At 38.5% G+C, this 72,089-nt stretch overlaps 1 protein-coding gene and 1 long non-coding RNA gene across 2 annotated transcripts; one reads left to right on the top strand and one right to left on the bottom strand.

Moving 5' to 3' along the window:
• Positions 1-27,886: 27,886 nt before the first annotated feature.
• On the top strand, positions 27,887-31,705 carry LOC108951994 (uncharacterized). Its single transcript, XR_010494354.1, has 2 exons — positions 27,887-28,142; positions 31,481-31,705. It is a non-coding gene; the product is annotated as an uncharacterized LOC108951994 (long non-coding RNA).
• A 1,403-nt stretch (positions 31,706-33,108) lies between these two features.
• On the bottom strand, positions 33,109-57,181 carry LOC135630989 (T-complex protein 1 subunit alpha-like). The gene is made up of 17 exons (XM_065138338.1): positions 56,934-57,181; positions 56,778-56,842; positions 55,058-55,147; positions 54,882-54,968; positions 54,719-54,778; positions 54,562-54,612; positions 54,374-54,469; positions 47,350-47,415; positions 46,796-47,013; positions 46,201-46,297; positions 45,411-45,497; positions 43,808-43,942; positions 43,599-43,703; positions 34,711-34,839; positions 34,529-34,632; positions 33,793-33,883; positions 33,109-33,503 (listed from the first exon to the last, which is right to left on the bottom strand). Exons 1-17 carry the CDS (start codon positions 57,004-57,006, stop codon positions 33,417-33,419), a joined length of 1,641 nt encoding a protein of 546 aa, XP_064994410.1. The 5' UTR covers positions 57,007-57,181; the 3' UTR covers positions 33,109-33,416.
• Between the last annotated feature and the right edge of the window lie 14,908 nt (positions 57,182-72,089).

Raw genomic sequence — 72,089 nt, forward strand, 5'->3', positions numbered from 1 at the left:
GGGCCAAATGGATCAACCCATTCGGACCCTGATTTCTGTCAAGCGGTTGAACCGCCCAAGGCAGGAGGTTGCACCACCTGGGCTCAGTCTCCGAGCAAGATTGGGAGGTGCAACCACTCCAGCCAGGTGGTGGCACCGCCTGGGCTCAGTCTCCGAGTGAGACTGGGCGGTGCAACCTCCCCTGACAGGAGGTGGCACCGCCTGAGCTCGGTCTTCGAGCTCTGCCAGGCGGTGCAACCGCCTCAGTCAGGCGGTGCAACCGCCTCAGTCAGGCAGTGCAACCGCTTGAGCTCGGTCTTCGAGCTCTGGCAGGAGGTGCAACCGCCCCTGACAGGAGGTAGCACCGCCTAGAGGCTCAGTCTTCGAGCTCTGCTAGGTGGTGCCATCGCCTCAGTTAGGAGGTGCAACCGCCTAATCCCAGAATTCCGGGAATTGACAGTTTTGAGCTCCAAATTTGAACTGGGTTTGGGCCTATAAATACCCCACCCATTCAACACTGAAAGGGCATGAACTTACACTGAAATCTTGATCTTGTTCTGTGATTTTTAGAGCTCAAAATTGTTGTAAAGGCCAAAAGTTCTTCTCCCTCTTTTCTTCCTAGTTTTGAGTTGTAAAGAGTGGAGAGGAAATTCTGTAAGGGTTGTCTCCTAAGCCCGTCAAAAGGAGTGAAACTGTAAAAGAGTGGTTGGCCTTCGCCTATTGAAGGAAGGCCTCTAGTTGACGTCGATGACCTCGTCGGTGGAGGAAGCCAAAAGTGGAGTAGGTCAAGATTGACCGAACCACTCTAAATCTCGGTTTGCATTTACTTTGAGCATATTATCTTTACTGCAAACTTCTTCAAAAGCTTACTGCTTTCTACGCATATACGATCGGGTTTCAAGCTTTGCACTTTCCGAACCGGCATTTAAATGTAAATCTGCTTTTTCGTATGATCATCATATTTCAGTTTGCGTTTACGTTTTGATTTCTATCATAACTGCAAACTGCCTTTATATCCTTGCTTAAACTGCATCTCGCTTAATCAAGTGACTTATAAATCATCATTTAGACGTAAATCAGTTGCTTCGTACGAATATCATATTTTAGTTTACGCCTGCTATCTGATTTGAATCATAACTGCAAACTGCATTTATATCATTGTTGCATTTCACTTAATCAAAAGTTAAAGTGATTTATGAATCAGCTTTCTTACCGAAATCACTTTTATAGAACGAATGTAGTTTTTATTTTAATCGTAAAAGGTTTTCCGCTGCACTAATTCAACCCCCCCCCCCCCTCTCCCCTCTTAGTGCTCTTGATCCTAACAATTGTTTGGTTTTTCAATAATGCACACATTAGATTCAAATCTAACAATATAACCTTTATCGCATAATTGACTAATACTTAAGAGATTATGTTTTAATCTATCAACTAGTAATACAACATCAATAGAAAAACTTAATTTGTTACCTATGGTTCCCTTGCCAATGATTTTGCCTTTGTTGTTATCTCCGAAGGTGACGTACCCTTCTTCTTTGCTAATGAGCATAGAGAAATGAGATGGATCTCCAGTCATGTGTCTTGAGCATCCATTATCGAGATATCATCTCTTGCTCCTAGTTGTGGGTTTGTCTACAAAAGTGGATGGTTTTTAGGTACCCATTTGATTTTGGGTGCCTCAAAAATTGATCTACTAATTTTGTTATTCCTTATTGAACTATTTATAGTTCCTTTAGGAACCCATATTAATTTATATGGACTAATTTTCCTAAATGGACATTTGTAAGCAACATATCCAGATTTAAACAAAAATTACATTTCAAATAAGGTGAAATATGTAATGTGGGTCCTTTAATGAAAGTGGTAGGATTTTGGTGAGATCCTCTCACAAAACCAATTCCACTTCTATTTGCCACATGGCCCTTATTTGCAAGGATCATGTCCAATCCCTTGCTACCGACCTTAAACTTATTTAAGGTCTCTTTAAGTAGTAAATTTTTATTTTTTATTGCTTCTAAATGTTCACACTTAGAGCATGGAGGAGTTTGAAGACTATTAAGCTTATTTTGTAGTAAGACATGCTCTTTCTTTAAGATATTAAACTTCTTGCTAATAGTTCTACACTCATCAAATAATTCGTGAAAAGCGATAGAAAGTTCATCGAAAGATAAATCTTCATTAATTGAATCGCATACCTCTTCTCCTAAAGCCATTAGCGCGAAGTTTGCCTCCTCTTTGTTGCTAGCTTCTTCACTTTCAGAATCACTTGAATCGTCCCAAGTTGCTTTTAGAGTTTTCTTCTTCTTTGGTTGATTCTTCTTGGCTTGAGGGCATTCATTTTTGAAGTGCCCTAGCTTCTTGCATTTGTAGCATATCACTTGGTCCTTTTTAGGTTCAAGTATATTTTTTGTGTTATTTTTAAATTTATTCTTTCTTATAAATTTTTAAAATTTTTGAGTTAAAAGTGCAATGTCATTGTCACTGTCCTCATCACTTAATGTTCCTTTCAAGTGGTCTGCTTGTGATGTGAGTGTCATATCCTTCCTGTTCTTTGGAAGGGGGTTCTCGAGCTCTTCATGAGCATGACATGTCATTTCGTAGGTCATTAGAGACCCAATAAGTTCTTCAAGAGAAAATGTTTTAAGGTCCTTGGCCTCTTGAATGGCCGTAACTTTTGGATCCCAGCTTTTAGGAAGGGATCTTAAGATTTTAGTTACAAGTTCAAAGTTAGAAAAATCTTTATCAAGAGCTTTGAGTCCATTGATGATATCCATGAAACGGGTGTACATGTCTCCGATGGACTCGCTTGGTTTCATTCGGAAAAGTTTATAAGAGTGCATAAGAATGTTGATTTTGGATTCTTTCACTCGGCTAGTGCCTTCATGAGTGACCTCAAGAGTCCTCCAAATATCAAAAGCCGAATCATAAATTGAAACGTGATTAAATTCATTTTTGTCTAATGTACAAAATAGGGCATTCATAGCCTTTGCGTTTAAAGCAAAAAACCTTCTTCTCCGATTCATCCCATTCGCTCATCGGAAGAAAAGATTTTTTAAATCCATTTTCGACAATAGACCAAAGCTCGAAATCCATGGAAATGAGGAAGATCCTTATACGAGTTTTCCAATACATGTAATCCGACCTAATAAACATAGGTGGACGTGTAATGGAATGACCCTCATACATGCCGGAGTAAGCCATCTCTCTTGGGTATTAAACCAAATATGAGAGTGAGCCTTGCTCTGATACCTATTGTTAGGATCGGAGCGGCACTAAGAGGGGGGGGGGGTGAATTAGTGTAGTGGATTAAAACTTATAAGTTTAAAAATGAATTCGTGAATACAAGGAGATTTCGTTTCGATAGTAACTTGCGTAGATGAAAACCGAAAGCTAGCAGTAGTGTAAATAACAATTTCAGGAAAGTAAGAACTCACACATTCAAGGAACACACCAATTTAAAGTGGTTCGGTCAAAATGACCTACATCCACTTGTGAAGCCTTCTTCGAAGAGGCTCCCAACTTCCACTAGCAAATCACTTTGAAGGGGAAGGACAAATACCACTCTTACAACCTTTTACAAGTGGTTCACACTCTTATAAATTTTCAACGAGAAAGAAGGAGGTGAACACTCAAGCAATTAAAAATAAGACTTGCTAAAGACTTTGCTAAGACTTTTACCTTAATCTATTGCTTCTCAAGAGTTGTATTCTTTGCTGAGAATTGAGGGGTATTTATAGACCTCAAGAGGATTCAAATTTGGGCTCCAAATTTTGAATTCTCTTGGGTTCCCCATGTTGGCAATGCCACCGCCTGTCAGTGGCGGTGCCACCGCCTGTCAGTGTCTGACACTGACAGTGTACTGGCGGTGCCACCGCCCAGCCCGGTGGTGCCACCACCTGACCTCCCGGGTGTTGGGTGGTGCTACCGCCTAGTTCAGTGATACCATCGCCCGATCCTTAGGTTCTGGGCGGTGCCATCGCCCGACCTTTACCAGTCATTGGTTGGGCTTCAAATCCGGCCCAAACCAAGTCATATTCGAGCCCAATTGGCCCCTAACCAGGATATAGGATTATCTCTTAATCCTAACCCTAATTACATGCAAACTATGCAACTGAAAACATAGTCCTAAGCAAGCTTTCAACCGGCAAACGTCAAGTCTCCTTCCGACGAGCTTTCCGGCGATCTTCCGGTGGACTTCTAATACACCTTCGGATTTCTTCTAGCAGACTCCAAGCAGGCTCTCGATCTTGTGGCGAGTTCTACGAGTAGTCAAGCCTTCTTAGTGAACCCTGCGAACCTCCAACGATCTCTTTGATGGACTTTCGAAAATTCCGACAAGTCCCCGATTTCTTCTCGGTTGGTTCCGGCAGCATCTCCGACAAATTTTCGGACTCTCAAACACCCATCGAACTTGACTCCAGTATCCTTGCTTTATGTTTTCAAGCTATCGTAGTTAAACCTACATACTTAACTCAATAATATGGATTAGATCAATTAACCCATCAATTGATTTTATCATCAAAATCCGAGATTCAATAATATGTTGTATACCCATCCATGTGATTGATGTAGTTGGTCTTATAGCTGCTCATGTAGGGACACTAAGGATATAGTACAAATGCTCATTAGAGAATAAGTTCACTGATTGATCCGCTTACGAAATGCTGGATAGTTAATAATGCCTTATTGTCAAATAGTGATTTCGTAGTCCTAGTGGTGTATCTGGTCCTTAGACTTAAGACACCAAGGATGTCTTGTATGAGTACTCAATTCTTTGATACCGGACTTATAGGTCTAGAGGTTCCAGATCTAGCATAATCGGTTATTAAGAGTGGTAACCAACCTTACGAGGACTATTGAGTATCGATAGAGGATCATCCACTCTCGATGTCATGAGAGGAATATACCATGTATTCTTTCTTAAACAAATCCCTAGCCAGGGTCATTCGGATTGAGAGAGAAAGAGTTCTTCGATAGAATCCGATTAGAGCGAGACTCAAGTAAAAATCGTATGGGTCTGACAGCACCATACCCGGTATATGATCTTTGGGATATTAGATAGATGAGAGACTATAGATATATGGTAACCAAGGATAAATAGGTCCAATGGATTGGATTCCCCTGTATTATATAGGGACTGTAGCGTAATAGCCTAGTACGTCCGTAGTCGATGAGTCGAGTGAATTTTTATGGAGATAATAACTCACTGAGCTAGAAGGAGTTCTGATAGGTATGACTTATGGCCAGCTCGATATTAGGCCTAGAGGGTTACACAAATATGGTAGGCATTATGATGAGTAGAGGTTCGGATATGATATATCCGTCGAAGCTCCTATCTTATTGGATATCCAATAAGCCCCTAAATTATTAGATCTTATGGATGATATCCAAGAAGAGCCAATAAGAGATTATTAGAGAGAGATCCACTAATCTAAGAGGCTTAGGTAGTTGGATGGAGATCCAATACCTAATAGGGCAGGATCCATTAGGGTTAAGTTGACAAAGGACCTCTATAAATAGGAGGGAACTAATGGTTCATAGGCTAGAGCCTTTTTGAATGCCTTCTCCTATTCTCCTTCCTTTCTCCTCCTTAGAGTAAGTCTGGAGTTTTGAGGAGTATCATCGCAGCCATGTTGTATGGATCACTACTAGAGAGGAGGACGCTTGACCTCCTTCACCCTCTCCTAGAGATCTATAGGGATTCAGGGATATACAATCTCACTAGGTAATACAATCTTTCATTTACGTAGTTTTAATTTTTATAGATTTTTGTGTACTAATCTTCGTACAATGACAAATATATCTTTGGGAAATTAGGGATTTTGTTTTTAATGTTCTTCTGCTGTGCATGTGATGTCACCCCCAAGATTTCCCAACAGAACTTCGTTAGAACATGTTTGGACTTCTGATGAGATCTGGGTTCCTTTGCTTGAGCAATTGCCTCATTGTTGTCGCAATATAAAGGAATCAGCTCCTCCTTGCCCAGCATGACTCCCAGATCTATGATGAACTTCTTCATCTAGATTCCCTCATTTGCTGCTTCTTCCACAGTAATGTACTCCACCTATGTGGTCGAGTCAATAGTAGTATCTTGCTTGGAACTCTTCCAATATACTACTCTCCTATTCAGGGTGAACACATACCTTGAATTTGATAAGACCCTAAGGCCTTATCGTGAAAAAATAGGGAGAAATGGAAGAAAATAGGAAAAAAGAAATGATAATGATCGCTTCGAGGATATCGGTCTCCTTGATCGCTTACATCACTATTTATAGAGTTCCACCTAGAGTCCATCAGGACTTGGACTCTTAATAATAAATAAATATTAAATGAATCTCTACTTGACTCTAACAAAACTAAACAGACTCAATAAATAATTAAACTAAATAGACTCAATAAACATTATTCAAAAGCTCAAAAAAAGGGTCCTAACAGAATTATACTTACTATCATCAACATCAAATTAGAAACTCGAGTCCATGTAGCCCTTAACCTTGAAGCTACCTCCTCTATATACTAGTAAAAGATCTTTAGTTATTCTCAAGTACTTAAGGATAAACTTTACTACTTTCCTATTAGGACTCTAGCTAGAAGAGTCCTAATTGATAGGGACATTGTTAGAACTCTAGCTTGGAGAGTCCTAATTGAGAAGGGCATTCATATAAAATCTTCCTAAGCCGACCCCTCTTAAAGAGGTGAAGAGGCTGGCTAGGGTTTGGAGGTTATTTCTTAGAAAAGAATTAGGAGTTGTAAAGGAATAGGAGTCTTGAGTAGGAGTCCTATTAGGAGTCTTATGTAGGAGTCTTAATTGAGTAGGAGTCTTGAGTATGAGTCCTATTAGGAGTTAGGGTTTAGAAACCCTATAAATAGCCATGTATTCATCCTCTTTTGATAAGCAATAGATGAATCATTTCTGTAGCCTTTGAGCAATAATTTGGAAGAAGGAACCCCTATAAAGTTACAAGGAGGTCGATCCCCTAAAGAGATCAACCCCAAGTTTAGAATATGCAAGGGTTCTAATACCTAGTATTAAAGCAACATTCTTAGCATCTCGCTGTCATTCCATAGCCATCTATTAACCCTCCACAATCGCCCAAACCAATTCCCACAGTTGTTTAAAAGATTATCGTCAAATTCCACCATCATCTCCACTACCGCGGATCATCCTTTGATCTCCCCTTGAATTGCAATAGGTTCTGGTTTCCTACCTTACTGCTGCTGTAATTTAGTTATCCTTATTCAAAAATCCAAAAAAACAATTGTTCTTATATTGCTTCATAAACTTTTCATCAAAAAGTTTTCATCTCTACGATGAAAGATACATTACAGAATTCAAGCCACATAGCACAATCTATTTGATCTTGCTACTACGTTTTTTCTATCTAAGTTTCTATAAATTTTTTATGACAGCTTTGATACTTCCTAACAGCACATTTCCCTTTAGTTTTGTCAAAAAATTCTTAATATAAACCATTGATCTTTTACATCTAATCTGCTATACTTAAAAATCTGCACTGTAAAATTTCAGCTGCATAGCACTGATTGTTTGATCTTGATATTATATTTTTTCTATCCAAATCTCTATAAAATTTTTATGATAGCTTTGACACTTCCTAATAGTAGATTTCCCTTTAGTTTCGTCAAAAATTTCTCAATATAAACCACTGATCTTTTATGTCCAATCTGCTACACTTGAAAATCTGTGCTGCAGAAAATTCCAACCGCATATTATTGCCTTAACCTATCTATTTGCAATCTTTTTTGAATGAAATTTCTTATACACTTTATAGATCATCTTGGCTTCCATCTAAGATTGATCTAACGAGGAATTCATCTCTAAAAATGATTTTGTGTTGCTACAAATTTTCATCGTAAACCGCTGAAATTTTTTGATAAGAATTCTGCTATCACAACTTGCACCAATTTTCTTACTGTTACTACCAAAATTTTCTTGATTAAATTGGACATCCTTGCTGTCATATAAACTAAGATATTACTGTCAATTCCCTCCTCAAATCTCTTAAGTTTTTGGTAAAAATTTTATCGAGAAACTGTTGTTTCTTTAATGATAATTCTGCTCTTACAAGACAACACAATTCTGTAGCAAACTTCCACTGATTTCTATCAAACCTTTGCTGCCATCTACTGCAGATCTAAAACTTTCATCCATAGCCCTAAAACTCCACCAAACCATAGCCTGCAAAATAAGCCTAAACAGCAGCCTATATCTACCAATTCACCAACCCTTTTGACCATCACTTCTCTCAACCTATACATGCCTTTAACCCGACAACAAAAGAGAGATCTTAATATCATAGATTTGGAGGCATATACTATAGCATTTGAGGAGGTAATCAATGCTAAATTCGAAGCCTTTGAGGCGCGAATGGAGGATAAGATTCGAATTCTCTTTACTGAACTTAGTTTAGGCCAACCACCAAGCCCGAAGAAATCACATCAAGGAGAGAGCTCTAACCAATCGCATCAAGCCCAAAGATATGATTTTCAAGAGAGGGGAGGCTCTATGACCAACTCCAACTATCCACGTATGAGAGTGGACTTCCCTAGATGGGAAGAAGGAGACTCGATTGGTTGGATCTCGCGCACTAAGCGATATTTTCAGTACCATAAAACTGCGGATGCATCCATGGTGGAAATTGCGGCTATACATCTTGAAGGAGATGTCATATAGTGGTTTGACTAGTTTGAATACACTCATTGAGTCCTTTCATGACTAGTTTGAACACACTATTGGGGACCTTCATTGAGGGCTTGAAGCCGGAGATTTGGGGAGAAGTTAAAGCATGACAACGATACACACTTATGACAGTTATCTCTTTCGCACGACTTCAAGAAGAGTGATTGAACCATGAAACCCGGAGGACTAGGATCACTTCTTGACCTGCAATACTAAAGCCCTCAGCCCCCCCTACTATCAACCAAGTCCCTGCACAAAAAAGGTTGACAAGAGAAGAACTTCGAGAGCGATCTGCGAAGGGGTTATGTTGGCATTGCGACGAGCTGTGGAGCCGCGAGCATCGCTGTAGAAAAGGGAGACTTCTTATGATTGAACCAGTAGAAGAAGAGGTCATTAAACATCTAGAAGAGAGCCTTGAACATGAAGAAAAAGATACAGAAGAAGAGCCACAACCGACTGACATTATGGTACACGCACTAGCCGGCTACTCAAACCCGCAAACAATGAAAGTTGGAGGCCTTCTCAAACAACAACCGATCACTATTCTTATCGACATGGGCAGCACTAATAACTTCCTGAATAGTAAGGTTGCTGCTCGGATGGCACTGCATATCGAAGGTTGCAGCAAGTTCGATGTAATGGTTGCCGACGACAGAATCCTAAAATGTGACCAAAGATGTCCGTAGTTGAAACTATTACTGCAAGACCAAGAAATCATCACTGACTTCTTCCTCCTACCAATTGATGACTATGAGGTCATACTTAGCATAGAATGGCTGACTATGCTAGATGAAGTCTCTTGGGACTTATTCAAATTAATTATGAAATTCTACTGCAAAGGCAAATAGATCATCCTACGCGGGAAGTGCGGAAGCAACGTAACCACCATTTCGACCCAATGAATGGAGAAAGTTTTGCACAAAGAAAATGGTGGCTTTTTGATACATCTCCAGCAGCAACCAGAGTAAAAGAAAATGGAAATTGAAGATCAAAATCTTGCCCAACTGCTTGCTAAATTTGCCGACATTTTTGCTGAACCGCACGGTCTTCCTCCTTCTCGGCAACATGACCATCGGATTCCAATCCTTCCAGGAAAGCCACCAGTGAACACTCGACCGTACCAATATCCTCACCTCTAGAAAGATGAAATTGAAAAGATCGTAAAGGAGATCCTTGAAACAGGGGTAATTCGGCCAAGTTGCAGCCCCTATTCCTCACCGGTGCTACGTGTACGCAAAAATGACGGAACTTGGCAGATGTGCATCGACTACCAATCTTTAAATGGTATCACTGTCAAGGACAAGTACCCAATACTAGTGGTGGATGAACTTCTTGATGAATTAAAAGGAGCTCAAGTCTTCACGAAGTTGGACCTCCGATCCAATTACCACCAAATTCGGGTATATGATGATGACATTCCAAAAACTGCATTCCGCACACATGATGGCCATTATGAATTCTTGGTAATGCCTTTTGGACTCACTAATGTTCCTTCAACCTTTCAAAGTCTCATGAACGATATTTTTCGGAGCTTTCTTCATAAATTTGTGCTAGTATTTTTCGATGATATTCTCATTTATAGCCCTTCTCTTGAGACTCACTTTCAACATTTACGGATTGTTTTGACGATCCTTCGAGAGAATACTCTTTTTATTAAGCAACCAAAGTGCAGCTTTCTCCAACAAAAAGTAGAGTACCTTGGGCACATTGTTGAATCTCGTATTTTGATGATGAAACCACTTGATATGTGTTTATAATTTAAACTGCATTTTGAGTGATGCAGGTCTACTCGATCAGGATTAGACAGTTAACGCAGGAGGAATTGACGTTGCGCCAGAGGAGATCACATCAAGATATTGGACGGTAGAAGGCTTCGGACGTCGGGCATCGGGCCAAGGAGAGCGAAATTGCGCCAAGGATATCGGGGTTGCGAAGGTCAACTGCCGATTGGGCAACAAGTCGCAAGAAAGGATGATGCACTGAAGAATCGGACGAAACGCCAACCAATGATTGTCGGGCAACAGAATGTCAATTCGCGTTGTAATAATTGTCTAGATCGGAGTAGAGTTTTAGCTTGTGTGTGCAGGATTAACAACGATAACGACGAAGACATAAAGCAAAATAAAGTGTCACAGTCAAGCACGAAGGATTCATTGTGAGTTCAAGAGTTCGACGGAAGTCCAAAGGTTCATCGGGAATGCTGCCGGAACTAGCCGAGAATGAGTAGGGAGCTTGCCGAAGGGTTTTTCGGAAGCTCGCCGGAAGGTTCGTTGGAAGTTTGCGGAGCTAACCGAGAAAGATCGGAGCTTACCGAAGAAGCTCGTTGGAACTCGTCAAGATCAAATCGTGAAGTCTAGGAGTTTGCCGGGAGTCCGCAGAATGGTTTCCGAGAGTTTATTGGAAAACCATCGGAAGTTCGCCGGAAGCTCGCCGGAAGAAGTCTTGACTTATGGACTTTGTAATAGCTTAGAAAATGTCTTTAAATTCATAGTTAGCATTTTACTTAGGGTTACGATTTGGTGTTAATCCTATAAACCAAGTATGGGCCAATTAGGCTCTAGTTCGGACTGGTTTGGGCCAATTTTGGAGCCCAACCAGTGAGCTGAAATAGTGTAGGCGGTGGCACCGCCAGATTTGGCGGTGGCACCGCCTAGCACCTGAGAGCCAAGCGGTGGCACCGCCTGGGCTGGGCGGTGGCACCGCCTAGCACCCGAGAGCTGGGCGGTGGCACCGCTTGGCTGGGCGGTGGCACCGCCAGCATCGAGAACCAAAGAAAATTCAAATTTTGGAGCCCAAATTTGAATCCTCTTGAGGCCTATAAATACCCCTCAAATCTCAGTTGAGATTACAACCTTTTGAAAAGCAATAGTTTGAGTTAAGAGCCTTAGAATAGTCTCTGCAAGCCTTGTTTTTCATATTGCTTAAGTGTTCACCTCCTCCCATCTTGTTGAAAAGAATTGTAAGAGTGTGAACCACTTGTAAAGGTTGTAAGAGGGGTATTAGTCCTTCCCCTACAAGAAATTTGCTAGTGAAAGTTGGAAGCCTCTTCGAAGAAGGCTTCGCAAGTGGATGTAGGTCATTTTGACCGAACCACTTTAAAAACTACTGCGTTATCTAGTTTGCATCCTACTCTTGCCATTTACATACTGCAAACTTCTCTACTTAGTTACAATGCTTCCATACGTTTCTAAGTTATCAAGCTTCTAAAATCGGTTTCCATTGATATTGCTTTTCATTGTACGAAAGATTTATCAAAATCGAAGTTTTAATCCGCTGCACTAATTCACCCCCCCCCCCCCCCCCCCCTCTTAGTGCCGCTCCGATCCTAACAATTGGTATCAGAGCCCGATATTTCTCATTTTGGATTTACACCCGAGAGAAATGGCTTTTCATGGCTTTCAAGAGGGCTTATCGGTTTTTCGTCCACCGTTGTTTAACGGATTGGACTACACCTATTGGAAAACTCGAATGAGAGTTTTCTTGATTTCTATGTATTTAGATTTATGGAATGTCGTTGAAAACGATTTTCAACTTCCCTCTAAACCGATGAACGAATGGTCAGATTTGGAGAAGAAGTATTTTTCTTTAAATGTAAAGGCTATGAATGCCTTATTTTGCGCTTTGGACAAAACTGAGTTCAATCGGATTTCAATGTGCGAAACGGCTTTTGATATTTGGCGAACACTTGAAATCACGCACGAGGGAACCAGTAGAGTCAAAGACTCGAAAGTTAACATTTTATTGCATGATTTTGAGCTTTTTTAAATGCAACCAAGCGAGACTATAGGCGACATGTACACCCGTTTCACGGATGTCGTCAATAATCTAAGTGTTCTTGGTAAATCTTTTTCGAATTTTGATCTCGTGAGCAAGATCTTAAGATCCCTTCCAAAAAGGTGGGATCCTAAAATAACCGCAATACAAGAAACAAAAGATTTAAATATTTTTCCACTTGAAGAACTAATTGGTTCATTGATGACATATGAAATGGTTCACAATACACATGATGAACATGATGAACAAAATCACCTTCCAAAGAACAGGAAGGATTTGGAACTCCGAACAAATGAATACCACTTGAGCGATGACTAAGTGATGAGGACAATGTTGAACTTGAACTTCGAACACTAAATCTTAATAAGTTTATAAAATAAAAATCTAAAATAAACAATGAACTTGAACGGAGGAAGAGGCCAAAGAAGAGGAAGGCAACCAAGGATGAATCAAAAACTTCCAAGGGCGAAACGGCGAATTGGGCTTTGATGGGCTTCGACTACAAGGTGAGTAACTCAACTCTCTTGAATTATTTTGAAATTACTTAAAGCCCTTTATGAGTGCTTAATTTAGATAGTAGGAATAGGAAATAAAAAAATTATTTTTCAAAAATCATATCATGTTTTTCTTTGTAGCATCTTTAAAAAATTAAAAAATTTAATCATGAAAAGTATATTGCAAAGGTTTCATGCATGTTATGTTTTGAAATATTGAATGATGCAATATTAGGGATGATAATATGATATGTGATAATGCTTAGGATTAATCCATACATATGTATACGTCATGCATGAGTTTTTGAAGTAAATGTTGATTTGAACCTCTCATTTTAGATTAATATGCTTTTAGTCTAATCATTTTTATGATGAATTAAGATGACATTCTCATGACATATTAAGATGACATAGTGCATGTACATCTATGTATGAATTTCTTGATAGTCTTTTGATAATAGACGTGATATCATGATGTGTTTGGTCTTAACGGCTTCATGACGAAACTTATGTTTCAATTTTAAATGATGATACTTGTTTTCACAAAAAGACTTGAATACCCTCACATGAAATCAATTGTATGAAATGGAAATAATTTTCTATCCTATTGAGATTAATGAATTTATTTTACCAATCTTGTGAATCTCATGAAAATATACATGATGAATATTTTATAAATGAGTTGTCTTATAAGATTTTGCCTTTATGTCTTGAACTTTCATGCTTATATTGATTTGGCATATAAAGACTAAGGTATGCTTAGATGAAAAAGAATCACTTAAAAAATGCTTTTCCCATCTGATCGAGATTAATGATTTTATGATATTTTCTCGAAATTGATTTTGATGACTTGATTATGAGTTTCAAGTTACCGATTTGATTTGAATAAGTTTTATTTAAATCATAATCTTGATCTTGCAAAATTGGAATCACAAATAATATCTTTTGGTATTCATGAATTGATACTCACAATATGAAAGTATTGGTATTCATGACTTGAATTTGATTGAAACATTGCATGCTTAAATTAATCATTCTCCTATGTTTCAAAAATTCTTTAAAAGCCTTATGAGATGACTGAAAATTAATTTGCTTTATGATGAATCACGAATCATGACTTGATCTATGATATTGATATATTGGTTGTATAATATTTTTGCTCTATTAAAAGGATTTATTGAATGAATCATGTCCTTCTTGAATTTTCTTGATATCATGACATGATTTTGTAAGTTGGCTTGTATAATGATTAAAATCTTTTGGCCATTGATTTCTCCTTTCTTTTCGGTAATGACAAAGGGGGAGAAATATATGAATTGATATTATGAGTGCCATATTTGAATGAAAAATATATGAATTAATGCTATAAGTGCCATATTTGAATTTGAATTATGTTAAGATATCAAAAGAAGCTTGCATCGAAATATATGGTAAATTGATAATCGAAATGCTATGATTGCCATATGCCATATTTGCATCATATTAAGATATCAATAACTTGCATTGTAATTTTACTTGCTGATATCTTATCATGTGATGAAATGCTACGATTTGTTGCTAAAATGATGCATGCAATACTTATGCTTTTTATGTGATGTATTACATATGATGTGAATCATGATTAATATTGCCTTAATTTGAATTCAAGGTTTATCTCAATTATGGAATTTTTAAATAAGAATGATTACTCACCTTTGTCATGATTTAGAAATTGACATAAAGGGTCTTCCCTTCCTTTTGACAATGACTAAGGGGGAGATAGCTAGCTTGCACAATTCAAGAAGAAAACAAAAATTGCATTTCTCAAAAGATAAGAAATTGCTATCTTGAATATCACCGAGAATTGCTAGCTTGAAACATCAAGAAAATGCAAAAATGTGCTATCGTGCCTATCTCAAGAAAAGCAAATATGCCAACTTACATATATTTGAATTTGCTAGCTTATAAAACTTGCATATTTCAAGAAGCAAGAGTTGATTTCTTGAACATCTCTAAATTGCTAGCTTGCAAGTTCTAAAATGTTGTAAAATTGCTAGATTGCATGATGATAAAAATTTAATATTATGTTTTTCATGCAATGAGTTGAACCATATAACAAACACTTGATTGTGGTACTTCTCCTTTTTGTTGATGACAAAGGGGGAGAAGTATATTGATGACATGACATGTGATGCATAAGTTTATGCATATGTTCATGATGATGTGTTGCAAGTATTCATGATGAATATTGCAATGACTTGAATTCAGTTTGAATTCAAGGTTCTATCAATATGGCATATTGATAGGGGGAGTTTGTTTAAACTCCGGGAGTTAAGGTTAACTCCATCATCAAGTGGTTGTCATCATCAAAAAGGGAGAGATTGTTGAATCTCGTATTTTGATGATGAAACCACTTGATATGTGTTTATAATTTAAACTGCATTTTGAGTGATGCAGGTCTACTCGATCAGGATTAGACAGTTAACGCAGGAGGAATTGACGTTGCGTCGGAGGAGATCACATCAAGATATTGGACGGCAGAAGGCTTTGGACGTCGGGCATCGGGCCAAGGAGAGCGAAATTGCGCCAAGGATATCGGGGTTGCGAAGGTCAACCATCGATTGGGCAACAAGCCGCAAGAAAGGACGATGCAATGAAGAATCGGATGAAACGCCAACCAATGACGTGTCGGGCAACAGAATGTCAATTCGCGTTGTAATAATTGTCTAGATCGGAGTAGAGTTTTAGCTTGTGTGTGCAGGATTAACAACGATAACGATGAAGACATAAAGTAAAACAAAGTGTCGGAGTCAAGCACGAAGGATTCATTGCGAGTTCGAGAGTTCGACGGAAGTCCGAAGGTTCGTCGGGAATGCTGCCGGAACTAGCCGAGAATGAGTAGGGAGCTTGCCGAAGGGTTTTTCGGAAGCTCGCCGGAAGGTTCGTTGGAAGTTTGCGGAGCTCGCCGAGAAAGATCGGAGCTTGCCGAAGAAGCTCGTTGGAACTCGTCAAGATCAAATCGTGAAGTCTAGGAGCTTGCCGGGAGTTCGCAGAATGGTTTCTGAGAGTTTATCGGAAAACCGTCGGAAGTTCGCCGGAAGAAGTCTTGACTTATGGACTTTGTAATAGCTTAGAAAATGTCTTTAAATTCGTAGTTAGCACGTTACTTAGGGTTAGGATTAGGTGTTAATCCTATAAACCAAGTAGGGGCCAATTAGGCTCTAGTTTAGACTAGTTTGGGCAAATTTTGGAGCCCAACCAGTGAGCTGAAATAGTGTAGGCGGTGGCACCGTCAGATTTGGTGGTGGCACCGCCTAGTACCCGAGAGCCAGGCGGTGGCACCGCTTGGGAAAATAAATTTTGGAGCCCAAATTGGAATCCTCTTGAGGCCTATAAATACCCCTCAAATCTCAGCTGAGATTACAACCTTTTGAAAAGCAATAGTTTGAGTTAAGAGCCTTAGAATAGTCTTTGCAAGCCTTGTTTTTCATATTGCTTAAGTGTTCACCTCCTCCCATCTTGTTGAAAAGAATTGTAAGAGTGTGAACCACTTGTAAAGGTTGTAAGAGGGGTATTAGTCCTTCCCCTACAAGAAATTTGCTAGTGGAAGTTGGAAGCCTCTTCGAAGAAGGCTTCGCAAGTGGATGTAGGTCATTTTGACCGAACCACTTTAAAAACTGCTGCGTTATCTGGTTTGCATCCTACTCTTGCCATTTACATACTGCAAACTTCTCTACTTAGTTACTATGCTTCCATACGTTTCTAAGTTATCAAGCTTCTAAAATCGGTTTCCATTGATATTTCTTTTCATCGTACGAAAGATTTATCAAAACCGAAGTTTTAATCCGCTGCACAACTTTTTGAGCAGCAATTGTTTGAGAGAAAGGTCTTAGAAAAGTCTTTGCTAGTCTTGTTTTCAATTTGCTAGTGTTCACCTCCTTCTTTCTTGCTGAAAATCTGTAAGAGAGTGAACCGCTATAAAAAGTTGTAAGAGGGGTATTTACCCTTCCCCTTCAAGAGATTTGCTAGTGGAAGGTGGGAGCCTCATCGAAGAGGGGCCTCGCAAGTGGATGTAGGTCATTTGACCGAACCACTGTAAAATCGGCGTGATCTCTGGTTTGCATTTACTTATTGTCATTTATATTACTGCAAACCATTTGCACTTTAATGCTCTACTTCTCTGTCTCCGTCTTACTTATCCCTTCAAGTTAAAACGCAATCGAAACGGTTTCAAACGAAAACGTTGCTTTTATCGTACGAAGTTTCCTAAAGTGTTTAAATCGCCAAAAGTTTATCGCACTTTACCACTGCACTAATTCACCCCCCCCCCCCCTCTTAGTGCTGCTCCGATCCTAACATACATAATATCAGAGGGAGTGACAGTAGACCCAACAAAAATTGAGGCAATGCAAGACTGGTCGAAACCTACAAACGTGAAATTACTACGCAGGTTCCTTGGACTAACGGGCTACTACCAAAAATTTGTTAAGGACTATGGGAAGATCAATGCACCCCTTACTTCTCTACTGGAAAAAGATGCTTTCCAATGGTCAAACAAAGCCTCCGCTGCCTTCGACAAACTTAAGGCAGCCATGACAATGACGCCGGTGCTAGCGCTATCATATTTTAGCCAACCCTTCATCATTTAGGCCGACGCATCTGGAGTCAGAATTGGAGCCATTCTCATGCAAGATGGTCAACCACTCGCATACACTAGCAAAGCATTATCTCCCTCCCATCAAAACATGTCAGTCTATGATAAGGAGATGCTCGCCATTGTGCATGTAGTAACGAGGTGGAGACCCTACCTGATTGGCGACTATTTCAAATTAAAACTGACCATAGAAGCCTCAAGTACTTTTTGGAGCAAAAGATATCATCTTCTGGGCAGCAAAAATGGGTAAACAAACTTCTTAGATTTGATTATGAAATTATTTACAAAAAAGGGAAAGAAAACGTTATTGCAAATGCACTCTCACGGCTACCTGAGCAAACTAAGGTTTCAGCCATCTCCCTTCCAACCACTAGTCTCCTCAAGGACATTAGGGAAGAATGAAACAAGGATCCAAAGATCAACAACATCATAAAAAAATTGGAGGAGGATCCAAGTGCAATAGCCCACTACACTTGGGATTCGAGGGATTTACGCTACAAAGGTCACATTGTGCTTATATCTGACTCCCCTTGCATCACAATCATCCTGCATGAAATGCACTCCATACCTTCAGCAGGGCACTCCAGATTCCTAAGAACCTACAAAAGAGTAAAGAAAAATTTTTATTGGAGAGGGATGAAAAAAATTATTGCTGAATATGTGGCACAATGTGATATATGTCAATAGCATAAAGGTGAAACTATGGCAAATTCAGGGAAACTACAACCACTACCCATACTAGACTCGGTGTGGACTAACATCTCCATGGACTTCGTTGAAGGGCTGCCACCTTCCAAAGGTAAAAGCACAATTCTCGTGGTGGTTGATCGACTTACGAAATATGCACATTTTTGTGCTATGAGAAATCCCTATACTACTGCTAGTATTGCCCAGATTTTCATAGAAAATATTGTTAAACTGTATGGGATGCCAAGGTCCATTGTAAGTGATTGTGATAGGATCTTCACTAGTAAATTTTGGACCGAATTATTTCATTTATAAAGCACTAAACTCAAGATCAGCACAGCGTATCATCCACAAACTGATAGCCAAACAAAGGTGGTAAACAGGTGTTTAGAGACGTACCTTTAGTGTTTCGCCAACGACCGACCAAAAGAGTGGGCGAAATGGCTTCCCTGGGCTAAATGGTGGTATAATACTACATATTATTCATCTATAAAATATGCCCCTTATGAAGTATTATATGGTCGGCTGGCCCCTATGATTCCAAAGTATGTAATTGGCTCGGCCAAGGTAGATCAGGTCGACCAAGGATTGATTGACAGGGATATACTCCTACAACTATTAAAGGATAATCTCTTTACCGCTCAAGCTAGAATGAAGCACCAGGCTGACACACGATGAAGTGAAAGAGAATTTTCAGTAGGAGATTGGGTTTATCTTCGCCTACAGCCATACAAGCAACTCTCCATCAACACTCAAGCCTCCATGAAGCTATCCTCACATTTTTATGGGCCCTATCAGATCACAGAACATATTGGAGCCATGGCATATAGATTCAAATTACTTGAGGATGCCAAAATTCACCCTGTCTTCCACATGTCATGCTTGAAGCCCAAGTTGGGAGAACACGAGTCACCTCAGATCTAACTGTGCAACACCACTGAGAATGGAGTTATTTAAGCCCAACCACAAGCCATCCTCAATCGTAGGATCGTGATGCATCACTAACGTCCCTCTACTGAAGTACTAATGCATTAGAATAATTTACCACTTGAAGATGCCACATGGGAACCATATGAAGAGCTGAAGACCCGATTCCCTAAGTTCATGGAATCTCAACCTTGAGGACAATGCTGATTTGAAGAGGAGGGTCTGTTAGGACTCTAGCTAGGAGAGTCCTAATTGATAAGAACATTATTAGAACTCTAGCTAGGAGAGTCCTAATTAAGAAGGGCATTCATGTAAAACCTACCTAAGCCGACCCCTATTAAAGAGGTGAAGAGGCCAGCTAGGGTTTGGAGGTTATTTCTTAGAGAAAAATTAGGAGTTATAAAGGAATAAGAGTCTTGAGTATGAGTCCTATTAGGAGTCTTAAGTAGGAGTCTTAATTGAGTAGGAGTCCTATTAGGAGTTAAGGTTTAGAAACCCTATAAATAACTATGTATTCATCCTCCTTTGATAAGCAATAGATGAATCTTTTCTGCAGCCTTTGAGGAGCAATTTGGAGGAAGAAACCCCTATAGAGTTCCAAGGAGGCCGATCCCCTAAAGAGATCAACCCCAAGTTTAGAATCTATAAGGGTTCTAACACTTCCACTGTTCTAAACCTGGATCCACTTGATATCTGCTCGTAACACTTAAATATTATATCAGGATTGGCAAATAGCATAACATACATGATATATCCTATCGTTGAGGCATAGGGTATCCTATCTATATTTGCCCTTTCTGCTAGAGTATTTGGGGACATACTCCAAGAAAGTGATATTCTATATCTCATTAGACCTCTCTTGAAATTTTTCATGCCAAACCTTTTGACAATGGTGTCTATGTGCTTGGATCGGGACAAGCAATCATCCTTTTTGATCTATCTCTATAGATCTGAATCCCCAGGATATAGGATGCTTCCCCTATGTCCTTCATAGAGAAATGCCTAGATACCCAAGTCTTAATTATGGATAATATTCCTACATCATTCCCATTCACATATAATACCAAGAAGATGATAACATGTTAGAACCCTTGTAGATTCTAAACTTGGGGTTGATCTCTTTAGGGGATCGGCCTCCTTGGAACTCTATAGGGGTTCCTCCCTCCAAATTGCTGCTCAAAGGCTGCAGAAAAGATTCATCTATTGCTTATCAAAAGAGGATGAATACATAGCTATTTATAGGGTTTCTAAACCCTAACTCCTAATAGGACTCCTACTTAAGACTCCTACTCAAGACTCCTAATATGACTCTTACTCAAGACTCCTATTCCTTTACAACTCCTAATTTTTCTCTAAGAAATAACCTTCATGCCCTATCTGGCTTCTTCACCTCTTTAATAGGGGGTCGGTTTAGGTAGGTTTACATGAATGCCCCTCTCAATTAGGACTCTCCTAGCTAGATTCCTAACAGACCCGCCCTCTTCAAATCAACCTTATCCTTGAGACTGACAATCCATGAATTCTGGGAATTTGATCTTCAAGTCGTCATAGTTCTCCTAAGTGGCACCTTCTGCTAGTAAGTTTGCCCACTATATTAGCACTTCAATAGTGGGTCGTCGTCGTTGAGTCACGATCCGTCGATCAATAATGGCACTCGATTGGGTATGGAGTTTTCCTTGGGTAGTTATATTTGGTGGGTAGCTTTGGGCTGTCTCCAAGCACCTATTCATCACTTCTATCTGGTCATCAGTTTGTAGGTGATACGCCGTACTCCTTTTCAATTTAGTGTCCTGCATCTGGAATAACTCTATCCAAAATCTATTCGTGAAGATGTAAGTAGAATTTGACACAAGCACAATGTGTCCCTTATAGCGCAATTCTTTTGAGTTCCAATTGTAATGAGTCTCCAGATCTTCCTGCCATTCTCTCTTAATATCCTCAGGGATGTTGCTAGTCGAAAGTGAAATGACTAAAAATTCAGTTTGCTTGGGTAGCCGTGAAAGCGTATCTGCAACAACATTCTCTTTCCCCTTTTTGTAAGTTATTTCATTATCATATCCAAGAAGTTTTTTTACCCATTTTTGCTGTTCGGGGGAAGATATCTTCTGCTCTAAGAAATATTTTAGGATTTTATGGTCGGTCTTGATTTGAAAGCGTCGCCCGATCAAGTACGATCTCCATTTGGCCACCGCATGCACAATCGCGAGCATCTCCTTGTCATAAATAGTCATTTTGAGATGGGAAGGAGATAATGCCTTACTGGTATAAGCGAGGGGGCGGCCATCTTATGTTAGTACAACACCAATTCCGACTCTGGAGGCATCGGCTTCAATAACGAAAGTCTTACCGAAGTCGAGTAGCTATAGTACGGGCGTTGTCGTCATTGCAGCTTTAAGTTTGTCGAAGGTGGTAGTAGCTTTGTCCAACCATTGGAAAATATTTTTTTTTAGCAAGGAAGTAAGTGGTGCACTGATCTTTCCATCATTTTTTATGAACTTGCGGTAGAGCCTATTAAAACAAGAAAGCCACGTAGCAATTTTATGTTCCTTGAGGTCAGCCAGTTCTGCATTGCTCCAATTTTGGAGGGGTCCACTGCCACACCTTCCTTTGATATGATATGCCTAAGATATTCTACCTTCTATTGAAGAAAGTAAAAATTTGTAGTGATCGTTGTATGTTCAAAAGGTGGTTTTCAGTATGTCTTCTTTGCACACTTGTATTTGATGATACCATAATCAAAGGTCTAGCATTGTGAAGATTTATGCTCCATTTCATCTAGCAATTCATCTACTATTAGAATAGGGCATTTGTCCTTAATGGTTATGCCGTTGAGAGCTTGGTAATCAACACACAATCGCTATGTTCCGTCCTTCTTTCGTATGAGGAGCACCGGTGAAGAGTAGGGGCTGCAACTTGGCCGAATAACTCCTATTTCGAGCATCTCTTTTACAATCCTTTCTATTTCATCCTTTTGGAGATATGGATACCAATATGGCTAAGTATTTGCTAGAGGTTTGCCTAGAAGAATCATTATACAATGATCATATCGATGGGTAAGAGGTAGGTTGCACATTTCGTCAAATATATCTGAAAATTCAGCAAGCAAAGGAAGTAGATTTGGATCTTTAAATTCTATTGGCTCTCCCTTAGTTTGCTGCTCAAGTTGTACCAAAAAGCTACTACATGCTTTATGCAAAACCTTCTCCATTTGTTATGTGCAAATCATTGTTACGTCGACCCCATGTTTCCCGTGCAATATCACCTGTTTCTCCTTATTGTAAAATTTCATAATTAGTTTTATAAAATTTTAAGAAACATCACCTAATATCATCAACCATTTAATTCTGAGCATGGCCTTATGATCATCAAGAGGGAGGAGGAAGAAATATGCAATTATCTCTTGGTCTTGCAGCAACAGTTTCACCCGCGGGTGCCTACGATCATACTTCAAAATCCATCCGTCGGTGACCTTAACGTCAAACCTGCTATAATTCTCGATAGGTAAGGCCATTAGGACAGTAATCTTACTATTTAGGAAGTTATTAGTGCTGCCCATGTCGATGAGAATAGTGATCGGTTGTTGTTTGAGAAGGCCTCCAACTTTCATCGTTTGCGGGTTTGAGTAGCCGACTAATGCATGTACCGTAACTTTGGTCGGTTGTAGCTCTTCTTCTGCATCTTCTTTTTCATGTTCAAGGCTCTCTTTTAGATATTCAATGACCTCTTCTTCTATTGGTTCAATCATAAAAAGTCTCCCTTTACTATAGCGATGCTCACGGCTCCACGGCTCGTCGCAATACCAATATAACCCATTCGCAAATCACTCTCGAAGTTCTTCTCTTGTCAAACTTTTTGGTGCAGGGACTTGGTTAATAGTGGGGGGGCTGAGGGCTTTGATATTGCTGGTTGGGGAGCAACCCTAGTCCTCTGGGCTTCATGGTTCAATCGCTCCTCTTGAAATCGTGCGAAAGAGATAACTGCCATAAGCATGTACGGTTGTCGTGCTTTAACTTCTCCCTGGATCTCCGACTTCAAGCCCTTAATGAAGGTCCCCATAGCTGTTTTGAGACCAATCACGAGTTTGATTAGATAACTTTTCAAACCTGGTTTGGTACTCTTAAATTGTGGAGGTTTGTCAGATCTTTGCTAGTTGTCCGTCAATGTTCTTGTAATCGGTTACTCTGAAGTGGATCAGTAGTCCTTCTTTGAATTATCGCCGTGAGAAGACTCCATGAGTGTGTTCAAACTAGTCAAATCATTGTATAGCATCCCTTTCAAGATGTATAGCTGTAATTTTCACTATAGATGCGTTTGCGATTTTGTGGTACCAAAAGTATCGCTCCGCGTGTGAGATCCAACCAATCGGGTCTCCTTCTTCCCATCTAGGGAAGTCCACTCTCATGCATGAATAGTTGGGGTCAGTCATAGAGCCTCCCCTCTCTTAGAAGTCATCTCTTCGGGCTTGGTGTGATTAGTTTGAGCTCTCTCCTTGATGTGATTTCTTCGGGCTTAGTGGTCAGCCTAAACTGAGTTCGGTAAAGAGAGTCCGAATCTTATCCTCTATTCGGGCCTCGAAGGCTTCAAATTTAGTATTGATTACCTCCTCAGATGCCATAGTATATGCCTCTAAATCTGTGTTGTACTTTTCCGAGAGTTCCGGTCGTAGTACCACCAATGCCGATGGTGGTACTACCTAGGTCGACGATGGTATCGCTAGAGCCTAAATTCTCGAGCTCTGTTTAACGATAGTACCACCCGGTGCCGATAGTAGTACCACTAGTACTCCAAAAACTCAGGGATTTAAATTTTTTGTAACATTTTTAAAGTTATTTGGGGTCTATAAATACCTCACTTACTTGACGGAACAAAAATTCTTAAGCATAAAAGTATTGTAAACACTCTTGAAAAGTATTGAGTCTCTTCCTCCTTGAGTTTCTAAGGAGGTGTATAGTCTTTTATAAAAGAGAGGTATAAAGGTTCTCTCTTAAGCTTATAAAAAAGAAAAAGAATTGTAACAAGGGTAGTTGATCTTTGCCCATTGAAAAAAAAAAAATCGATAGTAAAAGCCAATGGCCTCGGGGTAAGAAGAGTCGAGAGCGGATGTAGGTCGAGACGACCGAACCACTATAAATTTATTTGCATCCTTTTCTTGCTTTCCCTTGTCATTACTTACTGATTTACTTACTACCCTTACTCACTTTTTTAGTTAAACACATTTCTAGTACGGGTTTTATCAATCGAAATTTTCAAATTGAAACTTTATTTTGATAGCAATAATTTACCCTCCCCCTTTCTTAGTGCCTTTATGATCATAACAATTGGTATTAGAGCTAAGTTCTCTCAGTTGGATTAAGACCTAAGAGATTTAATAGCTTTTTCTAATAATTAAGAGAGTCATTCTATCACTCATCCTCATATATTTAATAGGACGGACTATACTTATTAAAAAATATAAATATAGATTTTCTTGCTTTATATGGATTTTGATCTATAGAATATTGTTCAGGTTTTTAAAAATCCTTTAAACCAATAAATGAATAAAATGATCTTAAGAAAAAAATATTTTCTTTAAATACTAAAGCTATGAATGCTTTATTTTGTGCTTAAGATAAAAATGAGTTTAATCTTATTTTTACTTATGATATTGCCCATGGTATTTGGCACAAACTTAAATTACTCATGAAGGCACAAATAGAGTAAAAGAATCTAAAATTAATCTGTTAGTACATAGTTAAGAATTATTTTAGATGAAGCTAAGTTAAATCATTTGTGACTTGTACACCCATTTTATGGATATTATCAATAGTTTAAAAGCTCTTAGTAAAGCTATATAAATCTTGAATTGGTTAATAAGATTTTAAGATCCATTCCTAAAAGCTGGGATCCAAAGGTAACTACAATTCAAGAAGCAAAAGACTTGAATAACTTTTCTCTTGAAGAACTCATAGGATTTTTAATGGCCTATGAAATGGCTTATAAGGCACATAATGAACAAGAGGAAATCCTTCCAAAGAATAGGAAGTATTGAGAACCAAAGAAGATCACTTAGAGTGAAAACTCAAGTGATGGTGATGATTACATAGCACTCCTTATAGGAAGATTTAAAAAGTTTATGAAAAAGAATATGACTAATTCTATAAAAAGAAAATCGAATGATAAAAATAAACTTAAAAAAGAAACAATAATTTGTTATAAATACAAAAAGCTAGGGCACTTTGAAAAATGAGTATCCATAATTGAAGAAAAAGTTATGAATACAAAAGAAGAAGAAAACATTCAAGGGAACATAGGATGAATCAAGTACATTAGAAGACGAAGAACAAACTAATGAAGATGAAGTGGTAAACTATACATTGATGGCTTTCAACGATGAGGTATGTGACTCATCTGAAATTTCCTTATCTTATGATAAATTACTTAATGTATTTCATAATTTATATGATAAACTTAAAATAATTAGTAAGAAATATAAATTACTAAAAAAAGATCACGTATCTCTCTCTGATTAATTTGATAAATTAAAAAATAAGTATGATAATTGCATGTTAACATCTTGCATTAAATGTGAAGAGTTAGAATCATTCAAAAAGAAAAATATATTATTATAATAAATATTAAAAAATTAAAAATATATCATTAAACATAATTCTTGCTAATAAAGGTTATACATGTAGAAATGAAGGAATTGGCTTCGTGAGTAGTAACACTCAACTAAAGCCAACAAAATTCGTAAAAAGATCCACACTACATGTTCCCTAAGTTAAATATATTTTTTGTGAAAGATTTGGTCACTATGCTTATACATGCTCTTTTAAAAAATATAACTCTTATAAATTAGTTTGGGTTCCTAAAGGAACTATAGCAAATGAGTACCTAAAGCAAGAAAGATATATCTAACTATGAATAATCTAAAGTTAAATGGGTACCTAAAGCAAACTCCTCTTTCTTGTAAATATGTCTTTGTATAAGAGCTAGGAACAAGAGATAGTACCTTGATAGTGGATGCTCAAGGCATATAACCGGATATCCAACACACTTCTTGAAGTTCACTAGTCAAGACAAATGATATATCACATTCGCATTGAAAATATTGGTAATAAATCAAATATCTTAATTAAAGATATTCCTTTAATAGATGGTTTGAAACATAAATTAATAAGCATTATCAAATTTACGATAAAAAATATAATATTAAATTTGAATCTCATGCTTATATCATAGAAATACCAAATGAGAATAAATCTATGATTGCTTTAAGAAGTAATAATATTTATACTATTGATACTGATAATTTTCGTGATAAAATTTATTTTTTAATTTTCAATGATAATGCATGGCTTTAGCATAGAAAACTAGGGTATGTTAGTATAAAATAAATTTTATATATTAAAGAACTTGTAAAAGGATGTATTTTTTCTTTAATATTTCTTCATCTCTAAAGCTTCTCGAGTTTTCAATAAGAGATCTCTAATCATTGATGAATCTATTTATATTATTTTTAATAAATTTCTTAAACTAAGAAAAATAATTTTGATGATGATTTTGGATTTGATAAATTAAATTTAAATGAGGAATATTCTCCCTAAAGCAACTTGGATACATATATTCTAAACAAACCTTATCCAAAGAATAAAAGTATATAAATACATATCTTAGGAAGCTAATTATTGAGTATACATCAAAAATGTTTAAACTCGTCCTTCTTTAAATAATATTTGTATAAATGTTAATTTTTTTATCTCAAATTGAGTCTAACTGTATTGATGATTCTAATCAACATCTTTTACTATTTGTTCTCATATGATTATTTTTTCTTACTAAAGAAGAGATTTATCCAAATGAATCATGATCTTTCACTTGATTTCTTGGTGTTTATGACTTGAAATTTATTTTTTATGAATTAAAACTTTATACTATTCGATCTCCTATAATTCTTTCTCTTTACTATTTACTAAAAATTTATATGAATCAAGATTTTTTACTCTTTGATCTCCTATAAAAGGAGATTTATCTAAATAAATCATGATTTTTCGGTATGTACGACCTAAGATTTATTTCATATGATTCTTTTATATTCATGACCTGTATACTCCATCATCTCTCAGAATTTATCTTTGATATTAATAACCTTCTTGTGATATTAAAATAGTTTTACAATTGGCATATTGATATAAACCAAAAGAAGTAGCACTATGATACCATGATATCCCTCTCCTAATTTTTTATAATAACAAAAGGGGAGAGAGAAGTAGCAACTTACAATTTTTTTTTTTTTTCTTGTTGAGAGGAGTAATAGTAATTTTTTTTATGACATTTGTTTGAGATGTGTAACTATTTTAACATTCTAATTATGAAATAATTAACTTCTTATTTTTTTTAATAGTGATGATGTTTTAATATTTAAAAAAATATTTTTCATTAATTACATTAAACGATATATAAGACATTCGAACATATGATGAATTAACCGTGCAATGATGCATCCACCACAAACACATCTTAACAAGACAAATCAGTATTTATTTACGTTGTTTTTACCAGATTCATGCTACAGCGAGCTTGAACCCTGACCTTCTATGCACTCGCTCGATGATCGACACGTCCACCGCTGGAACCATCCAACGGTTCAAACAAGTGCGGTGAACGTTCAAAACCCTAACCCTAGCTTACTTCGTGCGCCTGGATTCCTTCTTAAAGCTTCGATCCCTAGTCGGCGTAGCTGTCCAATTTCCCATGGCCATGGAGACGACGACCACGATCCTCCTCGCCGCTACCGAGGTCGAGGAGGAGTTCTTTGAGGTGCCGGGTGCCCGCCACCACCATGGTCTTTCGACAGATGTAGTTCCAGGATCTGCCGGCATTATCTTTGACGAGAAGCGGAAATGATTGAAAGAGTGAAAGCAAGTCGTAAATATCAGAGTCGAGTACTTCTTTCAAAGGAAGGAGCAAGGTATTATGCTATCAATTTATGATTCGTTGTTATTGCTTAAAGATCGATGCTTTTGTGCTTCCGAAATCGGAACCACAACGAATTGATAGTTCTGCGTTTGGCTGTTCAACAAGTCTACTGTGGAGTTGGTAAGAAATTTTGATGCTGGTGGCCAATTAGCCAGTCACACCCCTGCAGCTGTGATGGCTGTAATCTTTGTGTGAATGGTCAGTAAGCACACCTATAGCAACTTGGTGTTTGCATCATTCGAGGAAACCTGCTTGTGGTTTCTTTTAAGATGCATTCACCAACATTGCAGCCCAACACCTCCGAGGGAAATTTGGAGAAATGCCTTTCTTACTTTAAAGAGTTAAACGAAGTCAAAAAGGTGTTTGATGTTTCGGAAATATAGGATGGTGACTAGAGCTGTGATTTATGCAACATGACTATTCTAGTGGACCTTTTGCTTGTTCTTTTGAAAATGATGTCATTTATCTTTTTTAATTTGATATTCATGCTTGCTTAGGTCCTCAAGTGCCCTGAAACGTAGATGTCAATTATCCAATTATGGCTTTCATAACTGTGTTAAGATGTTTCCTTAGGATGGTTCTAACATTTGCAATTGGCTTAAGACAAGACTGGAGTTTGAAGATGATAGTTTGGTTGGATGGACCGGAAGAATTTGACACAAAGGACTAGTTAGTAAAAGGTTGGCTGGTGACTAGTTAGTCATTCACACTTGCAACCCAACTCTTCTGTGGGAAATTTGGAGAAATGCCTTTCTTAGTTTAAAGTATTAAACTAACTTAAAAGAAGGGGGGGTTGTGGTTTGTTGATGTTTAGGAAATATAGGATGGTGATCGCAGCTATCAATTATGCAACAAGACTGTTCTAGTGACTTTTTTCTTCTTTTGAGAATGTTGTCATTTACCTTTCTTATCTTCCAGTTTGCACCGTTGCAATTGAAACATGGTATTCAATTAGCCAATGATTGACTTTCTATAGCATTAAGATGTTACCGTAGGACGTTCTAATATTTGTAATTGACTTAGACTATGGAGTTTGAAGATGATAGTTTGGTTGGAGGGACCGGAAGAATTTGACACAAGGACTCGGTAGGTATATAGGCAGTCTTGGTGACTAGTTAGGCATGCACACACTTCAACGATAATATGGCTATATCAATTGCTATATAAGTTAATGATCAGTTTATTTATTTATTTCTCTGATTTTATCATCAATATCAACTTCTAATCCTAATTTTTTATAATAAATATTTAAATAGTCACTTAGATAATCTATTCTAGCAGGGGGATCAAAACCACAAGCAACAAACTAAATCGATGGAATATCGAGAAAATAATTTGTCAAATTTGATTTTATTGTCATAAAGTCCAGCGATTTCAATAGACGCTTGGGCAATCGCTTAGGCGCTCGGGCGGGGCGAGGCGAGGCGAGGCTCGAGCGCCTCGCTTCAAAGAGGCATCGCCTAAGCGCTTGCCCGAGCCTAGGTGTCGGGCGCTTCGGACGAGCGCCCGGGTTAAACCAGGCGATCGAACCATTGTTTTACGTTTGGTTCGGTCTCCGGTGCTTCAGTTGGTTCGATTGAACCAACTAAAGCACCGATATCAACCTCTCAACATCCCTCTTGCGACTTCCCCAACCCTAACCCTACTCGTCATTGCTGTTGCCACTATCGCCTTTCCCGTTGCCACTCTCGCTGCTCTTTGCTACCGTCGTCGCTGCTCGTTGCTACTACTACTACTGCAGCTGTTCGCTGCTACTGTTGCCACTATCGTTGCTCGTCGCTCCCGCTGTCGCTGCCACTATCACCGCTCGTCGCTCCCGCTCCCGTTGTTCGTTGCTATTGCTATCGATGCCATTATCATTGTGCGCCGCTCCCGCTCTCGCTGTCGCTTCTCGTTGTTGTCGCTGCCACTATCGTCACTCGCCTCTCCTGCTCTTGCTGCTCGCTGCTACCTTTTATCACATCGACTCGATAGTATATTGTTAACAGTATATTAACAGTATATTGTTAACTGTATACTAGTAACAGTATATTAATAATATATTATTTTAATTTTAATACTGTTAATTTTTATTTATTTGAAATTATTGTTATTGTTTTAAATTTTGATATTTTTTATTAATATGATATTATGATTTTGTAAGATTTTTTTAATTTAATATCATATTTTTATTTAAATAATTATATTTATTAATTATATCATATATTTTTATATTTAAAGTCATATTTAAATGATGATAATGTTTTTGAAGCACCAATAATATTAGTAAAAATAATTAAAAATATATGAGCAGTAGGATAATAAACACTGAATAAAGTATAGATAGCATCAATAATAAATTTTAAAATTTCTAAAGGTTTTCATAAACATTCCAATGTTGTGGATATAAACTAACCTATCTAACATTATTTGTTATAAAAGTGCATAATAACTTTTAATAATCAAAAGATTCATTATGCAATTCATAGGTAGAATTCCATCGGGTAGGAACGTTCTTAGAAAATCTTTTGGAGTCTTTTGCCATTTAATTTGTAAAATATAGCTCGTTTTTTTATTGCTTGTGGATGATAAAAATACAATTGCTTGCTTAATTGGAGAAAGAAAAGTTTCAAGACCTTCTTGTACATATAAATTTAAAACATGGTAAGAACATCTAATATGAAAAAAACATCACCAAAAGTCAGTTGATACACTTCTTGTAATTCAAGAATAGGAATGGTATTCGTGGATGCAGTGAAAATCAAATGAAAAAAAATAAATCAAATAATACTCTACTAAAATAATTTCTATCATTTTATAAATGTTAGCGACAAAATGTCGTTCCTCGAAAACTTCTTAAGGTAATAAATTTTTTTTGTATGGTCCAATCATTGTCAATCCAATGACAAAGTGACCCACGTAGGAGTGCATTTGTCAGTGATAAGTAAATTCTTATTAGTAGGTTGTCACATTAGTAAGTAAATTCTTATTAGTTGGTTGTCACATTAGTAAATTCTTTTCACTAAAGTCATTCTTGGTATTTTGATAGGTAAAACTTGTGGATAGTTGGTGTGCTGCTGGTAATTAATACCAGTCAGTTTCATTTTCCACTTAAATGGTACAAGTGTGTGATAAATTATATGGCAAAAGAATAGTTGTGTCTGTTGATGAAATATGCTGAGAGGTTCATTATTTGGAAACCTAAATTTTAGTGTTAAGCTGCATAATTAAAATGCCATGACAAATGTTTGATGCGGCGCGTACAATGGTACATTGCTCATATTATGCCATGACAAATGACTGGTTTGTCTCTTGAGTTGTAACTTATCATCATTCAATGCCATCGAGCAGTGTAGACACGGCAGACTTTTACCTCGCGGTGACATGGTCTTGTTGATGGTAGGTTTTGACCATCGGACATTATATAACACAAGAAACACAAGGAAGATGGATCGCTGGAACAAAAAGGACTTCTTGAAGGCACAATTAATCATTGTTTTTTTTTTTTTGGATTATCAAGGATGATGATTGGATCATATTTGAATAAATAGCAAGAACACATCTTCACTTTGTGTACCATCCAATTTTTATTGGTGTCTGCGAAGGAAAATTATTATTTTTGTTATGAGCCTGGCATTTTTGTTAAATCGTTGATTGGAAAAGGAAAAAACTTAGTATTTTGATTTTCATTCTGATCAATATCAAAAATTTTAATATTTTTTATTTCTATTTTGTAGGAACTTTTTTTGTCATATTTATAAATAAGATAAAGATGCCTATAGAAAGAAGCTTATAGCCGTTTATACTTCACTCATTAGAATTCAAGGCAAAGGCGAAAAAACGATATCAGTTTGACCTTCAGATGTAGTTGTGATGTGTTTCATACATCAATTTTACCCACTCTGCATGAGCCCAAACATTTTTGCTATCATAAGATATTAAACCCTCGATCAAAAAAAAAAAAATTCATGCATTCCGATTTTCAATTCCGATAAATATCAAAATTTTTAATATTTCTAACTAAAAATTGAACCATTTCTGTTTTCATCTTTGTAGGAACCCTTTCATCATATTTAAAAAGATGCTTATAGAAAGAAGCTTATAACAGTTTTAAACTCCACTCGTTAGAGCTCGAAAGGCAAAGCAAAATGGATACCAGTTTGACCTCCAGATGTAGCCCTGATTCTGATTAATCACACACACCACGGGATTTATTAACCTTATACTTATTAACCAATCAGTATAACGTTCAGCGTCTTGAAAGATACACTCCATGATGATTTAAAGGACCGATAATAGATAGTAGAGAAGATGCAGAAGTGATCTTTTTAAAACCCACAACCCACCTGAAAGGACACGACGCACACAGAAAGGTCGATCCGAGATTTTTGAGCTCTCTAGTCTCTTTTGAAACCTATCAAAGGCTCGACGAGTACCACACCATCATCGCTCAGGAAGGGGCACACAAAAGACCTATCTTTCGGCCACCATCCATATACACCATCGCTCAGGAAGGGGGGATCACACCATCGTTACCATTCATGAACGATCTCGACACAGTATGACTATCCTCGTAGAGACCATTTTCTGTAGATACAATCAATCATAGTTGCTAGTATGTAATGAAGATGCTGTAATCCATTAAAACTTTGAAGACATATCTAGATTGCATGCGTACCACCAACCAACCCGTATGCTAATACTCAGCTCCAGGCGTATACCACAAGCACATGAAAGCACAAGTACTAGATGCATGCATGCAACATGGAACACAATCGCATTTTGATGGCTTGAGACTTTCGTTAAACAAAAGTAATGAGATTATATTAGATTTACAGTTAAATAAATTGAAAGATGACTCTCCAATAGACAACAAAAACATACTCTTTTCCCTCGAGTATTAAATCTTGCATCCATCTATAGATTCTTTCTTACCAAATTTATATACCATCATAAGACCATAAAATCCTATGGTCCAATTTTAACAACATTGACATGCTCGACAAATTTCATTGCAAATGTATACATTCAAAATATTTCTGCATTAGGCTTGCAATCCAAATTGGAAGTAACCATCCCCAAAACCTTAAAGAATAGAAAACTATCGTACAAAGCAAAAGGTTAAGTCTGTTCTCGGATTGACAGTAGAGTTTCACAAGGTTTACAAAATCCCAAACTGCATGGCAAAACTTTCCATTCGTCAGACAACATAATTATCAAAACGAAAACTCCCTAAAACACACAAAATCCTGCAAGCTCACTTCAGTTTAAACACCATCCTGGCGATCTAATCCTCTTCATTCTCCCTTTCATCTTTCACAAGCTTAATCATATCATCAATCCGCAGAATTGTTATAGCTGCTTCAGTTGCAAACTGCAGTTAAAACAAGTCAACATCAATTAAGATCCTAACCCTAAAATATTACGTGAATGTAAGCCATTTTTTTTGCAAGCACTCAACATTCAGACGTATAAAAAGGATAATCAACAAAATGGCAGCTTATATGCTGGTCAATAGCTCTCTCTGCCAGTATACAGAAAGAGAGGTGAGAATTATGTCTCAATCCACATCAAAAATATGGATTCAACTGGAAAATTTGTTGACGAGTATAACCATAGCAACCCCATAACCATTGCATCGACAAGTCAAATATGTTGCTTACCTGTATAATCTTCACTTTGCTCATTGCAGGCTCAATAACTCCAGCTTCAAGATTGTTACGAACTATACCTTTTGAGAGGTCCAACCCCATACTGCAGTATAACAAATAACATATAAGATTATGTGACGACAGTCTGCATACCATATTACGACATAAGTAAGCAAAGCAGTTTTTTCGGGCATCTTAACATCAATAAACAATTTCATATATGAATACAAGCGGAAAATGCAATAAGAATCTTTCCAAATACTAATATGTTTCTAACTGTACTATGCACACACACACAGGTCACTGAAAAAGTTGGTGACTGATGATGGTCAGGTAAATCATCATTTGAGGTGCTAACATAACTCAAGTAGCAACGACAAAGAAATTCTAGGCACCTGGGGACAAGTTGGCAGAAGCACAGGATTAAGTTTTTAATAGCAACATCATACAAATTGTTCTCCTTGTTATGGATGGAAAAGTACCTAGTCAATGTTTTTTAGTTCACAACACAGAATTGAGCAGTTTCCATTGTCTGAAAAAAGATTCAGTTATGTTGGAGATGCATTTAATTGTTACAAACAGATAATGCTCCAACAATTTTCCCCGAGACCAAGTGAATTTTAAAGCAGACAGACAATACTAGCTGAAGACATTGTGATTTACTGATTGACAAACCTAGAAAAACCAACAAAGAGCAAGCAACATATGTTTAAATTATAGTGATGAATACGGTGACCGCAAATATGACCTTGAAAGGTGCTGCTTGTCTGCCTTGGTTTGGGCAGTGTGGTGATAAGCCTGAAGTTTTGCTACTAACTCGGTGGCATCCTTTGCCGCATTCACAGAAAGCACCTGTTGTACAAATTCTGTAAATCAAGAATTTTTTATGTAATCAAACGAGAAATGTTACAACTTAATGTTATTTACGACCTTCGGTATGACGAGAAGAGATTCTGCAAATTCTGCAATTGCCAGCTGTTCCCTAGATCCCAAAGTTGTAGCAAGATACTCCAAGTACACAGACAATGCAGCCTCGACAGCACCACCACCAGCAACAACCTATATCACCAATTTAAGCAAAGACCAAATATTAAAACAGTTCTGAAACATATAAGAAAAATTAACACTCTAGACCTTCAGGTTGTTATAAAGAATTTCAACTAAGCTCATGAAATATATCTTAATACTTGCAAAACACAAATAAGATGGATTTTATTCTCTGCTCTATTATATTCTAAAGCAAGTATATTTGTAGGAAGAATCAAATAGGAGTTTGCAAAAAGCAATGGTAGTGCCAATTGTTAATCACTACTAACAAAGTCTCATTTAAGCAGCAGAAAGAAAACCATATATCTCGTGTAGCAAGAAATTTCTTTTTTCACTCTGATAGGTATAACACACGTTGGAAGCACCAAATGTAGGCCTTGGGATGAACTTCATGATATCAGACCTTATACATGTACTAAAACACTAATATGTAATACAACAGGAAACATGACCACTTTGTGACCATAATCTCCCAGCAAAATTCTAACTTCATAGCAGTAATTTAAAAAGCGCTAGGTGCCAAAAGACACTAAGGTCCCAAAACGCCCGAGGCGTTAGGCGCTCGTCCGAGCGAAGCAAGATGCTCCGAAATATTAAAATATAAAAAATATATAATATAATTAAAATATAATTATTTAAATAAAAATATGTAATTAAATCAGTGATTTAAATAGGTGCTCGCCTAAGCGCTCGGGCGGGGTGAGGCGAGGCCCAAGTGCCTCGTGTGTGCACCAAGCGACGTGCTTCAATGAGGCGCCGCTTGGGCGCTCACCCGAACGCAAGCACCCGACTCTATTAGGCGAACCAAACCTATTTAAGGTTGGTTCGGTTTGAAGTTTCTTACATCAAAACCACGCTTCACGCCTGCGCAACCCCGAGGAACCCTAGCGCTCCTGCCTCCACCGCCAATGCTTTTTGTCGCTGCCTTCGCTGCAGACGCATCGGACCGTGCCTTCCTCTATTGTCGACGGATGAGTCCGATGACCCTCGTAGCTTCCTTCTGCTGTCACATCCTTCCACTATCGAGGGAGAGGACCGCAGGTTCCTCCGCCATTGATGGACGCCCTCTAGAGCTTTCATTGCTGCCACTATCGTCGTTGCTATCCGCAGCTTCCGTCGTTGCCGCTGCTGCTGTCCGCAGCTTTCGTCGCTATCACTGCTACTGTCCGCAGCTTCCGTCGTTGTCGCTGCTATCGTTCGCAATGTGCTGCTATCTTTGTTACTGTTAACATTTTTTTTCTCCCCCCTCTAACTTCAAGTAATATACTATTAACAATATAATAAACCTCTGCCGCTACTATCGTTCATAGCGTTGTTGCTATCTAATATACTACTAACAGTATATTTTTAATTATATTATTATTTTTATATTTTAATATTTCAAATAATATTTTTTCTCCTCTTCTAGCTTAAGTAATATACTGTTAATAGTATATTTTTAATTTAATATTATATTATTTATTTAAATAATTATATTTTTAATTATATTATATATTTTTATATTTTTAATATTTTAGAGCACCTCGCTTCGCTCGGGTGAGCGCTAGTGTTTTGGGGCCTTGGGGCCTAGCGCTTTTTAAATCACTATATTAAATTAAAAATATACTATTAACTCTATATTACTTAAGTTAGAGGGGGAGAAAAAAATAACAGTAATAAAGGGAGATAGTAGTAGCAACGGAGGATTAGTTTAAGATAGTTGCAACAACGTTGCGAACGACAACAGCGGTAGCGGTAGAGCTGCGGACAATAGCTGTGGGGCAGCAACGAAAGCTGCAGACAACAATGGCGTAATGTCACTGCCTTAGCTGGAATTGCCTAAGGCGTGAGGCACCCTTGCGGCCAAAACGCAAACTTAGCTTGTGTTGCCTAAGTCGCGAGGCTCCCTTACGGCAAAGACGCGAACTTAGCTTGCGTTGCCTCACGCCTTAGGCAATTCTAACTAAGGCCGTGACATTGTGGTATCAGAGCGGGCAAGCACTTCGAGCGAGCAGCGAAGGAACTTCGCAACTTCGCCATGACAAAGCATCGTGGCGAATCAAGCAAGGCGGGGCAAGCCAGACCCTTGCCCCAAGCAGTCGTAGGTGGGCTGCATGTGCACACTCGCTCTCATGCTGTTGGAGCCGCTCAAGAGGAGCGCGGTAGCGAACATGATGAGCGAGAAGTTGGCTACTCTCCGCGAGCGGAGGAAGCGCAATCTGGAGCGCCAATTGGGAAAAAGAGTCACAAGTAGATACTCACAATAGCGGAAACCCGCTTGGATGTTCTTGAAGCGAGCGTGAAGGAACTCTACCATGGCCAACAAAGGCTTGTTGGGGTAGAGAGCTCGCAAGAGGAAGTGGAGTCCAGGATCAACAAGGTGGAGGCCCTAGTCAACCGATTGTCAGATGACACCAAAGGCTCCGTACAACACTTGCAAGAAGTTGTGGCGGAACTCACTTCGAGAGTGACCATGCTCACAAGGGCGCTGAATGCAGGAGGAAGCAACACCCGCGTTGCGCCGCCACAAAACTTAAGGGCACCCGAGCCTCATGGTTATGGAGGGGCCAAAGATGCCAAAAAGCTTGAGAATTTTCTATTCGATATGGAACAATACTTTCGAGCTACGAGGCCCGATTCTGAAGATACCAAAGTTTCTATAGCAACAATGTATCTGAACGGAGATGCAAAACTTTGGTGGAGAACCCGTTGGGAGGAGATCCAACAAGGTTGGTGTCGAGTTGACACATGGGAGGACTTGAAGCGGGAGTTGAGAACTCACTTCCTACCGGAGAACACCGAGTTCGTCGCAAGAAGGAAGTTGAGACAACTCCGCCAAAATACTTTCATCCGAGACTACGTGAAGTAATTTTCTGCGCTAATGCTGGACATCCAAGACATGTCCGAGAAGGATAAGTCGTTCAGCTTCCTTGATGGTTTGAAGCCATGGGCACAACAAGAACTACATCGAAGGAATGTCACCGATTTGGTCGGGGCAATTGCTGCTGCAGAAAGGCTCACCGACTTCGTTTCCTCCGAAGACCCGGGAAGAAGGAAACAATCTTCAAGCAATCGCCCTTCAAAATATTCTCGAGGGAAGGAGCTCGGGGGCGAACAAAAGAAGAAGAGATCCCACAAAGAGCCAAGCCCGAAAGGCAAGGCCCCGAAACCTGGCGGATGCTTCTTGTGCGGAGGGCCACACATGGTGAGGGAGTGCCCACAAAAACAGGCACTCAATGCTTTAACAGCTTCCATCCACCCTCCCAAATCGGACAAGGGCAAGGCTGTCGCTCTTAGCTCGAGTAGTTTTGAAGCCAGCAGCGACGATGAGGAGTCGTAAGGACCCCGGATGGGAGCCATGCGTTTGTTGAACGTCATGCGAGGTCAAGTGGGGGAGAACCCGAAGACAAGGCAACAAAAAGCAGGAAGTGGCGAGCTGATGTATGTAGACATCAAGCTCAATGGCCAAACAACTCGTGCAATGGTGGACACGGGCGCTACCCACAACTTTATTGCCGATCGAGAAACAAAGCGACTTGGGTTGATCTTAGAGAAGAGCTCAAGTCGAATAAAGGCGGTGAACTCGGAGGCCAAGCGAATCTCCGGATTGGCAAAGGGAGTTCCCATTAAGATCGGAACATGGAGCGGGAACACCAACATGATGGCAGTGCCACTGGACGACTTCCAAGTAATTCTTGGAATGGAGTTCATGCATGCGGCGAAGTTGGTGCCTATGTCGTTCCTAAACTCCTTGTGTATGATGAGAGGTGACGACCCCTGCGTGGTTCCTGTCTCTCGGAGAGGAACCAAGGAGCCCCAACACATATCGGCATTACAACTGAAGAAAGGGGTGCGAAAAGGTGAATTAACATTCGTGGCTGCTATGAAGCTAGAGCCACTCGACGAGAAGGCCATTCAAAAACCTGTTGTGGTGGCGAACGTCCTGAAAGAGTTCAATGACGTTATGCCACCCGAGTTGCCGAAGACTCTTCCACCACGCAGAGGCATGGATCACAGCATCGAGCTAGAGCCAGGAGTGAAACCTCCAGCGAGACCACCCTACCGCATGTCCCCGCTAGAGTTAGCAGAACTCAAAAAGCAGTTAGGTGAACTGCTAAGCAGTGGTCTCATCCGTAGCTCTAAAGCACCTTTCGGAGCTCCAATTCTCTTCCAGAAGAAACAAGATGGGAGCCTCCGACTATGCGTCGATTACCGAGCCCTAAACAAAGTGACAGTGAAGAACAAGTATCCCATCCCGCTCATCGCGGACTTATTCAACCAGTTGGGCAAAGCCAAGTATTTCTCGAAACTCGACCTTCGATCGGGGTATTGACAAGTGCGCATTGCTGAAGGCGACAAAGCAAAGACTACCTATGTGACCAGGTATGGAGCGTTTGAGTTCTTGGTGATGCCTTTCGGCCTAACCAACGCTCCGGCCACGTTCTGCACTCTCATGAACCAACTATTCAAGGAGTATTTGGACAAGTTCATGGTCGTCTACTTAGACGATATCGTCGTATACAGTCAAACGCTTGAGGAGCATGTTCGGCACCTTCGAACAATTTTCAAGGTTCTCAGGGAAAACACTTTGTTCGTAAAAAGGGAGAAATGCTACTTCACCCAAACGGAGATCTTATTCTTAGGGCGTCGTATCGGTGATGGTTCCATTCGCATGGACAAATCAAAAGTGCAAGCGGTTGCGAAATGGCGAACTCTAAAGAAGGTGCCAGAGTTGAGATCATTCCTTGGTTTCGTTAACTACTATCGACGCTTCATAGCGGGGTACTCGAAGCGTGCAACTCCACTGACGGAGTCACTGAAGGAGCAGCCTTGGAAGTGGTCGGACAAATATGAAATAGCATTCCAAGATCTGAAGGCTGCTGTTATGGAAGAACCAGTGCTCAAATTGCCAGACTATGGGGAGCCTTTTGAAGTCCATACAGATGCTTCGAACTTCGTTATTGGGGGAGTACTCATGCAGGAAGGTCATCCGGTGGCCTACGAGAGTCGCAAGCTCAACAAAACCGAACGGCGGTATCCAGTGCACGAGAAGGAGATAACAGTGGTGATCCACTGTCTACGAGTTTGGTGACACTACCTTCTCGGATCGTGATTTGTGCTGAGGACAGACAACATCGCTCTGAGCTATTTCCAAACACAGAAGAAACTTTCCCCAAAACAAGCACGGTGGCAGGACTTCTTGGCTGAATTTGATATGGCAATGGAGTATAAGCCTGGGAAGGCAAATGTCGTAGCCGATGCATTGAGTTGGAAACTGGAGCGCGTGAATGTCGTACAATTGGAGGGCGAAGGCCAAGCAAGTCAGTTGCACTCCAACTTCCTTTCCAGGATCAGGGATGGACTGTATGGTGATCCCCAGGCAGTTCTCCTGATGCAGCTCATCAAAGAAGGCAAGGCACGACGATTTTGGGTCCAGGAGGAACTCATGTACACAAAAAGGAATCGGGTTTATGTTCCTCGAGTGGACAATTTGAGGCGTGAACTCTTAAGAGAGTGTCACGATTCCCTTTGGGCTGGACACCCAGGTATTCATCGAACGTTGGCTCTCGTGGAGAGGGCCTTCTACTGGCCGAAGATGGGGACTGATGTGGAGGAATATGTTCGAACATGCCTCACTTGCCAACAAGACAAGGCGGAGCAACGAAAGCCGGTGGGACTTTTGGAGTCGTTGCCCATACCAGAAAGGCCGTGGGAGAACATTTCCTTAGACTTCATATCGAGCTTGCCACTAGTAGGGAGACTCGGATCGATACTCGTGGTAGTCGATCGATTTTCAAAGTATGCAACTTTCATTGCTACTCCCCTACACTGTTCAGCAGAGGAGGCAGCTAAGCTGATGATGAAGGATGTGATGAAGTATTGGGGAGTCCCACACAATATCATCAGTGATCAGGATGCTCGGTTCCTGGGACGATTCTGGACCGAGTTATTCAAACTGTTGGGATCCAAGTTATACTTCTCCACAAGTCTCCACCCTAGACGGATAGCCAAACTGAGAGGATAAACTCGCTCCTGGAGCAATATCTCCGGCACTACGTGAGTGCCAACCAACGAGATTGGGTGAAGCTGTTAGACATTGCCCAATTCTCCTACAACTTGCAGCGGAGCTCTGCATCCAAAAAGAGCCCCTTCGAGATCATTACCGGACAACAACCATCAACTCCTCACACCATGGCAATTGGGTATACTGGGAGTTGTCCGTCAGCCTACCACTTCGCAAAGGAGTGGCACCGAAATGCAGATATTCCGCGAGCTTACTTAGAGAAGGCAGTAAAAAAGATGAAGAAGTGGGCAGACTTGGGAAGGCGACCGCAAGAGTTCAAGGTTGGCGATTTGGTGTTGGTAAAGCTCCAACCAGCATCACTCCAATTCTTTAGGAACAAAGTCCACAAAGGATTGGTGCACAAGTATGAAGGGCCCTTCCCAATTATCAGCAAGGTAGGCAAAGTCTCTTACAAGCTGCAACCGTTGGCGTGGTTCAAAATTCACAACGTTCTTCACGCCAGCAACCTAAAAGCCTACCACTCGGATCCACAAGATGCTTCCCGAAGTGTTCCAACTCAGCTACCGCCCATCACAGCCTCCTACGAGAAGCGAGTTGAAACCATTCTAGCGGACCGCAAGATAAAGCTACCCAATGGAGCTGAGCAAACAGAGTACTTGGTGAAGTGGCGAAAGCTTCCCCGAACTGAAGCCAGTTGGGAGCCTGAAGACGCCCTACGACATGAAGAAGCAATCATCAACAACTACAAACAAGCGTCGATGAGGGCGTCAACAGTTTAAGTGGGGGAGAATGTCACGAACGATCGTTGCGCACCCGTAACAACTCCGTTCAACGAACCGTTCGTCGCTCTCATCTACATGTACAGCTACTTTGCAGCCTGTTTTGCCTTGGTTTTGAGTTATTTTGCTTGTAAAAATGTAAGTTCGAACAAGTTGCAGCGTTACAAAGCAACCGCTCACCGAACCGAGCAAAACAGCCCAAAACAGCTCCGTTTTCGTATGCCGCGGGCTGTTTTCTGTAGCCCGCCTCCGCTCACCAAAACGTCAGCCATCTCAGCCCCTTTGAACCCCTCGGGTGGCACAGGGCTGGATGGGGCTTCGATATAGTGTCGGGCGTTGAACAACCTTTCGTAAGTTCGCACGTTACCTTGACGAGAACTTGTTGTCGCGCCCGGTACCCGGTGAGCAGCTGTTTGTGGACTTGCAACTATTCGTTCAACCCTCTAAAGTCCTTGTTTTTCCCCTCTCCCTCTTTTCTCTTGTGCACGCAAGGTGCTCGCTGAATTGCTTGTAAAGCTTCCCCTTTTCGCGAGATGTCGAGTCTTGTCCGTCGCTCGTTCTTTCGAACTAATCAACTTTCTCTTTTACAGGTCCTTCGGGACCTGCGAGAGGTTGCAAGTGGGCTGATCTTTGTGGAGCAATATCGCAAGGGCGAAGCATGACTTAGGCAACGCAAGCTAAGTTCGCGTCTTTGCCGCAAGGGAGCCTCGCGACTTAGGCAACGCCAGCTAAGTTCGCGTCTTGGACGCAAGGGTGCCTCACGTCTTAGGCAATTCCAACTAAGGCCGTGACAGTAAATTGCAAGCAGCGGCAACGGCGGAAGCTCCAAAGGGCGTCCGTTGATAGCAAAGGAACCTGTGGTCCTCTCCCTCGACAGTGGAAGGAAGCAACAACAGAAGGAGGCTATGGGGGTCGTTGGACTCGTCCGTCGATAATAGAGGAAGGCTCGGCCCATTGCGCCTGCGGCAAAAGCAACAACAGAAAGCGTTGGCGGCGGAGGCAGAAGCAACGCTAGGGTTCCTCAGGGTCGCGTTGGCGTGAAGCGTGGCTTTTGAGGTAACAAACTATGAACTGACCCAACCTTAAATCGGTTTAGTTCGCGTAATTGAATTGGGCGCTCGCCCGAAGTGCCCAGCGCCTGCGTTCAGGTGAGCGCCCAAGCGGCGCCTCATTGAAGCGCGCCGCCTGGTGCACACCCGAGGCACTCAGGCCTCGCCTTGCCTCGTCTCGTCTCACTTGAGCGCTTAGGCGAGCACCCGAGCGCCTATTTAAATCACTGCTTCATAGGCAAATTTCATATGTATCCAACAAGATACCTTAATTCCACATTAACCCCTTCAAAAAGGAGAATACCACACATATCATCTAAATGAAAAAATGTCACAAGAAATATGTTTCTAAAAGCAACTGTTTTATGAAGACAGTGAAGACACCATGTAATGGAATCTGGACATGAAACATATGTAATTCAAATACAAAAATAATGCTCAATTAAGCTTAAATAAGATATAATGAAGACAAAATTATAAAAATGTAAACATGTGCTAAGTGCAAATTAGAAATTTAGGATGCTGATTGCCTTTTCAAGATTGCATTCGCAACACATACAGCTGCAAAAATTGCAATTCAGAATGCTGATTGCAGATATGCTTCTCAAGATTCGCAATGTCATAGATATCCCTCCAAAACGCAAAATTATAGGGATTGCCTTTTCAAGGGTATATATAAACATTTTGAGATGGCAGGGATAACCACACAGTTGTTCCAGCTTTGAAAAAGAATAACAAGATATAAAACAAACAAAATAAAAAATGAAAGGATCTTGCTACAAAATAAGGCCAAATGTCTCTCAATCTTAAAATGGTTTCCCTTTTTTTTCTTCTTGAAAATATGTACTAAACAAGAAAAAGCCAAGATCAGTTGACTTTGGGATCTCAAGTAACCAACCATACAAAAGTCATCTCCAAGATTTGAATGTTAGGGTTTACCATATTCGACTCAAGGGTCCTCTTCACAATGCACAATGCATCGTGTAAAGCCCGATCCATCTCATCAAGCATATAGTCGTTAGCACCTCTAAGAATCAATGAGACCTGATGGAGAAAACGTTAGGTGTTAATGCACAGAAACCAGTTAGTCCAAGGATTCAAGGGAGCACGCTTGAAGTTTTTAAAATTGGCAAGAAGAAACCACTGACCGCACTAGAATTCTTTGTGCCCTTGATCAAAATTACATCATCATCAGCAATGCGCTCCTCTATAACTTCATCAGCATGTCCAAGAAGTGACAAATCAAATGTTTCTTCTCCCTCCATGTCAGCAAACGTGGTCACCTTCAAGGAGCCAAAATCAGGACTAATTAACACAACCATGAGTTTTCTACAAATCCAAGTGATAGATGAACATGTGATGATTTTGGACAAAAACAAACAATACATAAAGCATGCAGGGCCATGTGCATGCCTGAGTGAGATCCCAGAAATATTACTAAGCATTCTCTTGTTCAAGCATAGACATAAAACACAGACACATTAGCTCAGCTAGAAATTGCCTCAAACAAGTTCCACTAAGAGTCGGATATGCTCTGTTACTCACATGGTAAGGCACATCAAGCTACCTATTCGAGGACATCAACAAACATCATTGTAAGAATACCAAAATGGAGTGGCTTGAGGGTCCATAATATCTAGCAGAATGTTGTACAAACAAATATGACAAAGCAAGGAATACTAGAGCAATTAACTCATGACAGCTAGATTAGCTGTTTAATCATCCATGAACAAAATAAAATCGTACCTTGCATTTTTCTCATTCGCCATTTCTAAGATGAATAAAATTACTGAAAACACTTCAAAATTCAATTTCAGTAAAGTGTAACAAATTTTCAAAAAATATTTGCTCAATCACTCAGGTAAACATTTAGAAGCCACTCAATTCTGGGCTGTAAGAATTAGTTGAACCAGCACTACTGAAAAAATATTGGTGGTAAGATGTTTGGTGCTTGAAATGCTGGTGCTCAAAGTTCTGGTGAATAATGTTTCTTGTCTATTCTCCAAGATATCAAATACTAAATAATTGAAACGACAGCCAGAAAGCATTTGAATAGATATCATGAGAAAACCAGTTGTCTTCATTGATGTATCTCAAATGTGTGCCAAACAGGTTATGGGTCTCTAATGTAGTGCATTCTCATCTAAATTCTTAAACATGACAGTTTTGGACATGCAAAGCAGAGAAATTTAGATATTAAAAAAATGCAAAGTACAGACAGGAAATGTTATGGTTTGGCAATGCACACATGACATGTCACACCATCCACTTAATAATCTTTGATGGTATATTACACCCAGGTAACATGTCATTAAGAACATATTTGAGAAGAATAACAAAAATCACTTCCTTTTTCAAGGAAAAAAGATATGAACATAAAAATTGATTTGGATTTTGGGGACTAGATTGCCAGCAATAATAGATAAACAACTATATGTAAGGAATAAACCAGGTAGACCCAACAATTACAATCTAAAAACAGAAATAGATACAAAATCTAATGATGTAAATAGTGAACAGCATGTGCCCAGACCATTTGGAAGTGTAGAAGCAAGAAGGAACTAGTAAGGTAACGGATTTTATTATTAGGAATCGATATTAAAACAACAAAAAATTAATCATCATTTGGATACACGTGTTTGAAAATAACAAGTGCATATGCATTAGAGAACCTCAAGCTAAAAATATATATATAAGCATAAATAGTAAACATGCCCAGGAAGATCACAGCTGCAACAATCCAGGTCATACCACAGTTGCCCCAGTTGCTTTTGCAACATGTCGCAAGTCGTCCTTGCGAACACGCCTCACAGCAATAGCTCCAGACTCAACAAAGTACTGAAAATAGCATTAAAGCAAAATGGTTCAGACTTTAAACTGGAAATACCAGAGAGAACTAATGTCTCTGAATATGAATTTTCTTAAACAAACTGTCAAAAGCTTCGAAATATAAAGAATAGCATCATACATATGCAAGGAGAAAAGTGAATCACAGTTCAAGCACATCAAAAATCAGAATCCAGAGAGATGACATTGACTTAATTAAGCAGATCCATGGATACCAATTGTGAGTACAGGAAAGACAAACAAGAACTTCAGCGAATAAGCAGAAAAACTCATTAAATAGATTAGCCAGCAATGAGATAACCAAAGGCAGTTTTACGAAAAATGGGAAAATGGCCATAAATATTATATATAAGAAACTATGAATTCTTAATGACAACTCATTAAAGCTGGTGAAGAATATAAGCACATCAAAACAAAGCTACATATATCAATTGCTAGCAGTGATCCACCAACATAGGCATTATTGATCTTTTTTGAAACATTAGTCCAGTATGATATCATGAGACTTTAACTACATTAAATGGATTTTTACAACACCACCACAAACATCTTCAATGTTTATGCATAATTTACACAAAAAGAAGATATGGCTAATTCTAAAGAAAAATTGCAAGCATAAATGGTGAACACAATACAAGACAAACAAAAGATTAAACTTAACTAAACATGAGAAATGTAAGTTAAGAAGACATGCCTTTAGCGACATATCATCGATTCCCTTGGTTGTTAGTACAACATTAGCTCCAGCTTTTAGAAGCTTCTGGATGCGCTCCTTAGTTATGTCAGCTTCTCTGGAAAAAGTTCAAGATGAAACTTACGATGACCTCAAAAAAAGAGCAAAGTAGTGCACATACAGGATCCTCACTGTGGTGCCTACCAAATTATCTAAGATGTTATCCAAAATATTATGCATACTAGTAATTTGACGGATACAACAACTTGGAGAAACAAAATACAAGGCAGAAAACTTAAGCAGAAACAAGAGCATTGTCAGTAGAGGCTTGAAGTACTGGAAAAGAAATGGAAAAAGATTTACTTAGCCAGAATAACCTAAGTTTCCATAATTGCAACAACTTCTATACCCCATATATTGCAACTGAAAATTGATGCAACTCATGTAAGTATGATGTTCTATTCAGGCCAAGCAAAAGTCAAAATGAAAATAAAATTTGTCTAGAAGTTTAAGATTTGCATAGATCTACTTAGCAAAAGCTCCTTTATATAAGTTTGTCTTGATTAACATGTTGAACTTACTAAACATGTTCAATAAAAATCCACTAAAGAATTACCTTTCACGAATTTTTTCAAGTTCTCTTGGGTCTGTGACCAAGACTTGAACACCCATCTGCATTTTTGTCTTTTGAAGGTTAAAATCAAGACAAGCAATTCTTGCAGGTGCAACCCTGATAGGCATCCCTTGAGCTGCACGGCCTGTATTTAAAGCATATCCATTCAGCAAGTAGCTATCTTTGGCACTTTTTCCATGAGCTTTCAAAATGTTTATGCTCTACAAATGAAACAGACAAAAGTATAAAATATATGTGCAAAAATAAAATTATAAACTGAAGGAAACAAGCCAACATAGAAATAGATCAAAAACTTTGTGTATTGTCTAGAGTCTCACTGAAATGCAGCTACTTTTTCAAAATAAATCACTCAGGATAATATCAAAGTACAATTCAAGTTTAGTGAAACTTAAATCTCCTTCGAATTCATCCAAACTGAATCAGAGAGATCCAACAATGTACTCTTGACTGTATCAGTTAATCCTAGTCCAAATGGACAATGGGAATAAATTTGGAAATCACTTGTGCAACAAGGAAGGATCCAACTAGACACTAACCTTTACTGGGTACTTAACTTCTCCTCTTGCATTTGTAGTCTTCACTGCTTGAACTGCATCCACAACCTAAATAACAAAGTCAAACTCATATATCAAATAGTAGTGGAGTTACATATGAAAAAGTTGAAGGAGTCGATTTTGGTGTGATCAATTCCACAAGTATACTGATTTAGCACATATCATATGGATTCACAGCACTTTAAAAATGAGGATACTTTGATAGGTAAAAATTACCAAGCCAGGAGAATAACAAAAGCTATTAGTATGAACATATATAATCTCATAATTATTTCTATGGTAAACTCTGTTATGTTTTTTAATTTCATGATAGAGCATCTTATGGCAATGGGCTATCACTGGCTCTATGCTGAAAACCACAACATTGATAGGAACTCGATACAATCTGAACCTACATGTTGATCAAGGTCTGCTTAATATGATACAATTAATGCAGTCCACTATTTAAATAAAAACTTCGAGAAAAATACTTATACACAAAAACAAGTAAAGATTTAGATTGCAATTAATGAACAATTCACAAATAACTTATTTTTATAGATGGAAAAAAAGTTCTTTAGTTACAAAGGAGCCACCGTTTTAATATCCTTTAATATCCAATCTTTTAATATCCTTCTACCCAAGGTTCTAAATTTCGAATGATACTACCCGTAACGGTGGTACGTATCGGTCCGCCAGCAGATCGATACAACAGCCACCCGCTACTAGACGGAACGCTTGGTATAGCCCCGTATCAGACGATACGAGGCTGTATTGGGCAATATCAACCTGGCTACAGTGAGGGAAGAAGAAGCGTCGAGGAAAAAGGAAGAAGAAAGTGATAGCATTCGAAGAAGTGGGAGAAGAAGAGGGAGAATTGGGAGAACCTCAAAGTTCTCAACGTGTCCCGATCCGACACCGCCCTCCCTCGGCAATCCTGATCCAAGAGGTAACGACGAGGCAACGACTAGAGCAACGGAAGAGGCGGTCTCTTTCGTCGCCTCGTTTGCGATTCTGCGGCTTCTTCTTCGCCGAAGGCCGAAGACATCTACGACCTTCGAAGTCTTTATCGTCTTCTTCACCGAACTGTCACGGACAAACTTCGAAACAGGATGTTTGATGTAATGCTTATGTATGTCCGTGTCTTTTGGCATGTTCATGCCTTGTACAGCAGGTAGAGGGGCGGCCGAAGGCTTGATAGTCCCATTTTAGTTGGGTTGGTGGCCTCTTTAGGCATGTAAATAAAGGTTGTGTCATGTGGACACGTGCGAGAGATTTTCGGTCTGTAATGGATCATTTTACCCTTTGTTGTGCCACTATTCAGAGCTTGTAAAGTCTGTTTGTAATTTGCATTGTCTATGAAGTGTTTTTCGGAGATGTTTGCTTGTGGATCCCGATTGAGGCGTTCTCTCTAGCCCGTTCTCTCTTTTGTTGGTCCTAAGGGACAATGGAAGACTTCGGGGAGGCTGACCTTTGCGGACGGACACGCAAGGGTGCCGCACGACTTAGGCAAAACCAGCTAAGTCCGTGATAGATGGTATCAGAGCAGGACAAGCACTCATAGAAACACTTAGCATGCAAACGTGGGGGACCTAGCGGGGCTGCGTTGAGGGCAGTCAGCACACGCGCGACCGTATGAGGGAAAACGGGCATGAAGATGTAGGGAAAAGGAGTCGCTCGAAGGAGCGGGCATCTGACATTGGCATTCAGAGGAATGGCCAACCCTTCGCGCAAGAGGCACCACGAGAACAAACAAACTTGGAAGAATTTGGAGCGCACAAAGGTTGGGATGGCTGAGTTTGAGCTACGGCTCAACGTTGACAACTATACTTAATGGTGCTCAAGCCAAGCGAGGCGCTTGGTAAAGGATGAGACCATGCAAGGTGGAATGAGTTGCTCAACGACCAAAAGAGTTATGCAAAGCTCACAGAGGTGAGGGGAATTGCTAACTCGAAGAATTTGGTACTCATGCATGGGCTTGTATGCAGACGATGGAATGTTCGTGGCCATCCCAAGGCGACCGAAACTCGGTGTCATGGAGCATTGAAACTTTCTCTTCGGCATGTGAAGGATACGTCCGTAGGAGACTGAAGTGTGCAACGAGTTCAGCATGTTGCTAGGCCTTGAGGGGTGCAGTGGGGACTGTATTGACGGGGAGTCGCAATCTAGCAAGTGCGTTTGCAGGAGGCAGAACAATGCACAGTTTGTTCAGCAGATCGGAGTAGTCCAAGGGGATGGTGGTCTCCGAAACGAAGAGAGATGTTGCTCCAACGGGATAGTTATCCAGGAGGGATAAGTCCCGGCTCTCCAGAGGGAGAATCATGTGAGACGGACCTCACATGTTGAGGAGTACCTCAACAAACAACAACTCCACGAAGCTCGATGGACTGAGCAAGCGGCGAGGAGTCGTTGCATGATCTCGCTTGAGAGAATGCATTGGTGGATGCATTGCGAGATCAAGTGGGGGAGCGACCCAAAGCAACTTAAATGAGGGCACACTTGGAGTCGATGTGGAGATCGGACTCAAGGGAGGGCTGACCCGTGGAATGGTGGGCACGAGGGCCACCATCGACTCAATGCAAAAACGAGGAGCGGAGCAACTTGGGTGTAACTTGACGAAGTACTCAAGCCGCATGAAGGAAGCCAGCATAGAAGTTGGAACGTGGAGCAGAGGCACAATGCTTTCTTTAGACAGAGGTCAAGGACATGAACTCTTGCAGAGGCAAGAGTAGGATCATGTTGTTCCATGGGTTCTTCATTCTGACGGAGCGGACTCATCTTGCATGGTGCCAAAGACGAAGGGAGCTTCGGGGCACATGCACCTTATCTCGGAGAAGCATTTGATGGAGGAACTAAGGTGACTCAATTTGCGGAGGCGAAGTTGGGTACAGAAGGCCTTAGCACGGGGCAAAAGGACGTAGAGGCGGGTACTCTTGAAGAATATGCCACAGTGTTGCCATTCGAGTTGCTATGAAGGAAGCGGTGTGCAGCGGAGATTGTGCTAGTAGGGGCAGAGGCCCAGGATCCAGACAATGGTGCACAAATTACAGTGAAGTCGGTGGACTTCGGGAGCTACTAGGCGACGGACTGTCCTAGAGCGGTGCTTCATCTAAGTGTGACCCAAGAGTGGGTGGATGAAGGTCGATTGCCAAAGGAGCGAACAAAATCGAAGGTGGAGGAGACCATGCGATGTATTGGCAGCGGCCACACATGGAGGGTTCACAATTCGAGTTTATTCCACAAGGATCAGAATGCAATGGAGATGTCACCAGGAGGCGACATGGTGCAGCGGATCGTGGTGGAACAGTTCGTGGCAATGCGATACACACGATATAGTCCCGGGAGGGACTGGATCATATGGAGGTATGATCAGAAGCTACTGGAAGCTCCACTTCAGTGAACAACACGACGGCAAGAAGGGCTATGGATTCAAGGAGTGAAGGTCATGGTACCGCAGAGGCGGGTCTTCCGGGCGTGCATCGAATTTTGCATCGGATGAAAACCTTGGTCATCAGCATATAGGGGCTGTGTTCCACTAAGGGAAAAGTTCGAATGCAAGTACCAGTGAGTTCCATGGGAGGGACTTGATCATACAGAGGTATGATCGAAGCAGCTGGAGAGTTGGACTGCTCCAAAGCTCATATTCGCTTAAGGGAGCCCGACAAGTCAGAGGACAAGGCCGAGTAAGCGAACGTTGCTACCAAGGAAGCTAAGGAGAACAGAATCGGTGCAAACCCTATAATGTGATGGTAAAGGCCATGCATGGGAGTTGCAGTCTGTCTTTCCATCGACCAAACAGACTGCTTGGAGAACACAGAGGTGTTGAAGCAGGGGGTCGAAAGGGGCGAGGAAGCGACGACAAGTCCAGAGGGACTTAGCTACCCAAAATCAAGCAATCAGTTAGAATGGAGGTGGACTCGGAGGAGTATCACGGAGGCATATCTACTGATTGTGAAGAAAAGGGATGTAGATGCGAGGCGACGGATAGTAGTGCCATGGGCATGGCAGCGCCATGGTACCGCAGAGGCGGGACTTCCGTGAAGGTCATTAATCCCTTGCTCTCATGGAGGGAGAGCGCTTGGTCGTGAAAGGGGCCGAGGAGGTGGAGAATGCAGAGGCAATCTCCAAGTACCGAGACAAGGCTGAAGGGCAGAGGCCGAAGAACTTCGTAAGACCGGTGTCAATGTGCTTCTCATCAAGATAGCCGAAAGTGAAGGACTTCGGGTCATGCAAGAGTGCATAACCAAGGAACGAAGCAGACAATACGCGGTGTTGTACCTTTGCTACTCAATGGAGTAGGCGGTAGGGTTGATGGAGAAGACGGTACAATCCCAGAGGCGACCAAACCTATGAGAGAACTACTCCAAGTTGGGGTGAAAACTTCCTGCATTCCAGAAGTTCAATGGCATTGAGAAGGTGAATCACAGTAGCTAACTCAACGCAAGGAGTGCAAACACTTCATGTGCTTCAGAAGTGTGAGCAAAGAGCAGGCGAAGGCCAGTAACCAGCTCGATGCATGGAGTACAACCTCGAGGAGGCGGGCGAAGTCAAGTAACCTTTGCCTTCTCAACTCTTAAGAGAATGGGCGAAACCGAGTACCCCAATTCTCTTATCTATCCAGCAGAGGAGCTCTGCACAAGTTCAAAGACCCTTCGGAGATAATGGAAGACAATAGTTGTCAAATCCTCACCAACGGTGATCAGTGCTACTGAGAGTAGATTGTCCGCTTCATTTCCCAACGAAATGCCAATCAAAAGTGGAAGTGATGCGAACCTACTTGGATGTGACAACTAAGTGAAAGAAGAGTCAATGAGCAAATTTTGTGGAGGAAGGACCCAAAACTTCAGAAGTTTGCGAGACGATGCTCGTTAAAGCTCCAACAAGCATCCACCCAGTTCAAGCAGCATAAGGAATTTGAGAGACTGACGCAGTAAGGATGGTCTTTTCCTTCATCTGGGGGATCCGCAGGAATCAACAAGGATCAACACAACTCAGCCAACCCCACATCAGAGTCAGAGTCATTGGTGAGTTGAAGCAGCATGGCGGATCAAAGGTTCGACTACTCAAAAACAGCAGCGGAGAGCAGCAAGGAGCCAAGAGGTGCATTGCAGCTGGAGCAGAAGATTGAAGACTCAGCAAAGGCGAGGAGTTGCAGTGTCGACAAAGGCTTCAACGAGGACGTCGAAGGAATAAGTGGGGGAGAATGTCACGGACAAACTTCGAAACAGGATGTTTTATGTAATGCTTATGTATGTCCGTATCTTTTGGCATGTTCATGCCTTGTACAGCAGGTAGAGGGGCGGCCGAAGGCTTGATAGTCCCATTTTAGTTGAGTTGGTGGCCTCTTTAGGCTTGTAAATAAAGGTTGTGTCATGTGGACACGTGCGAGAGATTTTCGGTCTGTAATGGACCATTTTACCCTTTGTTGTGCCACTGTTCAGAGCTTATAAAGTCTGTTTGTAATTTGCATTGTCTATGAAGTGTTTTTCGAAGATGTTTGCTTGTGGATCCCGATTGAGGCGTTCTCTCTAGCCCGTTCTCTCTTTTGTTGGTCCTAAGGGACAATGGGAGACTTCGAGAAGGCTGACCTTTGCGGACGAACACGCAAGGGTGCTGCACGACTTAGGCAAAACCAGCTAAATCCGTGACAGAACGCCGCAAATGAGGAGATGAAGGAGACCACGTTCTTCTCCTCGTCCGAGGCGACGAGGAGAAGAGGAGGCAATGTCGCTGAGGTAGCATACACCTCCTTTTTAGATTTTTTATATTTATTTTTTATATTTTTATATATTATATTATTTATTTATTTAGATATACCATTCGGTATGCCCTGGCGTACCGCTCAGTACTTCCGTACCATACCGTACCGAGCAAAACTCGATACACTATGGAACGAAATTTTAATCTTGCTTATATCTCTTCTCGCACCACCAATACTATTATTTCATCTCTTCTATTGATAATAACTATTAAGTCTAACTCTAGGTACATGTTCATAACATCCTGGACAATTCTCCTTTACTTTATCATAAATCAAACTATGCCTAATTATTCACAAATAAAATGTTTTTCTCAACTTTAGTGGTAACTCTATGCATCTATCTCAGTATTTTCATTTCAACATCATAAACATTTTATACATATTAATTCTTAAGCGTCCAACACTCAGATCTATAAAGCATAGTCGAATGCTTTATAAATCTTATTTTAGTCTAATAGACATGTAGTGATCACACAAAACTCTTGATGTCACTTTGCACCTTAAACACATGTTTATTCTGTGAGCAATATCCTTATCAATTCTCTATTTTGTTGTATAATTGATCCAAGACATCGAACTCAATTACATGTTCAAATCTTCTTTTTATATTACTAAAATTGCATCTCATATTTTAATCTTAATTCTACTTTAATTAAAATCTTTAGTATCTAAGGTTTGTGACAACTCAAGTTTAGAATTAAGTCCATTTACCCTCAATGATTTAAATAATATCAACAAACAAAATATAAGATGTAGGTCTATCTTATATATAAATAATAAGTCAGAACTATCAGATCCTTATCCAAATAGGCTAATTCTAATCTGGATTAGTCAATTCTATGAACTATGATATAAAGAAGAGAAGAAATACTTGCATATCACCTTTACTGATTAGAAACAGAATGACATGGAGTTTAAACAAGGGCACTTGATGGATAAACATTTTCTAATTGTTGTGATGATCATAGAAAAGAACGAAATTTTCTGATTGTTGTGACTAAGGGCACTTGATGGAATAACATTAGTGTTAGAACAAGGGCAAAACCAAGGATTATCATTGATCTTCACCTTTTTCCACTCGTTATGAATGTACTTGCTTGGCATATTTAAGTTGAACTCCATGTGGTTATTCTTATGATGTTATTGTTTCTTGATGACAATTAATTTTGAGGTAAAATCTAACAATGAGCCATACGAATTTTAGAAATTAAGGATTTCAAAACATAAGTAACCAATATAGGCATATTAAAATCACGTCAAGCTTACCAAGTTAGCGAAGAAATCACTATCAGTTGCAATTAATTTTGACGACATGCTTGTCTTTGCACAGTTTACAAGTGAATCTTTTCCAAGTTTTTCAACCTGAGGAAACAAATAGTTTTGCAGGTAAAGGAAATTGATAATTGAAACAATCGGGTTATTGGTAATATCAATAAATGGATTTTAGTGCGTACTTTTGTAGCAAGTTTTTCTTCGACGTATTTGCAAGCTTCTCTCATTGCAAGCTGCCAGCAGATAGTAAGAAATATAAATAGTTACGAACTACTTGAATTGAAATGAAAGCTAAAAATTACTCCAGACAAGCTGAATATGGATAACTGTTCATGTTACCCTGTAGCCACTAATTATAGAAGTTGGATGAATCTTGTTTCTCACAAGATCATTTGCTCTCTGCAACAAAAGAATATAATAGAGTTACTAATAGATGGCACCTCCTGATTCACAACACAACATAAATGCATGATGAACTCAACAATCACAGTTTACATGACACCTTAAGTAACTCAGCAGCCAGGATAACCACTGATGTTGTTCCATCTCCAACTTCTCGATCTTGAAGTTCAGCAAGTTCAACAAGAACCTTAAATCATCAAAACAGGAATTATAACAAGAATGTAAATCAGCAAAACTTAAAGATCTAGGAGATACAACCAAGTTCATGTATGCTACCTTGGCAGCTGGATGCTCAACTTCTAACATCTTTAGTATTGTTGCACCATCATTGGTAATTGTGACATCACCAATGTCATCAACCAGCATCTAGTAATTCACCATCCAATGCAAATTTTAATATTAAATCAACCTCTAAAATGCAGATCATGCTAATTGCATACTAGACCAGATAAGAAGCATTCATTAAAACAAAGCAAAATATATATGCCTAATTAGACTTGATGAACCTGAACCACTGCCCAAAATGTTTAATCCAATCTAATTGTAGTAGACTAATCTAGTCCTCATAAACTGATTCAAATGTCCACCCACATAGGATGTAGAACTAAACCAAGGGTTACAATCTCCCTACTTAGGCATGGGATCCTTGTCAAGGATGAACATAATTCAGACTCTAGCATAACGAAAGGCCTAGCCTAGTGATAAATCCACACCTTGATGTGCCTCTCACTGCATCCATAGGTATCCTTTCAGTTGGGCCAATCACCACAAATTTTGTCATGACCCGAACCAGGATAATTAACTCATTAACTTGATGAGCCCAAACCAAGACCCAAAATACTAAGGGTCAAATTAATAGTAGTAAAAGCATCTAGTCTTTAGAAATCAACTCAAATCTCCTCCCACATCCAATGTGAGGCTTTAGTATAGGTGTTACAGTGCAAATATATCTTTTATTCATTGCTAACTTCAGGTGCTTGAATTTATGTGAAATAACATCAATAATAATTAATTAATGTTCTCAAGATCTGTATATTAAATTCAAAGAGAATCACACCTTGTTAGGAAAGTACTTGGATGAGATAAATATGATGATCAACTTGGAGACACTTAAGTTCTATGTACAGTCGTCACCTTATATATTCTCACTCATATCATATTGGTTAATCAAAACTCAAGTAAAAAATGTCAATAACTATATTAAACCATGTGGCATTTGATTATAACAATAGCTTCTCCACTAGCTTTATTCCTAGTCTTTTTGAGATGTTCTCATTCATTAATTTTACCTTTCCATGATGATGAAGGCACTTATGTCTTAATTCATATGTCTTAATGCAATGTTTCTATTGCAATGTCCTTTAAGTTCTTCATTTGGTTGCCCAAGGAGCAGTAGTTCATAAGTTATCTTCTCTGTTCCTCATCATAAGCTTAAAAAGAAAACAGTAAACATATATAAATGAAAAGACAACTTCAAGTCATATTATAGTCTCTCAGATTCAGCAGATGTGCCTCAACAATTTATCCAAGAGAAAAAAAGAGAAAAAAAACAATAATTGAGGATGCAGAGAGAAGGAAAAGAGAGAGAGAAAACCGCAATCCAACTTTGAGTGCTTGTATAGGTGTACAGTCTGCAACATGATTGATCTTAACCATTTAATTACTGATCCAAATTGCAACTTGGACCATAAAGTAAGATCGAAGATGTTCCATACTGTTATTTGTTATGGCAAAACTGCTTAGAACACAAAGGTTATTATTTTTATAAAAGTCTCTATAAATCACATACTTTAATATACACTCGAGCCAATGTTCCTCTGTTGATTTTGTGTTACATGATGATCCTTTTAGACAGAAAGGTTGATCGTAAACTCAAAACCATCCTCAGCAAGCTTTAGGAGCCGTAAGCATCATGCCAGTAAAACAGCAGAATATGCTAACTACCAACCAAGAAGAACAGGAAAACGATGACAGTGAAATCCGAAATTGCATTCACCTTATCGAGACCAACTGGTCCGAGGGACGATTTCACAATGTTAGCAACCGCTTGGCACGCCACCACTGCCCACAACAACGCAAGGCAGCAGGAAACCGGGTTAACTTTAGCATATCCGAGAGATCAGATATGGATGGAGAGGGAGAAGGAACGAACCATTCTGGGTGCGGACGTCTTGGCCAGACTGCCGTTCTCCCAAGATGTCGGGCGTCTGAGCAACGATCGCCATTGCGAACCTCGGGAGGGAGCGGAGGGGAGGCGACGGTTAAACCCTAGATCCTGCTATCAACGAGCGGAGAGAGATCGAGCGAAGGATAAGAGCGCGAATCCGGAGAGTTCGATAGGCAGCAGCTCACTGGTGCTTACGCTGGCCGTGGGTGGGTTCGGGCTCTTAAATCCTAGGGTTGGACTCCAAATAAAAAAACCGAAGAGAAAAAGGCCTATTAGAGAAATTAAAGATCCGTTATATACTTCATTTGTAACACCAAACGAAATATAAAAATCCCGTTAAGGAACAAAACGTTTTGGCATCCACTCCCGTTACGAACGGTCGCATATAGCGTTATTTAGTAAAGAAGAAATCCCGTTACGAAGAGCCCGACGATTTTGCAGTGAAAAATCATTAGAATTACAGAGAAATTTAGTCAGGTCAAATTGCATCCAATAAAATTTGGGTTGAGTTATTATTGAGATAAAATAAACATATGTCCGCCTCTAATATGCAGGACTATATACACAAGGCCAATTGATGGATGGAATCAATGAGGTGAAGTGCAACGGGATAGTATAGCATGATGGGATATAAAGAGAAATAAATAAATACTAACAGATCATACCACATAACGAAATTAAATAGAATCAATGTAAATAGTAAAAATCACGAAATAAACTAGAGATAATTCACTATAATAATAATGAATATACAAATCTCAATCTTTTGTCTAAAATCCTAACAACAATCACAAGAGAATAACTATGATACAAGGATCACGTAACTGTATTCAATATTCTAAATCTTTCCTAATTTTTCTCAAGTAAACATAGTAAAAATTTACTATAGATTTCATCTAACTTGGTATGAGAATACTATTGGATAATTGAGAACAGTCTCTCTGTTATCCTTTTTTTTCTTCCCTTTCTTTTTCCTTAGATTTTTATCTTTTTCTCCTCCTTTTTGTTATTGTAAGGATCTCCCTGCCCTCATTGCTGTTCTATTTATATCTCTTTCTATTTTTAAAATATAGTGACCCACACCTCTCCTAATATGTTTAGAATTAGATTAAGTGATATGATAGATTATGAACTATTCAAATCACTGAATCTGTGAGCTGCCTGCCCAAGCAGAATAGGTTTTTAACTCTTCTTTGAGCTCAGCAGCTTTTACAGAAATGGCGAAGCTCGCCTGGGTGACGACCTCCATCGCGACTCTCCTTTTCGTGTTTGCTGGCGTCCGCTCCGCCATTGCTTGTGGTGGTAATTCACGTCGCTCTCTGGAATCCCTAAACAGTCATTTCATCATCGCTCTCTATGATGTCAGAATTGGGTGGATGGGGTGCAGATCCTGCTTTGACAAGGATCAGGTGATGCTACAGTATAGCACTTCTTGGAGCTACTAAAACTCAGCTGGTGCACCTGAAACAAAAAAATAGAAGTCAGCTAGATACATATGAACTCAAAAGTCAACCATAAACTCTCATGGATCATCATGTACTTTCAAGATAAAGATTGCAAAGACTAAAGGAAGTATGAATCTATTAAACTTTACAGATAAAAGGGGAAGAATTATTTACAATATATTGGTTTATTATTATACTTTATTTTTAATGGTTGTACAATAGAATTAACTTCTCAAGTCCAACTAAAAAGAACTACTCAACTTTAAATGAGTCAATTATCTTGATTAGATTTTGACTAATCTGGTAAGATCTTAAACTCCTATTTGGATCATCATCATCATCATCATCATATATCAATTATCTCAGACTTTACAGATCTTAGAGGGTTAGTCAACCTTTTAGCGATTAGACAACATATCTAGATGAAGTTTAAGGTTGGGTTATCTCTAATATTAAAAGCTTGTTATCAACATTAGCCTTCTTTATATATTTCAAAATTAGCTTCATACATATTAAAGATCAACATTGCACAAGAACAAAAGATAGATTATTGCAATTGTGCATTCAACATTTGATCATCCCCTTACATGATGCTTCCTCATTATAAGTTGAATCAAGTTCAGGCTTTCGATGCCAAGACCATACGATGATGCCGAAATAAATCTGCTTCCAAGCCATAGGTTGAACCTTCTTAATGGAAGAGAATCCAAGAGAAATATACCTGGCGTTTGACTGTCAACATTTAGAACAACAATTTGAGAAAAAAAAAAAGTAAGTATGAGTCAATCAGAAATAAATGCACATATGGCATGAACTACGAAATGTTATAAATTGTTTAAATTAAAAAAAAAATTTAAAAGATTTATTTGAAAAGGTGATTTTCTTTCTAGTTATTTTGATAGTTATTTTTTAAAGATTGTATCTTTTATGAAAAATATATATAAGTATGTATTTGAAAGTAAATTATGATGACATCTTTTTCATATTCTTTGTTTTTACTCGGTATTGAATTAGATATTTTTTAATTTCTCTTTGAAGATTCTTTATTATTTGTTGAATATAGATCTTTTAAAGGCTTATTATCATATCTACTAAAACTATTTGCATCAAACCAATAGTAATCTTATTCAGAAAAGGATACAAATATCGTTTTTAAGAAAGTATTTATGTATGTTTCAAGCCTAAATATATTTTCTATAGTATTCTTGATCTTGTGTTTGTTATTTGTTTCCAAAGTATTTTCATCCGCTTTTTTATCATATTTTTTCAATAATTTAAAAATGATATTTTGTGAGTTTATACAAATTTATCATGGAGGCCACAAATACCATCAAATTATTGAATCAAGATGTTGTCCATTTGGATCATTTTGATGGAACAAACTTTACCTGTTGGCAAGACAAGATGAAGTTCATGTTGACTGCTTTGAAGATCTTCTATATGCTTGATCCAAATCTTTAACCAATTCCTGATCCAACCGATGATGACATCGATGAAGTCAAGGTTGAATAAAAGAAGAGAAATAAAGATGAAATCATGTATAGAGGTCACATTCTTAATACTTTTTCGGACCGACTTTATGATCTTTATACGGTGGAACTATATGCAAAAGTAATTTGGAATGCTTTAAAATTCAAGTATCATGCCGAGAAACAAGGTAAAAAAAAAAATTTAATTTCTAAATATTTTGATAACAAGTTTGTGGATGACAAGCCAATCTTGACACAAGTGCATGAGGTACAGGTCATTGTTAATCAATTGAAGGCTGAAAAAATTAAACTTCCTGAACCTTTTCAAGTAGGGGTTATAATAGTAAAATTGCCTTCATCTTGGAAAGGGTATAGGAAGAAGATTTTGTATGACTCCAAGGATATCACTTTGGAGCAAATTCAAAAACATCTTCGAATCGAGGAGGAATCGAGGATGAGAGATAAGAGTGAGAACTCTTTTGACAATATAAAAGCAAATGTTGTGAATCAGCCTAAGAATTCCAACAAAGACAAGAAAAATAAGGAGAATTATTTTGGCCCCAAAAGGGATCAAAAAAATTTTAAGAAGCCAAAGAGTAGAGGTTGTTTTGTTTATGGAAAACCTAATCATTTTGCTAGGGATTGCAGATTTAAAAAAAGCTAGAAACCAGAAGTCAACTCTATTGAGAGAGATGATAATATAATCGCTACGGTGAGCGAAATAAATGTCATATTTTGCAAGGTTTCTAGTTGGTGGTATGATACTTGTGCCACCGACCATGTTTGCTATGATAAGACACTCTTCAAGGCTTATAAAGAAGTTACAGAAGGCCAAGAGATTCAAATGGGAAATGAAGTTCGTTCTAAGGTGATTGGTAAGGGAAATGTGGAACTCACTTTCACTTCGGGAAAAAAAGTCACTCTTACTAATGTTCTTCATACACCAAATATGAGTAGAAATTTAATGAGTGGGAATCTCCTTGGCAAACCTAGAATTAAATCTGTATTTGAATTCGGGAAGTTAATTCTATCCCGTAATGGAACTTTTATTGAAAAAGGCTATTCCACTAAGAGAATGGTCAAATTATCTATTATTAACAATGATTCTAAATTTAATAAAGATGTTGCTATTGAATCTCGGATTTTGATGATGAAACCAATTGATAGTGTTTATGATTTGATATGCGTTTTAAGTGATGTAGGAAGCTTCGATCAAGGAGAGACAATGGAAGCAAGAAGAATCATGTTGGGCCGAAGAAAAATGTTAGAAGATTGGACGTCACACTGAATGATCAGTCGACGTATCGACAAAAGGCTTCAGACCATGGTTTTAGGCATCAGGCCAAGAAGAGCGGATATTGCGCCAAGGATATCGGAGTTACAAATGTCAATTAATCGATTGGGTAATCGGTCGTAAGAGAGGCCGATGCGCCGAAGAATCAGATGAAGCGTCAATGAACCAATGACATGCCAGACAACATTATTCAAGCTTTGTAATAATTATCTAGATCAAAGTAGGTTTTTATATGTGCAAGATTAACTACGATAGCAAGGCATAAAGCAAAATGAAGTCCTGGAGTCAAGAACGCGATTTCGTTAGGAGTTCGAGAGTTCATCGGAAGTCCGAACGTTTGTCGGAAGTTCTACTAGAATTGACCAAGAAGTCTAGGAGCTTGCCAAAGAAGCTCGTCGGAACTCGCTAAGAAGATCGTCGTGAAGTCCAGGAGCTTGCCGGGAGTCCATTGGAATATTGCCGAGAGATTGTCGGAAGTTTGCCGGAAGCTCACTGGAAGAAACCTAGACTTATAAACTTTGTTTAGCTTAGTAAATATCTTAGAATTCGTCATTAGCACATAATTGAGATTGGAATTGGGCCAACCCAATTAGGGGCCAATTAGGCCCATGTATAGACTGTGTCGGGCTCAATGAAAGGCCCAAATAGTGACCCAATAGGTGGCACCATCGTGGCACAATTTCCGAGACTCTATCAAGCGATAGTACCGCCTAGACACAATCTCTGAGAGGATGTCAGGCGGTGGTACCGCCTAGTGCAGGGTGTCAGTATCAGTGTCAGACTAGCACAAGCAATGGTACCGCCCAGTGTCAGTGTCAGTGTCAGACTAGCACAAGCAGTGGTACCGCCCGTACCCGAGAGACCTAGGATAAGACATTTTTAGGCTCCAAGTTTGAATCAACTTGAGGCCTATAAATACAACTCTTATCCCTAGTTAAAAAACCATACAACTTAGAGTAAAAAATGAAAGAAAACTCTATTTTAATTGCGTGTGAACTCCTCTTAAAGTTCTAAGTGTTAGAATAGTTTGAGAGAGGAGTAAGTGGGGGTGTAAGGGTTATCTCCTAAACCCGGTAAAAGTAGAAAGAGTTATAAAAGGTGGTTGGTCTTCGCCTATTGAAGGAAGACCGATAGTGGATACTGGTGGCCTCAATGGAAGAGGAATCGGGAGTGGATGTAGGTCACGATGACCGAACCACTATAAAAATCTTGTTTGTTTTTCTTTTGTGTAATTTACCTTACTGCAAACCTCCTTACTTACTTTACTTTCTTATTACACTCTTACAAATGCTTTGAAATTTAATATCTTTTCGAGATCGGTTTTATCGTACGAAACAAAATTTTCAAAACTGATGTTTTTATCCGCTGCACTAATTCACACCCCCCCTCCCCCTCTTAGTGTCGACTCGTTCCTAACAGTTGGTATCAGAGCCACATTTTTCTCATTTAGTTTAACAACTAAAGAGAAATTGCTCTTTTTGGCTTTCAAAAGGGTCACTCTCTCATTCGTCCTCTCATGTTTAATGGGACGGACTACACATATTGGAAAACTCGAATGAGAGTTTTCTTGCTTTCGTTGGATCTTGATTTATGAAATATTATCAAAAATAAATTTTAAAAGTCTTCTCTTTCAATGAAAGATTGGAGTGATTTGGATAAGAAAACTTTTTCTTTAAATGCGAAAACTATGAATACTTTGTTTTGCGCCTTAGACAAAAATGAATTCAATTGGGTTTCTACTTACGAAATTACTTTTGATATTTGACACATTCTTGAAACCATACACGAAGGCACTAGTAGAGTAAAAGTTTCGAAGATTAATCTTTTAATGCATGACTTCGAATTATTTCATATGAAACCAAGCGAAACTATTGGAGACATGTACACCTATTTTACGGATGTCGTCAATAGTTTAAAAGCACTTGGTAAAAGTTTTTCGGATTTTGAACTTGTAAACAAAATTTTACGTTCTCTTCATAAGAACTAAGATTCAAAAGTAATTATCATACAAGAGGCAAAAGACTTAAACAAGCTTCCACTCGTAGAACTAATTGAGTCTTTAATGACCTACGAAATAATCAATATGGCATAAAATAAACTTAAGTATAACCTTCAAAAAAACAGGAAGGATTTTGGACTTAGAATAGTTAAAGACCACTCGAGCATAAGCTCAAGTGATGGTGAACTTGAAATTTAAAAAGTTCATGAAACAAAAATTAAAGAATAAGAAAATCAATAAAGGCGAGGTGACAAACTATGCCTTAACGGCTTTCGATGACGAGGTAATCAAAATCACTTTACTTTATTTCAAAATTACATGATGTATTTCTTGAGTTATTTTTAAATTTAGAAATAAATAAATAAATAAAATAAAAATTACAAAAAATTATATCATGCTTCTTTTTTCTTTTCTAGCTATTTAAAAAAAATGATCATGAAAATTACATATTTTATGAAAATACAACAAAATGATGCTTGTACACTTAGTAAGATTAATCTTATGTTTAAGAAGCAATAATATGTATCATGATGATTTTCGTATTGCTTTTGATTGAAGATGCCTTATGTTCAATGAAACCATGCTCTATGAAATCATAATGTTTTAATGAAAATGTTAAGAGGTTTGATGCTTAATGAGTTTATAGTTTGAAATTATTCATGTTACACCTTGAAAACTTGAAACGATGTTTTGGTATTTTGCCCAAAGTAATGATGCATAATGATCATGCTTAATGAATTTATCTTTTGAAATTATGCATGATGATTTAAAGTAATAATGATTTTTGGGTAATTTATAGTTTATTGATCTTGATGATTTCCATGATGAAATTTACTTTTTCAATTTTAAACTATGATGTATGGTTTTCATAAAAAAAAAAAAATTGAACATACGTATATGAAATCAATCACATGAATTGAAACAAAAAAAAAAGAGAAATATATTTTGAAAATGTCTCTATCTTATCGATTTTTTAATAAGAATTGATAAATCTATTTATATCATTTTGAATCTCTTGAAAGTGATTTTGATGAATCTATTTGTATTATTTTTACGAATCTCTTATACTTTGAAAATGATTTTGATAATTTAAATTTGAATGAGTTTTATCTAAATCATGATTTTGATTTCTTTAAATTACTTGAGATTTGTTTTTAATCAAGATCTCTTCTTTGTACTCCTGCTATTTTTTCTTGGTATTTTATTTAAAGAAGAGATTTACTATATGAATCATGTCTTTGGGTATTCAAGTGGTCTTATCTTTCATGACATGATTTCTTTGTATTTATGGCTTGTATGCCTTGAAATGATTGAAATATTTTACACCATTATGTTCTTCCCTTATTTTTTCTTGTTTACAATGATAAAAGAGGGAGAAGTTATGATCATGCATGGTAGGATGTAATTTGACAAATTGATACCATCATGATGTAAAATATTTATGATTTGGAATAATGCATGCAATACTTATGCTTTTTATTATGATGTATGTGATGTATTATATATGATGTGAATCATGATTAAAATTATTTTGATTTGAATTCAAGTTTTATCTTAATTATGGCATTTTGAAATAAGAATAACACTTTACCTTTGTCATGATTTAAAAATTATTATAAAGAAAAAAAATTATAAAATTAATTTCTTCCCTTCTTTTTGACAATGACAAAGGGGGAGAAAGAACTAGCTATGCTTGTTCTAAAATTATGTAAAATTTACTAGCTTGTATGGTGCAAAATGTGTTAGCTTGCTTAATGTAAAACTTACTATCTTACTAGCTTGTATATCCAAAAATTGCTAGATTGCCCAACTCAAAAGAAAAGCAAGAATTACTAGCTTACACATCTCAAAGGAGAAGCAAAGATTGCTAACTTGCATATTTCAAGAAGCAAAAGTTGCTTTCTTGAACATCTCAAATATTGCTAGCTTACATTAAAAAAAAAAACGATGTAAAAATTTGCTAGCTTGCATGATGTAAAACTTACTATCTTGAACATCACCAAGACTTGCTAGCTTGTAATATCAAGAGAAGCAATAATGCTATCTTGCCTATCTCAAGAAGTAAAACATGCTAAACTTGCACATATAGCAAAATTTACAAACTTGAAAAAAATCAAATTTTTGCTAGCTTGCATGATGATAAAACTGAAGATAATGTTTATTATGCAATTATTTGAACTATAATATCTCAAACACTTGATAGTTGTACTTTTCCTTTTTGTTGATGACAAAGGGGGAGAAGTATGATGATGTTATGTATAAGTTTTATGGTAACATGTTGCTTAAATTTTTTAATACAAGAGTTCTATTAGTATGACATATTGATAGGAGGAGTTTGTTTAAACTCCGAGAGTTAAGGTTAACTCCGTCATCAATTAGTTATCATCATAAAAAAAGGGAAGATTATTGAATCTCAGATTTTGATAATGAAACCAATTGATAGTGTTTATGATTTAATATGTGTTTTAAGTGACGCAGGAAGCTTCGATCAAAAAGAGACAATGGAAGTAAGAAGAATCATGTTGGGCTGGAGAAAAATGTCAGAAGATTGGACGTCACACCAAAGGATCGATCGACGTATCGGTAGAAGGCTTCGGGCCATGGTTTTGGGCATCGAACCAAGAAGAGCGGATATTACGCCAAAGATATTGGAGTTATGGAGGTCAACTAACCGATTGGGCAATCGACCGCAAGAGAGGACGATGCGCCGAAGAATCAAACGAAGCGTCGATGAACCAATGACATGTCGGATAACATGATTCAAGCTTTTTAATAATTGTATAAATCGAAGTAGGTTTTTATGTGTGCAGGATTAACTACGATAGCAAGGCATAAAGCAAAATAAAGTCCCGGAGTCAAGAACGTAATTTTATTGGGAGTTCGAGAGTTCGTCGGAAGTCCGGATATTCGTCGGAATTTCTATCAAAATTGACCGAGAAGTCCAGAAGCTTGCCAAAGAAGCTCGTCGAAACTCGCCAAGAAGATCGTCGTGAAGTCTAGGAGCTTGCCGGGAGTCCGCTGGAATATTACCGAGAGATCGTCGGAAGTTCGCTGGAAGATCGTCGAAAGCTCGTTGGAAGAAACCTAGACTTTTAGACTTTGTTTAGCTTAGTAAATGTCTTAGAATTCGTAGTTAGCACATAATTGAGATTGAATTGGGCCAACCTAATTAGGGGCTAGTTAGGCCAATGTATGGATTGTGTCGGGCCCAATAAAAAGCCCAAAAGTGACCCAACAGGTGGCACTATCGTGGTATAATCTCCAAGACTATGTCAAGCGGTGGTACCGCTCAGACACAGTCTCCAAGAGGCTGTCAAGCAGTGATACTACCCAATGCAGGGTGTTAAGGGGTGGTACCACCCAATGTCAGTGTTAGTGTCAGACTAGCACTGGCGATGGTACTACCCGTACCCGAGAGACCCGGGATGAGGCATTTTTAGGCTCTAAGTTTGAATCAACTTGAGGCCTATAAATACACCTCTCATCCCTGGTTAAAAAACACACAACTAAGAGCAAAAAAGGAAAGAAAACTTTGTTTTAATTATGTGTAAACTCCTTTCAAAGTTCTAAGTGTTAGAATAGTTTGAGAGAGGAGTAAGTGGGGGTGGAAGGGTTATCTCCTAAACCCGATAAAAGGAGAAAGAGCTATAAAAGGTGGTTGGTCTTTGCCTATTGAAGGAAAACTGATAGTAGATACCAGTGACCTCGATGGAAGAGGAATCAGGAGTGGATGTAGGTCACGATAACTGAACTACTATAAAAATATGGTTTACTTTTTTTTTAATGTAATTTACCTTACTGTAAACCTCCTTACTTGCTTTACTTTCTCATTACACTCTTACGAACGCTTTGAAGTTTAATATCTTTCCAAGATTGATAACAAACTTTGAAGTCTACTGCACTAATTCACCCCCACACCCTCCCCCCCCCCCCCCACCCCCCTTTTAGTGCCGACTCGTCCGGTATGAGCTGTGGTTGTCACATCCTGAATTTTTTTTTTATATATATCTTCCCACATATTTAGGCCAAATAGATAAACATCACTTTATTCATCATTCATAAACGTTTATTACAATTCATTTATTACAATCCATTTATTCATCGAATCATAAATAGAAAAGTAAAAATAGTGATGTTAACTTTAAGAATCATCCAAGTGGCTCTACTTAGCGGTAGAGGAATGTCCGCTCTCCACTGGAATCCGATTTAGTATTAGAGGGAGGCTGCTCTGAAAATCAAAAACAAAGAAAATTCAGCAACGCTGAGTAGGAACCCCAAAAGTCAACTCAAAATGTATACATGATCAAAAGTCAATCAATCATCCCATTGGCGTATATCAAATACCCGAAGGAGCACTCCCCCAACAACGGATGGAGAGGCTTTATCCTACGGGATGAGTTTGTGTTCTCCTAATAGCGGATGGAGGCAAACTCATATCACACTACCAACAGCGGATGGAGTGGTGTCCCACACCCGCTAAAGTGGGGACACGTTCCTCCCAATAGCGGATGGAGGAACCGTCCAGCCGCCACGTCTGACGGCCCGCTAATCCCCAAAGAGAATCGACCTACCTGCTCTCGGTAGGGAAATAACATAATCTAACACCGGTCATGTACATATTGGGATGAAATAACACATTTAAAATATTTTTTTCAAATATCATCAATATCAAAAAATATCAATTAGCTCTCAATTGACTTGAACTCTAGTTTAATCGATTCAATTGAACTCGATTTACTAGAGCCTAACTGAACTGATCTCTAATCCTTATTTAACTGCTTTGGAACCACCCTAGACTAGTATAATTTAGACTAGATTAAGTTTAATTTAGGTTAAACTAACTTGAATAAATCAATCAATTTGGAATCACCCTGAATTGATCTAGACTAATCAAGTCTAGTTTAGTTCAATCAATATTTGGGCTCAAGTTCAACAATAATATTGGGGTAAATTGAGCCAGTCCATCTACTGGTCATGTGCATTATATATGATTGAGCATACATTGCACAAAACTGGCCCAGCTCTGGCTTATGGACTAATGATGTGCGTCGCATGTGACTACCCATAATAGTTGGGCTAGGGTAGCCTACGGGCCAAGGCCTGACCCGTGGGTTGGGCCTGGTCTGTGAGCAATTTCATTCCAATTAATATCCAATTTCAAATCATAGCATATACCCATTAATAATTTAAATAAAAATATAATAATGTATTAAAAGATAGATGAGGAAAAAAGCTTTAAATACAAAGAAATAGCATTCTAAATTTGACTAGAAATCATAAGACATTAAAAGAGGGACCGAAAGATAAGTTTTAATACAAGGAAATAGTCTTCTAAATTCAAATAAAAATCATGTTTTCAACACATATAAAATTTTAACATATTCTAGTCATATTTTAAATCATTCAGAATAATATATTTTAAATTTCAGATCAAAGAATATCAAAAAGGATTTTAGATAACATATTCTAATCTAACAAGATTTTAATCCAGATAAGATTGTAGATAAACTGTAATACAGGAAATATCATATAAAACAAATATATTTTTAACATATTTAACTCTATAATAAAAACCTTAATCATGGGTCAAAGAATATTATGAAAACTTTAACTAATTACTTTAATATAAAAATTTTGACATTTAAAGAATTGATACATATTTTTCAAAGTATAAAACTTTCAACATTTAAAGAATCAAATTAAAAGCTAAAACTTTTAAATTTAAGAAAGGTAGGGAAACCTACCTCTTGTCAATAGGGTGTAACTCCTCGTTCTTCCCGCTGCTAGACTCGACTAGGTGAGGAACGAAGAAGAGAAATCCCTCCCTTTAAATAGGAGGAGGTGAGCCTCTATTAAGGGAAATTAATTTTAATTTTTATATTTATTTAATATAAATTATTCCATTTAATATACTAATAAATATGATATCATCATATTTGGAATACTTACTAGTTATTTCCTTAATTCATATCAACAAACAAGGAAGTAGATTAAGATTTTCTTAAATTATAATAACAAGTAAGGAAAGAAAATCAATTCCTAACTTAAATATTTGATGTGATTACAGTGGTACCGCCCAAACACAGTCTCCGAGAGGCTGTCAAGCGATGGTACCATTAGTTTGGGCGCTAGTGCAGGGTGGCAGGCGGTGGTACCGCCTAGTGTTAGTGTCAGTGTCAGACTGGCACTAGTGGTGGTACCGCCCGTACCCAGGAGACCCGGGATGAGACATTTTTAGGCTCCAAGTTTAAATCAACTTGAGGCCTATAAATACCCCTCTCATCCCTGGTTAAAAAACACACAATTGAGAGCAAAAAATGAAAGTAAACTATGTTTTAATTGTGTGTGAACTCCTCTCAAAGTTCCAAGTGTTAGAATAGTTTGAGAGAGGAGTAAGTGAGGGTGTAAGGGTTATCTTCTAAACCCGGTAAAAGGAGAAAGAGCTGTAAAAGGTGGTTGATCTTCGCTTATTGAAGGAAGACCGATAGTGGATACCGGTAGCTTCGACGGAAGATGAATCGGGAGTGGATGGAGGTCACAATGACCGAACCACTATAAAAATCTGGTTTACTTTTCTTTTGTGTAATTTACCTTACTACAAACCTCCTTACTTGCTTTACTTTCTTATTACGCTCTTATGAACGCTTTGAAGTTTAATATCTTTCTGAGATTGGTTTTATCGTATGAAATGAAATTTCTGAAACCGACGTTTTTATCTGCCACACTAATTCACCCCCCAAACGCCCCCCCCCCCCCCTCCTCAATGCCAACTCATTCCTATCGGTTGCTTCTATTTATATTGTTGATTCTTATTCATTATGGCATGATAGATTAACACGTATTGGAACTAGCACCATTAGAAGAATGATTAAGTGTGGCTTAATAAATTATCATTTTAATGATTTTAAAAAATATAAAATTTGTGTTAAATCAAAGATAACGAGGAAACCCTTCAAAAGTGTTGAAAGATATACTAATTTGTTAAACTTAATATATTCTGATATATATGAATTAAATATCATATTAGCAAGAGGAGATAATATATATTTTATTATTTTTATAGATGATATGTCTAGATTCACGTATGTGTACTTATTGAAACATAAAAATGATGCTTTTAATGCTTTTAAGGCATATAAAGCAGAAGTTGAAAATCAATTAGCGAAGAAAATTAAAATTTTAAGAAGTGATATAGGAGGAGAATATTTTCCTAATAAATTTAACTTGTTTTGTGAACAATATGGTATAATTTATGAATGTTCAGCACCTAGAACACTTGAGCAAAATGGATTAGTAGAAAGAAAAAATAGAACTATCTAGAGATAATTAATGCTATGTTGTTGCATGCTAAATTATCTTATAATTTGTAGGGAGAAACTTTATTGGCTGCATGTCATATTTTAAATAGAATTCTCTTTAAAAAGAATAAGATCTCTCCATATGAGTTATGGAAAGGAAGACAACCTAACATTGGTAATTTTAAAGTATGGGGGTGTCTTGCATATTGTAAAAATAATGATCCTCAAAGGATAAAGTTGGGACCTAGATGAATCAAATGTATATTTATAGGCTATGCCTCAGATAGCAAAGCTTATAGACTTCTTAATTTGAAGTCTAATATCATAATAGAATCTCGAGATGTGGAGTTCTTTAAACATTTAATGACTTCAAGTAATAATGTTCATCCTCCAACTAGTGAAGAGTCACAAGTGGAGACATTTCAAAAGGTTGGTGAGCAACCTAATATTTCTTTGATTGGACATCAATCAAGTTCATAAGAGGTTGGAGAGCAATCTCATGAATTAAGGAGAAGCACTCGTGTACGAAAAACAAAAACATTAAGATCAAATGAGATTGATTCTCAAAGTATTTTTTTTACCTTATAGAAGGAACTAATAAGAGAGTCTTAAAAATAATTCCTCTTGTTTTACAAGTGGAAGATGATCCTAAAATGTTTAAATAAGCTATAGCCTTCTTGATGCTATTTTTTGGAAAGATGTTATTAATGATGAGATGGATTCTATTATGTAAAACCACACTTAAGAACTTGTTGATTTACCTTTTGCCTCTAAACCTATTAATTGTAGATGGGTATTTTGTAGGAAGTATCATACAAATGGTACTCTCCAAACGTTCAAGGTTAGTTGCTAAAGGATTTCGATAAAAGGAAGGAATAGATTATTTTGATACATATGCTATTGTGGCTAGGATCACATCTATTAGAATTATTTTTGCTTTAGCATCAATTTTTTATTTTTATGTTCATCAAATGGATATCAAAATGATATTTCTAAATGGATACCTTGATGAGGAGGTATATATGGAACAACCCGAAGGTTTTGTTGTACTAGGAAATGAATATAAAGTGTGTAAACTTATTAAATCATTGTATGATTTAAAGCAGGCTTCAAAATAGTGGCATGAGAAATTTGATGTAATAATTATTTCTAATATATTTATTCATAATATTGTAGATAAATATGTTTATCTCAAAACTTGTGATGACTATACGGTGATAGTTTGTCTTTATGTTGATGATATACTAATAGTGAGCAACAACATGAAAGGTATTGTAGAAACAAAGAGGTTTCTATTTTTAACATTTAAGATGAAAGATCTTGGGTAAGTTGATACTATACTAGGTATCAAGGTAAAAAGAAATAGTATGAGATATGTTTTGAATCAAACTAATTACATAGAGAAAGTACTGGAGAAATTCAGTCACTTAAAAATCAAAGAAGCAAATATCCCGTTTGACCCAAGTATCAAATTAGTCAAGAATGTTAAAAGAACAATGACTCAATTATAATATTTAATTGCTATAGGAAGTCTTATATATATGCAACGTAGTGCACAAGACCTGATATAGCATTTGCAGTTAGTAAATTGAGTAGATTTACTAGCAATCCAAATGTAGAGCATTGGAAGGCTATT

This window comes from Musa acuminata, chromosome BXJ3-2, assembly GCF_036884655.1.
Source record: "Musa acuminata AAA Group cultivar baxijiao chromosome BXJ3-2, Cavendish_Baxijiao_AAA, whole genome shotgun sequence".
Taxonomy (NCBI): domain Eukaryota; kingdom Viridiplantae; phylum Streptophyta; class Magnoliopsida; order Zingiberales; family Musaceae; genus Musa; species Musa acuminata.

Bases quoted from the DNA above. Each gene is read 5' to 3' on its own strand.
- LOC135630989 (XM_065138338.1), bottom strand. From the start codon at position 57,006: ATGGCGATCGTTGCTCAGACGCCCGACATCTTGGGAGAACGGCAGTCT. The intron at 54,969-55,057 runs GTAGCATACATG...TGATGATTTAAG, and splicing joins TTGAGCATCCAGCTGCCAAG to GTTCTTGTTGAACTTGCTGA. The intron at 54,470-54,561 runs GTACGCACTAAA...TTGTTTCCTCAG, and splicing joins AAGAAAAACTTGCTACAAAA to GTTGAAAAACTTGGAAAAGA.